Genomic DNA, 72,089 nt, shown 5'->3' with positions numbered 1-72,089 from the left:
TCCACATCCATGTTTTGTACTCAGAACAGTCTTGCGCGGTTGCACAGCTCGCAGGACAATTCTAGCGTCAGGCCGTGTCCGTCACGTGAAAAATTAAACACGGTGAATCCCGCCCGGCCCTTTGACGTTCCCCGTGCACGGCCCGGTCAAGTGGGGCCGCTACATTTGTTTTAATGGTGTATTTCCTTGCCCGGGTGACGGCAGATTTTCGGACGCGTCTCGGCACGGACGCGGTCCGGACATGTGTGTCCCGACCTTAACGAAGACATGGGTTGCAAGTGGGGATATCCATTAAGATAAGCGACTTTGGCAATGAGCAGGTTATTATTATGCAGAGCCTATGAACGAGTATTTCGAAAACGTTGAAGCTAGCCGAATGTTGAAGTGCTACTGTCGTGAACGGAAAGAGGAAGAAGGACAGTGAAACTACCACTAGGCGCTAAATGGTAGGACGTCCATAACTCTTTACAAGATCTGGGATTCAGAGACATATCTGTTCGGTAAAGTAGGATAGATGGTGATGTGTGGCATCTCTGCAGAAAGAGCACAATGCTGGTGCATGCCCAAGTGCTTCGGAGCACACCGTTCATCGTATATTGTTGAACATGGAACTCTGCAGCAGACCACACCAGGTATTCACATACTGACCCAATGACTTTGCCAGTTACGACTGCAGTGGGCACGGGACCAACAGGATTCGACCGTCGATCAATGCAAACGTGTCGGCTCTTCGGCTGAATCACATTTTTGCTACACTAGATCGCTGGTCGTCTCCACAAGTGCCGTCAACGAGGTGAATGGAGGCCCAAAACGGGCAGCGTGCCACGGACGTTGGCTGGTGTGAGCAGTATTATGTTATGAGAGGCATTCTCCTGTCCTTGCATGGGACATGTAATACTACTCGAAAACAAGCGGACAGCTACGAACTACCAGCATCCGTTCATGCTAGATGTTTTCCCCGACGGCGATGTCAGATTTCAGCAGCATAATTGTCCATGTCTCAGAGCCAGAAACGAGCTATAGTGTTTTGACAAACGTTATAGTGAACTCACGTTGATGTCTCTGCGACCAAATTCGCCTGATGCGAATCCTATGGAATAAATATTGGTCGCTATCAGATGCCATCACTCCGTACGCAAATCAGTGACCCGTTATTTAAGATAATTGTATGATATGTGCATAGACTTCTAATGCCACATATCTCAACAAATATATAAAAAAACGGTCAGAACCCTGATACGTCGAATCAGGATGCTCTTAAGCAGCTGGCTATAATATTCTGGCTCATTGGTGTACGTTTTGTTCAATTTATTGTCTTTTATACTTGTATGATTTCAAAATCTGTTTATTTTATTTTTTTAAATCACGTTCAGATATCAAGATGACGATTGTAACAGCCGCAACATTAGCTGCTGTGTCTTCTTAAATTTAAAGAGCCAGAAACTTAAGCAATTTTTGATGGGTTCCTTTGCTAAATCACTTCAGTAAAATTGATTTGCTCGAAGTTTTAGAGAGTGTTTTATCTTTATTCTAATGACTAGAACTAGCTTTAGCTGATTTTTTAAAAAGACATAAGGCAAAAATTCAATAAATGCCTTGTCTGTTTCTAGGCTGAATGAATAGATTTAACTTTCAAACTCCGTTCCTTCAAGACTGTATACAGCCAGCGGTAACATTAATCTTCGGGAGGAACTTCTCAACATGAGTTTAGCCATAGTTCATGTTCCTGTGGTGGACGCAGTCACTGTGTTTAGTGGAAAACAGAAATCAAGGTGAGCAGGTAGCAGTAGTTCACCTGCTAAAAAATTCAGAAGACGTTCAAAAATGGTTCAAATGGCTCTGAGCACTATGGTACTTAACATCGATGGTCATCAGTCCCCTAGAACTTAGAACTACTTAAACCTAACTAACCTAAGGACATCACACAACACCCAGCCATCATGAGGCAGAGAAAATCCCTGACCCCGCCGGGAATCGAACCCGGGAACCCGGGCGTGGGAAGCGAGAACGCTACCGCACGACCACGAGATACGGGCAGAAGACGTTCGACATTCAAATTAAATACCAGTGGTCAAAATTGGTCAAAGAGTGAATTATCATGTAAGATCGTGTTCAAAGTGCAAATATTGCTGTGTGGATTCGCGGGTACGATTTAAACGCTACGGAAGACAAAGTCATACCAGCCTCATGCTGCTTCAAGGACGCGACCACACTCTCCAAAAAACTAACAAAAAAGAAAACACTATATTTGAGTGTAAGAAACGGGGCGATAGGGTCGTCATAGTTGGAACGTTGTTCCCCTGAAATTACAAAAAATGGTTATATCAATATGCTACATTGTATCAAGGAGTTTCGATGCGTGTTGCTGAGGGATTTCAGTGTATACCATGTGGTATCGTGTAGAGATCGCAGCGCCATACGTAAGTTGGCAATGCGAACCCATATCACAGTCGTTAGTGAGATCCCTTTGCAATCCGCAACAACCAAAGCGAGACACTCCACGAGACCACACCTGCCTCTCACCATACAGTGCCCTCCAACTGAGGTCAGTATAGTGTCGAACATACGAGAGCTCACACTCAGTCCCAGTTCGACTCTTCAGCTACAGCAGAGCACATCATCGTGCAGGACAGTGACCTGCAACGTTTCTGATGAAATGTTGTTTCGTAAATGTTACGTTTCACGCATCAAGACAACAGTTTGCTAATTTGTGCATCAACTGATACTTTCATAATTAATGATAGGTGTAACTTATTAAGTAATTCTACGGTAACGATGTCTGTCAAAGTTAAGTAAATATTTCATTTATTGGCTCTGAGCAATATGGGACTTAACATCTGTGGTCATCAGTCCCCTAGAACTTAGAACTACTTAAAGATAACTAACCTAAGGACATCACACACATCCATGCCCAAGGCAGGATTCGAACCCGCGACCGTAGCGGTCACGCGGTTCCAGACTGACGCGCCTAGAACCGCACGGCCACACCGGCCGGCATTTCATTTATTAATATAATAAAGAGGACTAACGTTTCAAGAATTCTACTCTGATGAGCTTTCTTCCAGAGCAAACAAAGAACCAACAGCTATGGACGGACGGCAGAAGTCTCGTCTGGTCACAACATACTAAGAGTACAGAAACGTAACAGCAAACAAACAGATGAATTACGCAACTATATTTTGTCAAAATGATAGTTAAATCATCGTGATCACTCCACGTAGGAATGAAGGACGATACACAATGCAAGCTGGGTTCGAGTGGCTGTACGGTCTAGAATTTGGCTTTTATGGAATGGTCGAGTACAGTGCTGGAAGTTCTTGAACGATTAACACGTCATATCTGACAAAGCCAGTCCAGACGCTACTAGATATGGCGTATTAATTATCTAAAACTTTTAGCATTGCACTCGATAATAGCATAAAAACGGAAATGTATATGGTACAGAAGATAAGTACTATAATATATAGTCAAAGCTAGGTTTATTCTTTCAAAAACAGGAAAATCTAATTAGGAACATCCAGACCGTTATTTGAATCCCATTTCTCTCGGAAATAAATTCAGTGCCTACAACACTGCATTGAATAGGGAACTAATAACTTTGGGTGTTATAGGCCAAATACGTTCTTTTTTTCAAAATAAAAAAGAATTCTGACTGGTGTGAAGCAATCCACTGTGACATCCTTCCTGAGTCATCCTCCTTATCTCAGAGCAGTACTTTCATCCGACGTCCACAATTATTTGTTCGATGTAGTTCCTACATTTTTTACCTTACATGATCAATTACCCTACCCCTTTTTCTAGTCGGTTTCCTCCATATGATGTATTCCTCGCCGATTATGAAGAGAACCATCTCATTCCCTACCTCCACATCCACCATATTTTTGGACATGTTTCTGCTGCATCTCAGACACGCGTAGTTTCTCTTTATTTCCGTTTTGCCAGAGTCAAATGGTTCAAATGGCTCCGAGCACTATGGCACTTAACATCTGAGGTCATCAGTCCCCTAGAACTTAGAACTACTTAAACCTAACTAACCTAAGGACATCACACACATCCATGCCCGAGGCAGGATTCGAACCTGCGACTGTAGCGATCGCGCGGCTCCAGACTGTAGCGCCCAGAACCGGTCGGCCACTTCGGCCGGCATACAACAGCTCCTGCAATCTTCCCTCATATTCGCTGAGCATAGCAATGAGCAGCCAATTTTGTTACTGATGTTCTTTCACCTTTAATTTAATCCCACTTTTATAATTATCTTTTATTTTTTAATTGTCTTTTCGATGTACAGATTGAACTGTTGGTGCGAAAGAGCGTAAAACTTTCTCACATTCTTTTTAATCTGAGCACTTCGTTATTTCTCTACCACTCTTATTATTCCCTCTCGCTTTTTACGTACAATATATTACCCTTTCCTGGCAGATTAAAACTGTGTGCCGGAGCGCGACTTGAACTCGGGACCTTTGCGGGCAAGTGCTCTACCATCTGAGCTACGCAAGCACGACTCACGCCCCGTCCTGACAGCTTTACTTCCGCCAGTAACTCGTCTCATACTTTCCAAACTTCACAGAAGCTCTCCTGCGAACCTAGCAGAACTAGCACTGCTGGAAGAAAGGATATTGCGGAGACATGGCTTAGCCACAGCCTGGGGGATGTTTCGAGAATGAGATTTTCACTCTGCAGCGGACTGTGCGCCGTTATGAGACTTTCCTGGCAGATTAAAACTGTTTGCCGGACCTAGACTCGAAAGGTAAAGGAAAAGGTATGGAGTTCGAGTCTCGGTCCGGCACACAGTTTTAAACTGCTAGGAAAGATTCGTAACAGCGCACACTCCGCTGCAGAGTGAAAATCTCATTCTGAATATATTACCCGTCTTTCCCTGTGGACTACACTTATTTTTCTGAGAATTTCTAACATTTTGAACCACTTCACTCTGTCCAACGCTTTTTAGGGATTGAAAAAGCCTACGCACGTCTCTTGAAGTTTGTTCTGTACAATTCTCATAAGAAGTGGAGAAATTTTGTGTAGGTGATAAAACTATGTGATTGCTCCCGGCGTCGGTACGATCAGCGGTAATTACGACGACACGCCATTCTGAAAGTTTGTCGGTATGTTGTCTGCTGGCAGCAACATTCTCCTGCATAAGAGGCACGGCAAGACCTGGAGAGCCGCAAAGACTGACGCCTCCAGGTCGAACACTGGTAGCAGAGGCAGCGGCAGCGTCAGTTTACGGGCGCCGTAACCGCAGAGCGGCGCTGGCGTAACGGCAACGGAATGCCCTGGGGCGGACCAGCCGATACAGTAAATCCCACCTGCTCTCCTGCAGGCTGGCCCGCCGTGAAGGCTCGTCAAACTGCGTACCCCACGTCCCGGCGACGAGACGTAACGCGGGGACCGTCAGCAGGACGTGCGTCTCGTCATCTGCCGGCGCAAGTATCGACGTATTTACAACACGGCCAGTTAGCACTAGTGCCCAACATACCGCGCGTCTAGGCCATTTGTGTTTATTATTCAGGGCAGTTGTAATTTAACTTTCGCTGCTTTACCGTAATCTTACACTGAGGTGACAAATGTCGTGTGATAGCTACGTGCACGTGTACAGATGGCATTAGCGTCACGTACACAAGGTATAAAAGGGCACTGCATTGGCGGAGCCGTGACTCATATGAAAAGGCGTCCTTCGTGATTATGGCCGCACGACGGGAATTAACAGACTGTGAACGCGGAATGCTAATTGGACCTAGACGCTAGGGAAATTTCATTTCGGAAATCGTTGGGGAAATCAATACTCCGAGATCCACAGTGTCAAAAGTGTGCTAATAATACAAATTTTCAGGCAGTACCTCTCACCACGGAGAACGCAGTGGTCGACAGCCTTCCGTTAACGATCCAGAGCGGCGGTGTTTGCATATAGTTGTCACTGCTAACAGACAAGCAACACTGCGCGATCTAACAGCGGAAATCAATGTGGGACCTACGACGGACGTATCCGGTAGGCGACTGATGCGAGTGCCTTTGCTAATAACATGACATCACCTGCAGTGCCTCTCCTAGGCTCGTGACCATATCGATTGGACCCTAGGCTACTGTAGAACTGTGGCCTGATCAGATGAGACCCGATTTGAGAAGGTAGAGTTCGAGTGTGTTGTAGACCCATGAAGCCATGGATCCAGGTGGTCAAACACGCTCTGCGCTAGCTTGTGGTGGCTGTGTTTACATGGATTGGACTGGGTCGTTTGGCCCAGCTGAAACTATGTGTTATTAGAAATGGTTATGTCCGGCTACTTAGAGATCATCTGCAGCCATTCATGGACTTCACGTCGCCAAACAACAATGGAATTTTTGTGGATGATAATGCCCCATGTCACCGGACCGCAATTGTTATGTCCGGTTACTTAGAGACCATATCCAGTCATTCGTGGACTTTACGTTACCGAAAGGCATGTGACTTTTTGTGGATGATAATGCCGCATGTCACCGGGCCACAATGGTTTTTAATTGGTGTTGAAGATCATTCTGGGCAATTCGAGCGAATGATTTCGCCACCAATCGAACATTTGTGGGGCATAATTTGAAAGTCAACTCACGCAAAAAACCCTGCACCACCAACACTTTCGCAATTATGGATGGCTGTAGAGCCAGCATGGCTCAATATTTCTGCAGGGGAGGTCTAACGATTTGTGGAGTCCACGCCACGTCGAGTAGCTGCACTTCGATGGGAAAAATGAGTTCCTACATATTCCTAACATCCCATGGCTTTTGTCACCTCAATGTATTTACCATGTGGGTGCCCAACTTTACAGGAATTATGTTCAGACGCTACGCTGTAGGATTCGCGTTGTTAGTAACGTTAGAGGCATTACTTGGAGCTAGGCACCGGCACTGGTACGGTTGAATCACCTGTGCGTTACAGTTTCTGGCAGTCAGCATGTGTCTGAACAAGGCGGGGGGTGGTGGTTAGTGTTTAACGTCCCGTCGACAACGAGGTCATTAGAGACGGAGCGCAAGCTCGGGTTAGGGAAGGATTGGGAAGGAAATCGGCCGTGCCCTTTCAGAGGAACCATCCCGGCATTTGCCTGAAACGATTTAGGGAAATCACGGAAAACCTAAATCAGGATGGCCGGAGACGGGATTGAACCGTCGTCCTCCCGAATGCGAGTCCAGTGTGCTAACCACTGCGCCACCTCGCTCGGTACGGAACAAGGCGAAGAGAGTTTTGCTTGCAAGACGACAGAAATAGTTTTACTGCTCTTCGCGAGTAGAGACATATTAAAAGAATATGGAGAGGTCCTTTTTGCATACAAGGGTTCAACACCATGCTTCCAAAGTTCGAATTAACTGGCCATTTGGGAATAGCACCTGGGAGAGACCGACAGCCAGTAGCGTCACAGATTCTTGAAAACGTTACTGCTACCATGTCTGAGAATGCGCCACAGATTGACAAAGACGTAAAAGTTGTAAAGTAATAGCTGTTCACTGACAAAGTTTTGAAATAAAATCTGACTGTTTTTGCTGGGTGCGAGAGCGTAGTAACAGCAATGTTGCTAAATAATTATTTTAGAGGTAACTGTGCCTGCTTGTTATTACCATTTAACAGGCAAATGAGTGGTTCAGCTGGGTTCAAAATGTGGCTTTTTTCATAGTCATTTGTGTTTATTTCTGGCTTTCTCTATCTTGACAATAGAAAATGCGTGTTGAGTAAAGGAAAGTTATTTGCACTGAACTACGATTTCCAAACGCGTTTTAATATGCACGAAAATTTATCATTAAATTGAGTTAAAAAGCATAACAAACCAAACTACAGTTGTGTTAGTGGGCGCTCTGCGTTAGGCAGAATATATATATATATATATATATATATATATATATATATATATATATATATATATATATATATATATATATATATACAAGAACAAAAAAAGTAAGTAAGTGGAAGCAATTTTGTTACTGGAAACAATGTTGCAGCATAGCTGGCACCAGAAAGGTATCACAGTTTCACAATAGTGAAAGAAAGTGTTCTAGACAAAGCAGACTTTGATATATACAGGATGAACCAAAAGACTTGCACGTCAAAGTTGCAACGAAAAATGTACCAGAGACTGAATCGAGTAGAGGAATAGCGAATTTCCGTCCTGTGCAATAGTTTGCTAAGACAATGCACAGATAGTCTGGTTGAAACATTATTAAATATGGGTTTCTTACATATAAATTAATGTCTAAAATTATCATGTATGGTGATGCATATCATCCGTTCTGAACTTTTAAAAGTGCAGGTCTGTGGTTTCCCTGTCATCAAGGATATGTTATTCAAATAATGTCATACGTTCACAGTAATTGTTTGCATTACTGTAATGTCCAGCAGATTCCAAATGAAGAAAATAATTACATATTCTTGCTTGTGTGTTACATAGCATAGAATAACTACTGCAAAAATAAAACTGCGCATAATACACCTGAGTGCCTGAGTGCCAGTTGACACACCTGACAGACTGAAATCTGGAGACAGAACTGTGTCGCATGAGCCGACTGTTTGGCATATGATTATTCGCGCTGCGTTAATTCATTTGAGAGTTTCGGTGTAAAGGTCGATGTTGCATAGTGGCACGCGGAAACTGAATGAAGTGTGCATATTTGAATGTGTTTTCCCTGAATCGTACTCTCGACAATAAACAGTACTGTTTGTGTTCCCCTAACAATAATTGTTCTTCATAGCACCCGAATTACCCGCTTCCTCAATTATCAACCACTGGATTATAGCTGTCTGTTAATTAAAGGATTTGAGAGAGGCGGCAATATCGTCGTAATATAGTAAGCATACGAAGATCGTGTTATGGTCTACCTGTAACGTAAACATGGTACGCAATTAACAGATGTTATCCTCTCATTTGGAAATTAAAATGTGTTTCTTTGAGTGGTTTATTCGGTATTTCTCTTCCGCAATTCGTCACAAAATGTTTCCACCTAGTTTAAATATCCTACGACCACTCGTTTTTCATGGGGGCCTCTTTTAAGTTGCGAAAGTATAATTTTAGCCACCCTGTAGTTTCCAACCCCAATACGTTTGTTACTGAAGTATGCTCACGGGGCAAAATATTTAGTACCATGAAGAGGCATCTCTCTAATACCGTGTACAGTGTACATTGTAACAGTAATCAGACTTGATAATGTCCGCAGTTCGGTGAGAAAGAGAATCCACAAGTTCCTTCATGTATGCCCTATCCAGCTGAAGACAATCATTGACGGGTAGATCCAGAGGAGCTAAGGCTTATTTCGGGGGACTTAACATGTCAGTCCAGTTGTAGCAAAACGCCTGAATGTTTGCCAAAACAGAAACATATGTGTGAATCCCTGTGAATTCGGCCGTTTTTCTTCTTGGAAAACGACATCGATGATAGTGTAATGATCTTGAAGATGTTGACAGTAAATCGATATATCTTGAAATAAACATACTCATTGAAGTTCAAAGTAACTTCAGTGAATTGACCCAAGCCATGGTACGAGAAATGACCTCAGACACCACAGAATCATCTCTGGACTGAATTACACGTCCCACAAATTATTGGTTAAACGCCTTATAGGGTCCCCAGTGCACTTGACGCCATGTATTTGAAAAAGAGGCAAAATCGCGATTCGTCGGATCACACGACACGCCTTCAATGTGTTGCTGTGCAATTTATGTGATTTTTTGTCTTTTCCACGAGTGATGCTTCTTGTGCTGCCGTGAGTGATTACGTTTTGTGAAGTACCTGTCTGCTCATGCTTATTGGACGCAATTCCCTTCGCAATGTTCACTTGGCTACTAGTTTAGATGGATATGTAGTCATTGGCAGCAGCCGTTCCTGTTATATTTTAGCCCAGTTGTCATTGAGAAAGCTTTACTCTCCCGTGCAGTCCCTGTCGATTTGGATTTTTTACGATCACTGTTATTACACTGTACTGGTTGCGACTGGTATACCATTCCTTGTGCGCACGTCCATTGACCCGTCCTCCAAGTTAAGTCAACAAGGCAGTCAAACACATTCACTTTGCAGTCGTGGACACAGCCAAATATTCAAATTATTTTCCAATTACAGCTATGACCAACTTAATTAAAGACACTTGCTGCGTTAGTACAAACGCTACGTCGAACACTACTGGAATGAAACGTCGCAATAGGGTGTTCTGGGCATCAGTGTCTCAGCCTATCGCAGTCTGGGCAAGCTGCAAAATATCATTACTATGGTGGTGTTTATGTTATGCGTCTCCTACACCGTGCGCACACTGGGCTCCTAACGCAGCACGGTGGGAAGGGCGTGCAGGGAGATCTTTGATTATGAGGAAGTCACCGGCGTCAGAGTCGAACGCTGTGCCTAACAACGTATTAACTACGGAGGCCGACGCAGAAAATTCTCTGTTACTGGTTCTAACAACAGACGGCCGGGTCAGCGCTGGATGACGACGGCCAATCAATGTGCTAAACCGACATGTCAAACCTATGCAACCCTACATTTATCATTATAGTTCACCAAACTTTCAATGTGTTTGGTTTCCAAGTTGCTTACTATAAATATGAGGTGTCCTATAACTTTAAATTGCCCTCCTATGGAGGTAACCCTTTTAGTGGACAGTATGAGGACATTCAAGTACTTACATACTACGTGAAATGTATTCGCAGTTCCGAATACGAACAACCATCAGCCATATAAGGGAATGACGTCTTTGAAAATCTGTTTCGGGCCGGGTCTCGAATATGGATTTCCCACTTGAAGCGAGAGGTCGCGGTCGCATTAACACCTTTAGCTATCCATGCACAGACCCAGACTTCCATATGTCGTCGTTCCTGCGTCACAACCTGTACTCGTGCAAACGTTGTGTAATTCCCGTATCGGGAAAGATATTTTAATTGAGAGTGCCGTCTGGTATCGACGGGTAAATACGATACTGCAGTGCCTGTGTTGTTAAGGAGAATGATGCATTCCATAATCGTATTTACATACTAGCTACGTTTCATTATCCAGTATTGCAGGACAGGACGAGTAAACAAATAGCCAAAATCGCGAGTTGTGCCCCGGCTTCTGGACCTTGGGCTAATACTGCATCTGTCAGCTGCTGTAAGAAATGCAGTACTAACTGCACGCTCTGAACCTATTCTTCTGGGCTTACCAGATACCGCAGCCATTCTACAACTTCTGTGTGAACATTTCCAACGTTGGATGTTCTCTTTCCCCCTGTATGCTTTGTCCCGAGCGCCTGGACATTGTTCTCTGTGGTCTATGTCGATGGCTGCCCTTCCCTATCAGCATCGCCCACGTCTGCGGGCCCTTTGTCTACTTGTTGGCACCATATCGTTAAGGCTGGACTCGTCGTTGCATTTGGTCCATATCCTGCGGGAATTTCACAGTGAATCGGTAGGCCAGTTAGATGTTTTGCCGACGATAATCGTACTGTCGCTCGCTTCTCAGTGTTTGGTACCTTTCCAGTTGCCGCGCCATTTCACTCCCACAATGTGATGCGGCTGTCACCGGTACCGTAGTAGAATTGTTTGCTGGAGATCAGAAACATGTACTCTCTTGACACTGTGCCACTATTCTTGTGCAGAGGCCTTAGCGTGGTATGACATGTGCAACTTACTTTCTGAATCCACGCATTTATTCAAATGTCTAACAAGGGTAAAGTTACAGACACGGGGAGCCCAAGGAAAGTACCCAAAGTGGAGTCCTTCCTCCTGTAAGGGTTCAGTTGCATCCTACTGCTTATTACCCCTCATATAAATGAAAGATTAGAATAATGTAATTGAAATATTCGCTGGTGGAAGGGTGGCAGTTGGAAGTAAATTATTTTTACTATCATTTTGTGAAAATCTGTTTCATATCGTTGTCAAAAACTTTTTGAGACGCGTCGCATCTCGAGCACCTGGGAAAGAAGTACCTAGATTACGAGTGCGAGGCTACACATTATCGTCTCAATAATGCTACTGGATTAGCGATTTCCTGTTAAAAAGGTCACAACTCGTAGTAACGGACGGAAAGCCATCCAGTAAAACAGATGCGTTACGTTGTGTTGCCCAAGAAAGTGTTTCAGGACCTCTGCTGTTTCTCAATTGACGCTAAATAATGAAAAGTATGAGATCATTCATATGAGTACTAAAAGAAAAGTTTAGTTAAACGATAAATCACATAAATCCGCAGGCTGTCAAATCAGATAATATTTAGTAATTACGATTACGAACAGTTTAAGTTGGAGCGAACACGTAGCTAAATTAGTTGGGAGGGAAAAAGCCTGAGACTGAGTGTGGTTGGCAGAACACTTCTAGCACGCAGGTGGCCTTCTAAAGAGACTGCTTAAACAATGCTTGTCCGTTTTGAGCTAGATTATTCCTGTGCCGTATGGGATCCTTATCGAATAGGATTGACGGAGGACACTGAAAAAGTATAATGTTATTGACATCCAGCTTCGTAGGAAGAATTGATCATTGTAATAGAATAAGAAAAATCAGAGCTCGCATGGGAAGATGTAAGTGTTCGTCTGTCCCATTCGCTGCTCGAGAGTGGAGCGGTAGAGAAACAGAGTGAAAGTGGTTCCATGAACCCTCTCCCAGGCACCTAAGTGTGAACTGAAAGAGGACCCATGTAGATGTAGAGACTGAGACGCAGAAAAATCACCTAACAGCTCGGAGTCCACAAGTCGCCGTTGCCGCTCCCGAACACAAGAATGATATAAAATGTACTAATCAGTCCTTGTTCTGAATCCAGTTTGGACTGACGTCTTGTTGATCGTGTCATGCTGTGGGTACTGGTAACATTATTTACACTGATTTCAAACAGTTTGAGAATTAATAGTTCAGCAATCGACATTTATTTTACCGGGAAAGTGTGTTACATTGCGATAACTTAATTTCAATTAATTGGAGAATGTGCAGTTTCTTTTTATCAGCAGAGGCTTCGTGAAGCTGCGGCTAATGCTCACTCTTAATTTTAGCAGTTATTAGTCTCTGTAAGTGTCACGTCTGGAGCGGTGAAACTTGATTATTCACACAGAAATGGAAATGAGTGTACGCCATTGTGGGTCGGGAGTCCCCCATTCGGGGACGTTCGGCCGCCGAGGGCAAGTGCTTATTGCATTCGACGCCACATTGGGTGAACTGAGCGTCGGAGGTGGGGATGAAATGATGACGAGGACAAGACAACACCCAGTCTCCCCGGGCCCCTTGGCGTGGCATTCCGCCACGCTGACCACTCAGCTAACGGGGGCGGACTATTCACACAGAAATATTCGTATTGTAAGGCGCCAGTCGTGATTTTTGCGATGCAGTATTAACACTTTTATTTTAGGTCCCTAATATTGCTGGTTCACCCACATTAAACTTTTAATTTGTAGCATACGCTCAAGAGCAAAATGGTGACATGCTTTCTGATAAATCAACCTGTCACATAATAAAGTTAGCGCCACACCACTGCTCTTGCAACACGATTGCCTCCCCTCATTCGCAACTCACAAACCGTTGCTCTCACATCGTATGTTAGCACTTTAATTTGCTAAGACAAAAAAAAAAAAGAAAGAGAAACATTTGACGTTCTTGCTTCCAAATAATGGCGTGCTGTTTGATTAGCCTCTTAGTCTCTACAGCGCCTTTAACATCTGCACGCAAACTATGACTTGATTTTTTTGGTACACAATTGTATGCGCTGTCCCTTTCGTGTTATATGTATATTCATTTTTACAATATTTAAGGAATATTCCGGAGGGACATGACATATTAAGAACTTGAATACACAGTATTAATATTCCACAATAACATTTATTTACTTATAATAACATGAATCGGCTTTCGGCTTCTTGAGTCATGGCCAGATAACTTAATACTAAACAGATAGTCGACATAACATATTTATACGGCTATGAATTATCGCTGAAGTTGGGTGGACTAACAGTTTAGTATCAGGTTATCTGAGGATGACCTAAGCAGCCAAAATCCGTTTCATAACGAACTGTTAAATATTATTATGGAACATTAATACTGTGTCTTCAAGTTATTAATAAATTCAATTCACTAATGCTCGAGTTTGATTTTAATGTAGATAAAGGAGGTAAATGATTCCCATAACTTGATCACAGACTGATTTCTAAAATAATCTTTGACAGATCTGCTCTTTTCCCTACTTATTTAATTTTTCCTTACTTCTTTCCTTTCTTCATGTGTGTGCGTCTGAGGCACCTTATCTGCAGGGGTGTTACGCCCTGATATTATCGTTGAACAGTTGCAGACAACATATCGCGACGTGCCGCACTTCCCAACACTACAGGAGTCTCTCAGAGGCCAAGGCCGTTGCTCAGCAGCAGTTCGAGACGAGTCGAATGACGAGCCAGGCACGGATGTTTCCCTTCTCATTCACCAAAATCACGAGCAAGCCGTGATACGCTGAGAAACCTCTGAGCAACGACAGCAGTGGAAAGCTAAGTGTCGTCAATCATCGTCTGATTTCTGCAGTGTTTCGCACCGAAAAAAGGCGTCAAATTTATTGCATCTTTCTGCGCGTGCATAGTATAAATACTTTTAGGCACGTATATTTAATGAATATGGATGTCTTGTTCAGAGTAACGTGATTTTGAAAACCAGTCATTTGGCTGATGTATCACTGTTTATCTGCCGAGGCTATTGCATTTTTGTATTTCATTGAACATTGATGCTACTAGAAGTTCAGAGCAGAAATATCACTTGCTTAAAGCAGACGATTCAGCTGTTGAAAACGTCTCTAGAAAATATACTGTGTAGTTTTCCGAGCTCTTTCAATACCGTAAAGCTAGGTCGTATTTTCGGCGAATTGCATTGCTCCGAGATAGGTTCGATTTCTAGTCGTGATTATTTTTAAACAAAGGTGCGTGTTCCACGAGCATTTCCATGAGGCGCAAAATACAGACAGTTGATACACAGTTAATACGTAACATTTTTTATTAATTTAAAAATCTCTATTAATAATCTCTTATAAAAGATCGGTAATAGTAATTTATACTTCCAGTGAAAACTGAGTTTTTATTTGCGATATGTAAATAAATAAGAACATGCACATTTATCATAAAAATGGAAATTAAGTATGTGTTAATTAGCGCATATTCCCTTAATTTTATATTTAAACGACGTAAGTATTCGAATTCATCCGAAGTAAACGAACACAGTCCCAGATCTCTCACCCTTCCTCTGTCCTAACAACCCCAACGAGCAGGCGAGCATTCTGCGATATATCCACACTGCCTGTCGAAAAATGTATGAGTTCGTGCTGAAAAGCAATTCCTCCGAATTTTATGCGTGACAGCTTTTTGAATAAAATAATCGTTTTTAATATTCTATATCGTTACTCCTCATGTATACATAGTTGTAGCTTTCTGCAGCTAGAGCGCGCCGAATTGTTGCGTCTAAGACGGCGGTGCATTACGGAACTATGTTGGTACGTGAGGAACAAAAATGGCTCTGAGCACTATGGGACTCAACTGCTGTGGTCATAAGTCCCCTCGAACTTAGAACTACTTAAACCTAACTACCCGAAGGACAGCACACAACACCCAGCCATCACTCGTGAGGAACAGCTTGCTGTAATAAAGTTTAGAGGAGATCGTCCACGCGCAGACCATTCTCTCCTTCAGCATGACAACGCCAGATCGTACACGAGCAACAAACCCATGCTTTCAGTTCACTGTCATCGACCATCCTCGAGGCAGTCGAGGCATGGTCCCATCCGAAGAATCATCTCTCTCCAAAACTTAAAGAAACATTCGACGGCCTTTATAGTGATGATATGGTGGAAGCAGAGATAAGGCTGTGGCTCCGTCAACAACATCAAACACGCTGCAGTGACAGTATCAACAAACTAGTCTCCCAGAGGAGGAGGGGAAGATTATTGTTTAACGCCCCGTCGACAATGACGTCATTAGAGACAGAGCGCAAGCTCGGAGTAGGGAAGAAAGAGAGAAGGAAATCGCCAGTGCTCTTTTGACGAAAACATTCTGGCATTCGCCTTAACTGGTTTAGGGGAATGACGGAAAGTCTAATCAGAATGGCCGGACGGGGTTTGAAACGCAGTCCTCCCGAATGGGAGTCCAGTGTGCTATCCACTACGCTACCCCACCTGGTAAACTAGACGCTTATTGGGAGAAATGTGTTCATCGCCAGGATGACTATGTTGGGAAATAAATATTTAGACATCAAGAATTAAAATATGTAATGTTACTACCGTTCGTTTTATTTAAAAAGTTTCTAGAGTTTCCATCTTAAAAAATCGGAAGAAATAGTTTTCAGCGCTACATCGCATCTTACATTAGGTTATTAAAGTCACTTCAAAGATTTGCATAGAGCTGCTTTGGTTGATTGATATTTGAGTTCTGCATTTCCTTTACGATAAATATAAAAAGATACAAAAATCTGAATGCTGCATGGTCTCCTTGTGCGATAGCTTCTGATGAATAAATATGATTTTTTTCTGAATCGTGTAATTACAAGAAAATCGGAATATTACAAACTATACATTGCCTTACGAACGTAACACATGAAGACTCACTGTATTCGCTCGACTAGATAATCTTCGACGGGTATAGTATATCTCCGTGGTGTCCTGAGTTAACGTTTCCCAACCAAATACAGTAAGAAAAAACATATGTTGACAGACTTTCCAATACATTATAGACAGATCTGGGGCATTAAGCTTTATTTTTGTCAAAAAAACTAATTTGCCTTTTAAATACCAGACCCCTTTTTAATGAAGTACAAACGCGATTTAAAATTATTTCTCTATGCAAATGAGCTTGGTCTGTTTCCGTCTTCGTGCTATAGCAGTCCGTATCCTCAACAGCAGTGCAGTTGTCGTGTCTCTGGTACTGAGTCGGAGGAGAGCACTGAAACTGGATCAGCTACTATATTCATTCCTATCGCCGCCAAATTTGACGATCAAGTGCGCAATATGCCTGGCTGGATAATCGCTCTTGCTTAATGCTGTGTTTCATTTCGGTGATGAATGGCTTACAGCAGTGAGTGTCTCTTGTATATGACATTCTACGCCATTGAGTAACACCCCCTTCTCCCTGATTCGACCTACCATGTATTTCCATCGATGAGGAGCTCATTAAAAGCCCCACATACGAGAGATGTACCTCTGGCAGTCTCGGAGCAATTATCTCCTTAAATCAGTCAAATCCTAGCGATTTAGCAAGCTATTTCAGCCAATGTTTCGAATGGCGTTATGTGGGAAAGTTCTGTTTTCCTACATTTTGAATTATGTACAGGAATGCATGTTTGACCATCAGCTGGTTTTTATTTTAATATCGACCGGTTTGAGTCACAGACGATCTTCACGGATTAGGGATAAAACAGTTTAGACCACAACATCACATCTGTCATAACTTAAATAATGGCTTCGTGTCATATGTAGAGCATGCCATGAATTCCGGTGTAACATACAGTACTACTTAGCACCTATAAATCTTCTCCTCTGTTCAGTACTGTTCTCTTTATGCATGTTATTAGTGTGTTTACATTTAAAAGTCATGTATGTTATACTGGAGTTCACGGAATGCTCCACGTACGAGACGTGGCTGTTATTTAAGTAATGACAGATGTGATGTGGCCTAAACTGTTTTAACCCTGATACGTGAAGATGGTCCGTGACTGAAACCGGTCGATTTTTGTTTTACATAAAAAAGCAGCTGATGATCAGACACGTATCTTATACTTTACTTGACGGCTGCTTGTAGTCTCCTTCCAAAAATGTTCGTTTTGAATTATGTTTGACAAAAAAAGTATGTCGACTAAAACTCATGAAAACAGGAGTTTAAATGTATTTAACTTGTTTTTAAATGATTTTCTTGGGAACTGTAATGTGTTCAGTAAGAAGATGTTCTGATTTAAACTATTTGCTACTTTTTTTTTTTTTTTTTTTGCCCGCATCTCGTGGTCGTGCGGTAGCGTTCTCGCTTCCCGCGCCCGGGTTCCCGGGTTCGATTCCCTGGGTGTTGTATGCTGTCCTTAGGTTAGTTAGGTTTAAGTAGTTCTAAGTTCTAGGGTACTGATGACCATAGATGTTAAGTCCCATAGTGCTCAGAGCCATTTGAACCATTTTTTTTTTTAATATTACAGGCGTCCACAAGTTGGGGCCTCTCTTTGATTATTTCATACTTACCCTCAAAAATTTTTCTCATTTTCCTGAGTGCATTTCCCTGCTGCACTATTCACTGTGTTCCGAATTGTTCTTTTATTGTTTCTGAAATAATTTATTTTTTCTTGGAAGCAAATGTGCTGGTAAAACACTGTATTGCTTTCCGTAAAAGCAGCGGATCAAATTCCCATCCGACCATCCAGTTTCAGGTTTCCTATTATTTCTCTAAATTACACAAGGCAAACGCCGGGAAGATTCCTTTTGAATGGCGCAGTCAATTGTCTTTCCCATCCTTTTCCAAACTGAGCTTATATGCAAGAAGTTACGTTATGGGCCAGATCTTATTGTATGTTGAAAATTTTTTGTATGCAGAAGTAGTTGGAGTGAAATGTCAAGAGGCACCATGAGGCTTGTAATAGAAGAAACGGTACTGCATGCAGCGAGCGAGAGAATAGGAAAATCTTGCATGTGGTATTTGAAGGCATTGTGGGCTGCATAAAACGCAGCAGTAGGGACCGCTCAATCAGCCCATATATATGTTGATAACAGAGACACCTGTTATTACGTTTACTAACATTAGCAGGTCTCTAGTAAATTACGTGGTTCTAATTTCATTTCTTACGGTAATCTCTTTTCACCTATACTGGATAATAGGGGCTACAAAACGAGTGCTTTTCATCCGTTAAGGTCATCTGTTTCCACTTCCCGTGGGTAATAGTGACGTCTGCTCTGCTAGCAAAGTTCACACACTTTCCAATTCGTCAATAACAGTATTTACTCTGGAATGTCAAATATGTATGCAATTGTAAGATGTGCAAATCACCTTGTTGTCATGCAGTTCGCTATTGTGTTCGGGTGAGTAGTGACTTATCCAACCGGTAAATGTCGTAGGTTGTGGAGACCGCACTTTCATTTTGCCCTTCAGTAATGAAATGTCATCCTGGGACACCGATATTTAAACGACTCTCACACAGTACTGCGGTGGCTCTTCCCTTCTCAGTCTCAAGAAACAAAGTTGAAAAGGGGAAGATTCGGTGTTTTTGTAGGAAATGCAGTATCATTGTAAGTCTGGCACGAGGTACGAACAGGGCACTGTACTTTAAAAATATGCGCAGAAAAAAGTTTATGATATTGTGACATAAAAATAGTTTTATTAATGCAAGGGTAGCAGTGCTTTGGTGTCAGTGTGTTCATTGAGGTTACAGTTTTGTGTGAGAGACGTTCATTGATATCGTAAGAGACGGATGTAAGTAGTTATCAACAACAATTTTGTGCGTTGAGAATTTTTATCTGCAGAGAGGAACACAGTACTTACAGAGGCTCTTTAGAACCAAGCTATGTGAATCACACCACATTTTTTAAGACCGGACTCCAGCACTTTCCACAGAATGCGGGACGGGTTGAAATTTATTTATCATGCAGTTTAATGAAGATTATCTGCATATTTAGATCAGTTATCTTTCTCATTTTAGCCGCATACAGCACTTTCTACAGACTGCGGGACGGGTTAAAATTTATTTATCGTGCAGTTTAATGAAGATTATCTGCATATGTAGATCAGTTATCTAGTCTCATTTTAGGCGCATACTGTGTTTATTTTTCTATAGTGTTATGTATGATTTTGGCAGCTGGCACCTTTAAATGAAGAACTCCTAGGTGTAAAGAAACTTTCAGAATAGCGTTCCGTCATTAACAAGGTCATTACATACCGAGTGACTGCTCAGACGGATGTGGTTCAGTAAGAAAATCTGCTTTGGCCGTCTACAAGTAAAGGCATCTCATCTGTTTTAATCAACTTGCTGAAGCCATGGAAATCGTTCCCTGTATTTTATCAAAGGTGCTATCTCTCTGCGTGCATTGTTTAGGAACTACCACTTACGGCGATTGTTGTTGGAGGCACAGACACTGTTCTTTAAAGAAATATCTGTACTCTCATGATGTGTACCATTGGCACCTCAGAACAATTGAGTGGCTGAATATGCGTTGCTGTTACTAAAGACAATACATACATCAGTCGTTCGAAGTAGTCGTACAATCAGTTGTGCAACAGCGCAGTGAATCTAATCTACTGAATGTAGACACTTTAAATATCTTTTGCAGAAAATTATATTAATCCTTTTAAGAACGCACACGTAACTCAGTGCTATTCGTTTCACTGGATTACCTACAATCCAAGAAGGATGAAGATTAGGGTTTTCCGTCGCGTGACGAAAAATGTATTCAATGAGAAGTTTCGTTTCATTGACTTTCTCACAGCTTTCCTAATACACATTTCATTGGTGCAAAGCAGAAAAAAATTTACTGATCCAAACATAAATGAGACTTTTTATAATAACTTCACATTTTATAGGCGTCTAACACGCTTGTTATAGCTTTTTAGTACCCTCTCTACCTTTCGCGCAACAATTGTCCGATTTTATATATCAGGCTGTTCCTACCAACAAGTATTCAAACACTGTTATAACAAAATTCAAAGAGCGCAGCTTATTAACGTCGACGCGAGAGGAATATCCAACATAACGTGATAGATTGTAAGGGAATCATGTAAATTTGAGAATGTGTCACCATATGATTATACCAAATGACGAAGTGTGACAGTCTCTGAGACACTGAATTCGTTTCATGTACCACTTTCATCTTCACAGATATTCCTCAAGCAAACATACTGTGCATGTTGGAGAGAGCCACGTACCAATACTTCTTATTCCCTTTCCCGTTACGCTCAAAATGCAGGGAACGAAAAACAATTGACAATACAACGTTAGATGAACCCTAATTTCCTTGATATTGACTTCGCGGCCCTCACATGAAATTGGTGTTAGCGGCAGTAGAATAGTTCTGCAGTCAGCGGCAAATGCCAATTCTCCAAATTTCCCCGACGTTGTTTTATTAAAATAAAATCTTATTCCTTTTAAAGCTTCCCATTTGGATTCACGAACTATCTCTGCAATACTCGCGTGTTGATCGAACCGACCGGTAACAAAACTTTCATCACGGGTCTGAATTGCATCGATGTTTTCCGTTAATCCGATCTAATGGTGATTCCAACCACTCGAGCTGTACTCAAGAATGCGTAGCGCTAGTGGTCTATACTTGGTCTCCTTTACGGATGACTTACCCATTGTTAGTATTCTCCCAATAAGCCGAAGGTGACCATTCGCTTCGCTACCTTACAACTACAAATTTATCGACGTGACTGTCAAGCAGAACGACAACAATACTGTATTCGAAATTACAGGATTGATTTTCTTGCCCATCTGCATTAAATTAGACTTTTATACAATTAAACCAAGCTCATTCATCACACCAAATACAAATTCTGCTTCATGCTGCATCCTCATAGCGCCACGCACCGACGCTTCTTTACAGTATACCATAGCTTCACTGGAAAATATTCGCAGGTTGCTGCTCACGCTGTCAGAATATTTATCTATATAGGATATTCAAGGAGAAATGGTCAGCAATCAGTTATAAGACAGGAACGATAATTCTAAGCGAGAAGCTCTAGTAAAAATGGGCCCTAAAATGCGTACGTTAAGAGCTATGAAAACTTCATCTTCGATACTCTGAAAACAATCAGTTCTACTGCAAACTCTTTGCCTTCCATATTTTGAGAAGTGGTAGTATGGACAAGGTAGTAGTGATGAAGAGTAGGCTGAAGCTTGAGAGGTTAGTCAGGAAGAACCAATACGCAAAAAAGTGAGATACTTAAGTACACTTGAAGTTCTCTAAGACTATAGACCGATGACCTCTCTGTCTGGTCTCCTTCCCCAAACAACCCAACAGCAACCCATCTAAGGCTATAGATACAGCATTAAGGAATAGTTCAGTAGGCAGTACAGTTGATGAGGAATGGACATCTCTAAAAAGGGCAATCACAGAAGCCGGAAAGGAAAACGTAGATAAAAAAAAGGTAATTGCGAAGAAACCGTGGGTAACAGAAGACATATTTCAGTTGATTGTTGAAAGAAGAAATTACAAAAATGTTAACGGTAATTCGGAAATGCTGATATACAAGTCGCTGAGGAGCGAAATAAATAGGAAGTGAATGGAAGCTAAGACGAAATGGATGCATGAAAAATTTGAGTAAATCGAAAAAAAATGATTGTTGGAAGGACTGACTCAGCATACAGGAAAGTCAAATCAATCTTTGGTAAAATTGAAAGCAACGGTGGTAACATTAAGAATGAAACGAGAATTTCACTATTAAATGCAGAGCAAAGAGAGGATAGGTGAAAAGAGTACAATGAAGGCCTCTATTATGGCGAAGAATGTGTGATAGAAGAAGATTGTCTGAGTGGAAGAAGAACCAGAAGTAGGGGTTCCAGTAGTAGGGGTTCCAGTATTAGAATTAGAATTTAGGAGAGCTTTGGTGGTCTTACGTTCAAATAAGGCAGCAGGAATAGATAACACTCCATCAGTATTTCTAAAATCATTGGGGGAAGTGGCTACAAACCGCCTATTTACGTTTGTGTGTAGAATTGTATTAGTCTGGCGACATACCATCTGCCTTTCAGAAAAACATGAACCACATATTTCCGAAGATTGAAACAGCAGAAAAGTGCGAAAACTATTGCACAATCAGTTTAAAATAACATGCATCCAAGTTGCTGACAAGAATAATATACAGGAGAATGGAAAAGAAAACGGAACGTGTTAGATGACAATCAGTTTGACTTTAGGGAGACAAGTTTGACTTTCCGGTTGATAATGGAAGCGAGACTAAAGAAAATTCAAGACACGTTCATAGGATTTGTCAAGATGGAAAAAGCGTTCCACAATGTAAAATGGTGTAAGATGTTCGAAATCATGAGAAAAGCAGGGGTAAACTGTAGGAGACACGCGTAATACGCAAGATGTAGAAGAGCCAAGAGGGAATAAAAAGAGTGGACGACCAAAAACAAAGTGCTCGGATTAAGAAGGGTGTAAGACAGGAATGTAGTCTCTCGCCCGACTGTTCAATCTGTACATCGAAGTAGCAATGATGGAAGTAAAAGAAAGATTCAAGAGCGGAATTAAAACTCAAGATGAAATGATGTCAATGGCACGATTCGCTGATGACACCGCTTTTGTGACTGAAAATGAAGAAGAATCACATGATCTTCAGGATGGAATGAGCGGTCTAATAAGTGTAGAATATGGATTGATATTAAATCTGAGAAAGACGAAAATAATGAGAAATTTCTGAATGGGTGGGCTCCTTATAGTTCCCAATGAGAAATATCAGAAACGAAAACCAGCCAGAAACCAATCATCAGGACTGATGATCACGAAGTAGATTAAGTTAAGGAATTCTGCTGCCTAGGCTGCAAAATAACTAATGATGCACGGAGCAAGAAGGACATCAAAAGTAGATTAGAACCGGCGAAAAAGGTATTCCTGCCCAAGAGATGTCTACTAGTATCAAACATCGGCTTGAGGAAGAAATTTTTGAGAATGTAAGTAAGGAGCACAGGAAACACGGACTGTGGCTAAACCGGGACAGTAAAGAATGGAAGCATTTGAGATGTGGTGCTAAGGACGAATGTCGAAAATTAGGTGGACTCAAAAGGCAAGAAATGAGGAGGTTCTGCGCAGAGTCGGAGAGGAAAGCAACATGTGGAAAACAATGACAAGAAGAAGGTTCAAATGGTTCAAATGGCTCTGAGCACTATGCGACTTAACTTCTGAGGCCATCAGTCGCCTAGAACTTAGAACTAATGAAACCTAACTAACCTAAGGACATCACACACATCCATGTCCGAGGCAGGATTCGAACCTGCGACCAAGAAGAAGGGACAGGATGATAGGTCATTTGTTAAAACATCTGGTAAAGACTTCCATGGTACTAGAGGGAACTGTAGAGGGCAAAAACTGTAAAGGAGGACAGAGATTGGAATATAACAAGAAAATAATTGAGGATGTAGGTTGCAGGTGCAAGGTAGCCACAGGAAAGGAATTCGTGGTGGGCCGCATCAGACTATTGAGAAGACTCTTAAATGTAAACCTTAAGAGCTATGGACACTTCTTCATCTTCGTTACGGCGAAAGACTCCTCTTTTATTGAACAGCCGCTCATAGCTCTTAAGGTATGCATTTCAGAGATCATTTTTACTAAAAACTATTTGCTTCGAATGATCATTTCTGTCATATCCTTAAAGGAAGACAATTTCTCCTGGGACATTCCGCATAGTGATCTAGATCGAACCGATCACTCTTTTCCACTGCACTTCTGACAGTACCTTAGTCTCTTTTGAACACTTCCTTCCAGGACAACGTACTAGGTTCCATTACTTAAGCAATTTTAGCGTCTCTTATGTATCTGGGAACTTATTCCGTATGTGCTAGGACCTTCTTTAACAGATTGAAGTTTGGCACTGTGTCAAACGCTTTCCAGATATCTATGAATAGGAAATTTACCTGTTGCCCTTTCATCCATGATTGGGCGGGATATCATGTGAGAAGGAAGTATGGCATCCGCATGAGCGATGCATTGTAAATATATTCTACTCTGTGGACTGAAGTTTTCTGTCTCCAGGAATTTTAGCATATTAGCACTTAGAAAATGCCCAAGGATTCTGCAGCAAACAGACGTTAAGGATATTTGTTTCTAATTTTGCGAGTACCGTATTTTACACTTATTATATACAAGAGTCAACTGTACTTCTATCTAGTCGTCGAGTGAGAGATTCTCGATAGACGTAAGCAGGTAAGAGCCTCTCCGTAATAACTAACTGGGATTCCATCCGCATCCTTTCACAGTTTCTGAACGATGGGGATGCCATTTCTATGCTCTCACCGGAATCCGTCGACGATCAGACGATGGTATGTCCGTACGATCCTCCTGCGCGAAACATTTTATAAACGTGAGATTTGAAACTTCAAATTTCCCTTTCCTGTCTTCTGTTGCCACTTCAGAATAGTCGACGAGTGGCTGTATAGAAACCCTCGACCGCCTTAGTGATTTTAGTAAGACTAGAATTTCGTCGAGTTTTCGACAGGAGCTTTTGCCAAAATACGATGCGGAAATGGTTGTGCGCTTCACGAATCGATCTTCTTTGCCCAAATTTCTCCTAACTTTTACCTGTCGCTATTTCCGCGGTTTTTTTCGTATCTTAATTTTCTCTTGACTTCGCTAAATGGCTGAAGATGAATGACGAAATTGGGCTTTAAGAAAGTTAAACCGGTAGTCTCCCCGGTATCCTGGTGCATCTCTGATTACATCGATCTCAATGGGATGTCAGATCCAGTTAGAATTTCATTACTCTAACACATAAATCTGTGCGTACTATACACTGAAATCTCCCGCAGAGTTTTTCTGTCTCTATGTAAAACGAATATTAAGAACTACTGCAGCGACTTCGGAACGCATTTACTAATAGACAGAGTGGTTCACTAGGAATGTTTCCGTGTATCACTACATATTATCAAGAAGTCTTCCGGCTGTGGATACCTATAGTTACCTGTGCGAAGCCGGGGCAGGTAGCTTGTATTACACACCGAAGTGACAAAAGTCATGGGGTAGCAATATCCATATATACAGATGGCGGTCGTATCGCATACACAAGGTATAAGAGGGCAGTGCATTCCCAGAACTATTTGTCCTCAGGTGATCCATTTGAAAAGGTTTCCGACATGAATTTGGCCGCGGGTCGAGAATTAACACATTTCGAAAGTTGAAGGGTAGTTGGACCTAGACATACGGGACATTCCATTTTGGAAATAGTTAGGGATTTAAATATTCTGAGGTCCACAGTGTCAAGTTTGTGCCGAGAGTACAAAATTACAGGCACCACCTGTCACCGCGGACAACGCAGCGGCCTACACCCTTCAATTAACGACCGGCAGCAGCGGTGTTTGCTTAGAGTTGTCAGTGCTAACAGACGAGCAACAATGCGTGAAATAATATCAGCAATCCATGTGGGAAGTACGACGAACGTATCCGTTAGAACACCGTGGCGAAATATGACATTAACGGGCTGTGGGTGCAGACGACAGACGTGAGTGCCTTTTCTAGCAGCATGACGTTGCCGGCAGAGCCTCTCCTGGGCTCGTAATCACATCGGCTGGATCCTAGACGACTGGAAAACCGTGGCCTGCTCGGATCACTCCAGATTTCAGTTGGTAAGAGCTGACGGTAGGATTCGAGCGTGGCGCAGTCCTCACGAAGACATGGACGCAAGTTGTCAACAAGGCACTGTTCAAGCTGGTGGTAGCTCCATAATGGTGTTGGCTGTGTTTGCATGGGATGGATTGGGTCCTCTGATCCAACTGAACCGATCATTGACTGGAAATGGTTATGTCTGGCTACTTCGAAACAATTTTCAGCCATTCATAGACTTCACGTTGCCAAACAACGATGGAATTTTTGTGGGTCATAATGCGCTATCGCAGAGAGTCACAATTGTTAGCGGTTGGTTTGAAAAAATAAACATTCTGGACAATTAGAGCGAATTATTTGCCCACCCATCGTATATTTATGAGATACAATCGAGAGGTCAGTTCGTGAACAAAATTCTGCAATGGCTGCACTTTCAATGTTATGGCCTGCTATAGGTTCTGGACTGTGTGGCTGGTCCCGGCGGAGGTTCGAGTCCTCTCTCGGGAATGGGTTTGTGTGTTTGTCTTTAGGATAATTTAGGTTAATTTGTGTGTAAGCTTAGGGATTGATGACCTTAGCAGTTAAGTCCCATAAGATTCCACACTCATTTCAACATTTTTGAGCCCATGCCACGTCGAGTTGCTGCATTACGACAGGCAATAGGAGGTCCGACACGATATTAGGGGGTATCGCATGACTTCTCTTACCTCATTTTAATATTAATATATGTATTTCTTGCATTATTTATTAGTTTAATAAGCCCAATACTAATCTAATGTTAAGGGATGCGAAAAGCACAGAGCGGTTTCTGACAATGGGGTGCGGCATTACCCTCCTGGAAATGGAAAAAAGAACACATTGACACCGATGTGTCAGACCCACCATACTTGCTCCGGACACTGCGAGAGGGCTGTACAAGCAATGATCACACGCACGGCACAGCGGACACACCAGGAACCGCGGTGTTGGCCGTCGAATGGGGCTAGCTGCGCAGCATTTGTGCACCGCCGCCGTCAGTGTCAGTCAGTTTGCCGTGGCATACGGAGCTCCATCGCAGTCTTTAACGCTGGTAGCATGCCGCGACAGCGTGGACGTGAACCGTATGTGCAGTTGACGGACTTTGAGCGAGGGCGTATAGTGGGCATGCGGGAGGCCGGGTGGACGTACCGCCGAATTGCTCAACACGTGGGGCGTGAGGTCTCCACAGTACATCGATGTTGTCGCCAGTGGTCGGCAGAAGGTGCACGTGCCCGTCGACCTGGGACCGGACCGCAGCGACGCACGGATGCACGCCAAGACCGTAGGATCCTACGCAGTGCCGTAGGGGACCGCACCGCCACTTCCCAGCAAATTAGGGACACTGTTGCTCCTGGGGTATCGGCGAGGACCATTCGCAACCGTCTCAATGAAGCTGGGCTACGGTCCCGCACACCGTTAGGCCGTCTTCCGCTCACGCCCCAACATCGTGCAGCCCGCCTCCAGTGGTGTCGCGACAGGCGTGAATGGAGGGACGAATGGAGACGTGTCGTCTTCAGCGATGAGAGTCGCTTCTGCCTTGGTGCCAATGATGGTCGTATGAGTGTTTGGCGCCGTGCAGGTGAGCGCCACTACCAGGACTGCATACGACCGAGGCACACAGGGCCAACACCCGGTATCATGGTGTGGGGAGCGATCTCCTACACTGGCCGTACACCACTGGTGATCGTCGAGGGGACACTGAATAGTGCACGGTACATCCAAACCGTCATCGAACCCATCGTTCTACCATTCCTAGACCGGCAAGGGAACTTGCTGTTCCAACAGGACAATGCACGTCCGCATGTATCCCGTGCCACCCAACGTGCTCTAGAAGGTGTAAGTCAACTACCCTGGCCAGCAAGATCTCCGGATCTGTCCCCCATTGAGCATGTTTGGGACTGGATGAAGCGTCGTCTCACGCTGTCTGCACGTCCAGCACGAACGCTGGTCCAACTGAGGCGCCAGGTGGAAATGGCATGGCAAGCCGTTCCACAGGACTACATCCAGCATCTCTACGATCGTCTCCATGGGAGAATAGCAGCCTGCATTGCTGCGAAAGGTGGATATACACTGTACTAGTGCCGACATTGTGCATGCTCTGTTGCCTGTGTCTATGTGCCTGTGGTTCTGTCAGTGTGATCATGTGATGTATCTGACCCCAGGAATGTGTCAATAAAGTTTCCCCTTCCTGGAACAATGAATTCACGGTGTTCTTATGTCAATTTCCAGGAGTGTAGATCAAAGCATCAATGTTTGTTTACAACAGTGTATGATTATGGGCACAAACGATTTCCGTCTGTTTGTTTCAGATAAAAATGAGTGGATATCTTGCAACGCGTTTTATACTTTTATACTGACTTCATGTACTTGATGAAATGCGAAACATAATGACACGCTAAGGCTCTTTGCGAGTCCTGCAGTATTTCTGCAGAATGCAAAAAAAGTAAGGGAAAGTGTTGTACTTACGGGATAGTGTACCTAGGCACACATGATGCTTGGGATCGGTATAACAGCCTACTGACTGATTTTAGAATCACATGAAGCGGTGCGTACTAGAGATGGCCGTTAGCACTTCCCGACATTTTCTACAGTATTATTGTTGTTGCACGTGAGGTTGTCTTTTGCACAGCATCTATATTTCGCGTTCAAGATATTGAAGTGTTGTGTAATACATTAAAGCTGTTTGAAATACATTGTTAATTCTTCAGGTACAGAATTTTATCGTGAAGGAAAGGGTACACATTTTTCAAACGAGTGACATAACATGTGAACAGTGAAGCTACGCTTCATCAGCCGTGAACTCTCATGTTCCCTTAAATGGGACATCTGATACTTGTAAATGAATAGAATTTTCTTATTGTCTTAACAATTTTACCTGTACTGAAAATGAAAATTTGTATTTGTTTTCAATAGCTTTTGTCTCAAAATGAGTTGAACTTGTAACTGGTTTGAATCTTACATTTGCTTCATTTGATTTTAGTTACTGTTTATTCACATGTAGTAGAGTAATAATGTAACGTGTAGACGACTAATTTCAGTACTGACAAGATTTTCCCCAATGCAATAGCTACAACTAGTGACCGAACACTAATAGTGCTCCACAGCAGTTGGCGCAAAGAACATGAAAACTGTGCGGAAAAGAAGTTGGTAACATGAAAATGTGCTTAGGTATCTTAAATGAAATTACAGTACACCCTGAAGCGTGTGACAAGATGAGACGAAACACGGATACTAGCCAAAATTCCAATAACGGCAAGTAATCACCCATGTACGTTAAAAACGAGGCGTGGACTGTTTTAAAATCCACAAATATCGCATATCAAAACAAAATCGTATCGTTCTAGATTCCACTGAAGATGCCTTAAAGTGAGAGGCGAAACGCATCTGGAACTAATAAAATACTTTGCAGCAAAGAAACGCAATTTTTATTTACAAAACGACTGTTCTCAAAAAGAATATGTACCACATTCAAGCCCATTTATTAATGTTTATTTTAATCGGAAACCTTTTTCATACTAGTCTTTAACTACTCGAAAATGTTACTTAACTGTGTGAAGTAAGTAGTACACAAAAATTTTCAGCGTAGTTAATTAGAGCATGCTGTGTACACCATTCATGAACGGGACAATGCGGCCTGTGTACACTATTCAGTCTGTAAACAAATCGTAGAAGGTCATTCCTGGATTAGACTGCGTATGCGTTGATTACGTCAATATGTGTTTATACGCGTTAATTATGGCAAGAACGGAGGGTTGTCTGCACAGAAAGTTGCCAGAGAATGACGCTCACCACACCGACATCGTTTTAGTATTCAGCCGTTATTGTTCAACAAAGAACATTGCCTCGTATGGTCATTTCCAGTCAACAACGTCAGCTTATGAGTGCATCCTACAGACAACGGCTCGTAGTTCCCGCGAAGAGAACTTCTAGCTCCTTCATTGCAGGCATAAAGCAGGGATGTGTCAACCCAGACAGTAAGCAACCTTGTTTACACGATCACTTTACCCTCTAGGCATTCGTTATGAAAAAAAATATCTATCCAGCTCCGTTATGTGGAAGAGAGGAGTGGAAGGAAGGTTTGAAATGTAACCTCGATCAGTGGCCTTGTGTTCTGTTCACCAACGACTGCAGGATCTGTCGAGTACCTGGTAGGTGGTACCTGATAACCGTTATACAATAGTGGCATTAAAGGCTCCCGTACACGATCAAACAATTTGTCAACCTTTGCTACGTTTGCCAAATATTTGGCCATGTTACATATTGTGTCCCGTGCTTGTCAAACATAGAGCGTGTTCGACGTGTTTGCCAGGAAGTATGACAGACAGAAAACTTGAAAAGCTCGCGGACGTTGTTTCTATCGATGTTTCGTGGCATATGTTTAGTGAAAAATATATTTACTACAATTTATCTCATTGTATTGTGAGTTTTCACAACTATGAAACTACAATGAAGGACAGTAACAAAACAGCACTGGCAATTACCAAAACTTTAGCGGTGTCGCTTCTTTCCCAGCCATATATTATGCAGGTATTCTACTCATAACAAGCGGGAAGTTCTCCGGTTCTTCCACGGATGATGTGAACTATAAGTTCCCACACTGTGATATTTTAACGAATTGACATTGGAGGTCCAAGTAGAAGAGAATAAATCTTCGCATAGTTGTCTCCCTTTTCATTGTGAGGGGGAAGATATCTAACAAGCTATTGGAACTTTCACTCACCGCCTGCAGAAAGTTGATGTAATCATCTGGTTCTTAACGTAACATTCTCTTTAACAGGTTTTTGTATGTACATTTCTCTCTCATTTTGAACTATTCCCAGGACCAGTATTTTGTTTACTCCTTCTTCTTTACACACAGTCTCAGAGTCAGTATTAAAAATTCTCTACCTTCATATGTAGCCATTCCCTCTAGAGACAAAATACAGCATACACGAAAATCTCTTGCTTAAAAAGGAGGATAAAATTGACAAGCTGTGTTTGACAAATCTGCAGCTAGGTAACGGGGAATTTGGCAAACTATTTCGCTCCTGTACGGGGGTATTAACTCTGCTTACTTTGTTGAAATGTTCATTAATTTTTGGTTGGTTGGTTGGTTGGTTTGGGGAAGGAGACCAGACAGCGTGGTCATTGGTCTCATCGGATTAGGGAAGGATGGGGAAGGAAGTCGGCCGTGCCCTTTCAGAGGAACCATCCCGGCATTTGCCTGGAGTGATTTAGGGAAATCACGGAAAACCTAAATCAGGATGGCCGGACGCGGGATTGAACCGTCGTCCTTCCGAATGCGAGTCCAGTGTCTAACCACTGCGCCACCTCGCTCGGTCCATTAATTTTTGTCTCACAAGATGTACCTAAGCTGTGGCGTACTAGGTGAGTGAATTATGCTTCTATTTTCTGTACACGATATATATACTAAACATCTGTAATTTTTATAAAATTGAATGCTATTTTTTTATTGAAAATAAATAACTATGTTTAATTAACAATGAATTAAAAACTTGCTTATGTACCTCAGAACAAGTTTATCACTTGTTCTGTTCCCATAAATCAAAAAACGAGTGCATATTATTATAGTTTCATCCAGTGAGAAAAAAACGATCGGGTCATTCTTGTAACTGTAGTAGACAGCAATACATTTTGTTGTTGAAGTGTTACATATTCTTAAAGCGAGCTGAGCTAAACGAATGACAGTACTATAAACAACATCACTTTTATCGAAAAGTGCTGAATGGTCACCAACTTATAGTACGGCAATAACACTCCACGAAAGAGGTTATACTTAAGCACCAAGAGCAAAAAGCGCTACTACGTCTGCTGTGAGAAAAGGCTGCAAGCAGTACGAAAAACCTCAGTCAACGAAAACTGCTTCAGCAACTGGCAGCAAACGTGTACTGACTTATCAAGACTATCGTATAACCCACAGTCTTGCTCTGAAAGATCGTCGGCATACTGCAAAAGATGTAAATACCACTTTAAAATGTTATGGAACTTAAGTTCTTGTTCTAACGATCAGATAAATATTCTGATAGCGGTTCACGAGCGCTTAAGAGCATCTTTCAGCAAGACAGTGGACCATGTCGTAACGTTGGAATTACCGAGAAATGGTTTGCTGCCATCGCATTAGTTTGCTGAACTGTCCAGACAATCGTGAGGACCTCAACACAACCGAGAACCTATGATCAAGCCTGAAAATTATCGCTTCACGACGGAATCCCAGACAAGAGGGAGCAGCTATGGGTCATCATCAGTTCGTGGTTCAGAGTAATGAAAACAGAAGATTTTCGACATGTGGTAGACCCTATACCGAACGGGATCGAGACAGTGATGTAATCAAAAGGGTATGCTACGAAATACTGAGAAACATTGCAATAACTTTTGCATCAAAAAATACACTCCTGGAAATTGAAATAAGAACACCGTGAATTCATTGTCCCAGGAAGGGGAAACTTTATCGACACATTCCTGGGGTCAGATACATCACATGATCACACTGACAGAACCACAGGCACATAGACACAAGCAACAGAGCATGCACAATGTCGGCACTAGTACAGTGTATATCCACCTTTCGCAGCAATGCAGGCTGCTATTCTCCCATGGAGACGATCGTAGAGATGCTGGATGTAGTCCTGTGGAACGGCTTGCCATGCCATTTCCACCTGGCGCCTCAGTTGGACCAGCGTTCGTGCTGGACGTGCAGAACGCGTGAGACGACTCTTCATCCAGTCCCAAACATGCTCAATGGGGGACAGATCCGGAGATCTTGCTGGCCAGGGTAGTTGACTTACACCTTCTAGAGCACGTTGGGTGGCACGGGATACATGCGGACGTGCATTGTCCTGTTGGAACAGCAAGTTCCCTTGCCGGTTTAGGAATGGTAGAACGATGGGTTCGATGACGGTTTGGATGTACCGTGCACTATTCAGTGTCCCCTCGACGATCACCAGTGGTGTACGGCCAGTGTAGGAGATCGCTCCCCACACCATGATGCCGGGTGTTGGCCCTGTGTGCCTCGGTCGTATGCAGTCCTGATTGTGGCGCTCACCTGCACGGCGCCAAACACGCATACGACCATCATTGGCACCAAGGCAGAAGCGACTCTCATCGCTGAAGACGACACGTCTCCATTCGTCCCTCCATTCACGCCTGTCGCGACACCACTGGAGGCGGGCTGCACGATGTTGGGGCGTGAGCGGAAGACGGCCTAACGGTGTGCGGGACCGTAGCCCAGCTTCATGGAGACGGTTGCGAATGGTCCTCGCCGATACCCCAGGAGAAACAGTGTCGCTAATTTGCTGGGAAGTGGCGGTGCGGTCCCCTACGGCACTGCGTAGGATCCTACGGTCTTGGCGTGCATCCGTGCGTCGCTGCGGTCCGGTCCCAGGTCGACGGGCACGTGCACCTTCCGCCGACCACTGGCGACAACATCGATGTACTGTGGAGACCTCACGCCCCACGTGTTGAGCAATTCGGCGGTACGTCCACCCGGCCTCCCGCATGCCCACTATACGCCCTCGCTCAAAGTCCGTCAACTGCACATACGGTTCACGTCCACGCTGTCGCGGCATGCTACCAGTGTTAAAGACTGCGATGGAGCTCCGTATGCCACGGCAAACTGGCTGACACTGACGGCGGCGGTGCACAAATGCTGCGCAGCTAGCTCCATTCGACGTCCAACACCGCGGTTCCTGGTGTGTCCGCTGTGCCGTGCGTGTGATCATTGCTTGTACAGCCCTCTCGCAGTGTCCGGAGCAAGTATGGTGGGTCTGACACACCGGTGTCAATGTGTTCTTTTTCCATTTCCAGGAGTGTACATAACTTCTGTAATTTCTGGGTTGTGAGTCTTTTGTCTGAGTTTTAATTGGATTTTTATAGAGGCTGTATCAAAAAGAATTCGATTTTGGAATATCATAATTATTGTGTTATTTGAGATGTGTGTGCGACTACGTAGTGTTGGAAAGAGTAAACTCTCGAGTTTTGCATGATTACCGCTAGGTATCAGCAATATGCGCCCACTTCAGTTATAGTAAAAATTGTCTCGGGGCAACAGAAAGCGTTTTGTGTTCTACGTTTTGTGCAGTGTGGATCACTAATAACTATTCAGCGTGGCTTTCGTACTAGGTATAGTGTGGATTCTCCTATAGTACAGCCGATGGCATGAACAATTAGGAGAAACAGGTTGTTTGTGTAAAGGCAAATCGCCGGGCCGACCTCAAGTATGTGACACAGGCGTCGAATGCATCCGGCATAGGTTCACAATGTGTCCGCAGAAATCCATTCGCCGTGCAGGTCGACGGCTCATCATGACCCCGAAATCGTCTGAATTGTGTTACGTCGATGTTTACACATGGCCGGCTGCTGTGGCCCAGACGTTCTAGGCGCTTCAATCCGGAACCGCGCTGCTGCTACGGTCACAGGTTCGAATCATGCCTCGGGCGTGGATGTGTGTGATGTCCTTAGGTAAGTTAGGTTTAAGTAGTTCTAAATCTAGGGGACTGATGACCTCAGTTGTTAAGTCCCGTAGTGCTTATAGCCATTTGAACCATTTTTGCTTACTCATGAAACCATACAAAATTCATCTACTGCAAGCTCTTCGTGAAGGTGACAAACAACAACGTGTGGAATCCTGTAATGTCGTTCTTGGCAAGATGGAGGATGACAGATTTCTTCCACGCTTAGTGTTTACTGGCGAGGAAACATTTCGTTTAAATGGAAGGATGAACCGTCATAATGTGAGAATATGGGGTACGGAACAACTACATGGAGTTATACAACATGAAAGGGACTCACCAAAATTCATTGTGTTTTGTAGAGTTTCACGGGAAAAGGTGTATGGTCCATTTTTCTTTGCCGAGAACACTGTTACTGGAAGCACATGTATCGATAAGCTTGAGAACTTTATTTCCCCACAGTTGGAGACTGATTCGAACGACTTCATTTACCAACAGGATGGAACAACGCCACACTGGCATCTGGAAGTGCGGAATTTTTAAATCAGAAGATTGCTGAACGATGTATCGGTCGCACTGAACCAAATGATTCACCCTTATATCACTGGACTCCGATGTTACCGTACCTGACTGTATGTGATTATTTCCTGTGGAGGTTTATAAAAGGCTCTGTTTACGTGCTTCCGTTACGAACAACAATGAATGAACTGAGACATGGCATAATAGCAGCTGCGGAAACTGTAACTCAAGATATGCTCGCTGCAGGTTGGGAGCAATTTGAATACCGCATTGACATGAGCCGTGCATCTCAAGGAGGTATGAAAAAGGTATGAATAAAACTTTTTGAGTTTCCCATTCATCAAAAAAAAATTCATTATATATGTTTTTGGGCGGAATCATGTGCAAAAAAGGACGCCTCTCACAGTTACAGAAGACAATTTGAGGGTTCTGCAGCTTCGTAATAGAAACCACCAACCTACTGTCCATCTCTACAATCAATCTTTCAGCGATCGTCCTTTAAGTCGATTGTTCACGACCACTCTGCGAGCGCCTTATCAAAACTGACTTCCAGCCGGCAATAATGGACAGAACTGAATGGCCTGCGGTACCTGTTGACAAGAAATCCGATAGAGCACGCTTGAGAGAGAAATTCAGACTTGCAGCACGTCGTCGCAAGTATCCTCTTTGGATACTGGATGACCCCAGGAGGACCTCGGTTGAAGAGCCTGACAGGCTTCACCAGCAGTATGTGAACAACCATGGAGCCAGCGAGACAAGCACGATTTCAGCAGGTTACTATGCACTGGGTCGAGCGACACTGTGCTGAAAGACACCCAGCAGTAGATTCTGGTTTTGCAAAAGTGAAAGGACGTATAATTTCGAACAGGCAGCCTCATTTCTGGATACTGTTTTATAATTATTTCACAGAGGAGTTATTTGCGTAGTTACTTCAGGTTCATTTATTTTCAATGTTACGGTGTTATCTGAAAAATCAAGCAGCCAATAGAGAAACACTAAGAAAGTCTGCAGACAAAATTAAATTTGTCACTAACATAAAATCGTTAGATGCACTACAGTTAATTCGTGGAACAGAAAAGGTCAGAAAGTTCATGTGCCTAGGAGACAACTGAAGGAAACAAAATTGAATGATCGTATGGCATTGCCGACCGGAAGGCCACGCCCGGAGAAGTTCGGCTGCCGAGGGCTAGCATTATTACAGTCAGCGGCACATTGGGAGACTCGCGTGCCGGTGATGAGGATGAACTGATGAGGACAACACAACTCCCAGTCCACGAGCAGAGAAAATTTCTAATCCGGCCGGGACTCGAACCCGAACACGCTGCATGGAAGGCTTGCACGTAACCACTTTTTTTGGCATTCTATTCGTTGTTGTTCGTTGTATTTGGTCGTAGCGGACGCCACATGACATCCGTTGAAGTTCGTTGTTGGTCACTCAGCTGTTTTACTACCGAGACCAGCCAACTTACTGACCGAACACGCTGAGCCACCGTGGTGCCGTCAGCTAAGCAGGCGGACATAACTGAAGAAAATATGGTTAGAAAGATCTTTCACAAAAGAAAGGATTAATGAAACGGAAAGGACGTAATGAATGGCAAAAAATATTTAGGCGGTAAAAGTACACATCACGATAATGAAGTCAGAATTGCTCTATGCAGCTGAATGCCTATCATTGAGATATAAAATAGAAAAATTGAAAACAGTGGAAAGAAGAATCAGGAGGATTTATTTTTAGTTTAAGTAAGAAGCGCAGAAGCCACAAAACTGCGTCAAAATTAAAAGGAAACGTAATCAATAAGGAAAAGGATTAACATTTCTGGAGATTTATGCAGTATGAATAAACAAGACACCGAAGAAACAAATCTTCACCTACCTCTGGGAAAAGAAAGTAGCTGCAAGATAGATTGCAGAGTGAAAAAATATCTAGAAAATCTCATCAGCAGCAGAAAAAGTAGCAAAAAGAAATATTTTCGTAGGTAAAGGTTTAAATAAAATTGTAAAGCAGACATGGAACTAGTGTGAAGTGATCTGAAGAAAAAATAATAGACATGGTGGAAAGATGAAAGAATTTTGGAGGAAAACAAAAGAGCAAATGAGAATAAATTGAAATTATAACGAGGTCCATATCTGGCGTAAATGAGAGGGAAAAATTAAAAAAGTAAGGAAATAAAATAAAATAAAAAATCGATACACAACTATTCTGTACTACTTTATCAGTAGAGGTCCTTGAAGACCTATAGCTCCGATGATCAAAAATTCAGGTGAAGCAGTCCTCAACCGGCAGGCTGGTTCTGACATGGCAGACAGCCCTTCCAACTACTAATATCGCGACCTACGGGTAACAACAGAATCAAACCAGTTGTGCAACAATATTTACTATCATATGTAGAGTAATGTTAATGTCTCAGGATGTACTATTTTCCTTGTGACGAATCAAATCCGAGATCTTCGGAATTGCGTTCTCATGTATTCCGCACAATTATCTCTTTGGCAATACCAATAAGCAAATTCAATAAGATGCCATCTACCTCGTGTTCGCTATCTTCAGTTGCAAGCTGCATATATAATGACCTCAAGGGCCAACAAACATTTCATTTTCTGTATTTCATGTAATTACTCACTGAATTTAAAAAGGCAAAATGCTGTTGTAATCTACTGACTAAGACGTGTAATCTGTCGATAAAGGTTAAACACAATAAGGAAGTATTAAAGTTAGAAACTGTGTATATGGCTTGAGGTGACGTAATTCATGACGCGAAAATAACCCACGGTATATTCGTCCACTATTTGAGAACGAGACCACTTAATAACTTCCAACAAACATTACAAATATGTTAGAACCCTTCGAAACTTTTCCTCGCTCACACCCCCACAAAATGATGAAAGGAAAATACTTTATCACTTACAATTTCGCTGTTTCTGCAGAGCAACTACAGCATCAGGGATGACGTTTCAAATTATAATTTCTTTACTACTAACTATATTCGCAATACATTTTGCAGACATTATCCTCACAGACCACTGCATGTACCTGAAGAATTATGCTAGTCTACGTGAACAGATCACGAGATAAGACGTTATACTCACTTCGTCACGTCAAACGTATGTTTTGTTCATTGGAGTTCGATTCGGTAAGAATGTGTGGCGGGGACGGGGGAGGGATTACTCGTGCACTTCCTCAAGACAGGGAGGTGAGAGAACGGCGTGTAAGCTTTGACCTCGTACACCAGCGTAAAGTGCCACGTAATTGTTCACCCTCATGAAGGCGGATGCCACAAGTCTTGACCACTTCGACCCAGGAACGCAAAACATCTAATTTTTAAAAAGGATAGCATCCAGAACAATAGTCAGAAGATTCACAACCAGATAGCGCCTACGACCTAGTAACTTTCTTAGAGTTACTGATATTCCGAGCGATATGAAGGATAAATGTGGCATAATTAAATGTAAACGCCGGAGTAAAGACGGAAATTGTTTGGAATAGGGACAAGCGAGAGAAGATTGTGAAACATTTTCTTAAGATTTAGGACATAGAAGAACTAAACACCATCAAAGCAATTGCTTACAATAATAGTTACAATCCAAAATTAATAGATGAACTAATCTCTAAGATAAATCCCCACATAACCAAACACAATAACAAAACAGCATTAAAGAATACCACAACAAAGCCAAAAGAAAAATATGTAAGCTTGCCATTTGTAGCAAAACTGTCATATAAAATAGGAACAGATATCAGAATCAGCTACTGTACCAATAACAAAACAAAGGACAAAGCTATCCATAACATATAAAATAATACCAAACCGTACAATCAATCAGGAATATACAAACTTAACTGCAACTCATGTCCAAAAACATACATAGGCCAAACAGGGAGAAACTTCAACATACGTTTTCGAGAACACATGGATGCTCTTCATTTAAAAAACTTAAATAAATCCACATTTGCCCAACATGTAGCAGAAAGAGAACATCAAGTAACAGACATATCCCATAACCTACAAGTTCTCCACCTAGCCAACAAAGGAAAAAGAATGAACCTCCTAGAAGAAATCGAAATTTATTCACATAAACATGCATCCCTTTCTGACATACTTAACGACCAAACAGAGTTACCATACAGAATATTTCTGAAAAACTTTCTCACTCAACTTATCAAACCACTTACTAAGCACAATCAAGAAATAACATAATCTAATATAAACCCAACAAAATCTTAATTCTATTTTTGTTATATTGTAAATATATGAATTATTGCTTTGTATAAATTATTATTATTATTTTCGATTATTCCCATTTAAGAGTGCGTTTGAACCTGAATTCCTTTATGATGATTGTTTATGTTTTTTCTGAGCCCAAATTTTCTTTATGTGTTCACTGTGTTGTTTCTTTCGCTCCGCTGTCCATTTACATCCTGGTCTCTTCTGTGTTGTGGTGTCAAATTTATGTTTTTTGACGATGTTCCTGAATTCAGTTCTGTTTTCTGCATCGTTTACTGTTATGTGTGCTTGTCTGAGGTCCTCTTCAACTTCTTTTATCCATTTTGTTTTTCCCCTGCCTGAGTTGATGACTTTAAGAATTCGCTTTGAAATTCTGTTTTCATTCATCCTGTGGATATGTCCGTAGAACTGCATTCTTCTTTTCGTTATTGTATCCGTAATCTTGTCTGTGTATTTATATAATTCTGATGTTGGTCTCTTCTTCCAGATTCCTTGCTCTTGTATTGGGCCAAAAATTTTCCTGAGAATTTTCCTTTCTTGTTTCTCTATTTCTTTGATTTTAGTTTGCCCACCTATTTGTGTTGTTTCAGACGCATACAGTGCCTCCGGAAGTACGACAGTGTTGTAGGGCCTCAATTTTGCGATAATGGATATGGACTTTTTGTTATAATAGTTCCACGTGAGTTTATATGCTTCCTGTAGTTTTTTTTATTCTTTCCTCATTGGCCTTTAGGTTGATCCCTGATGGCTGGATGATTTCTCCCAGGTACTTAAAATGTGGTACTTGTACGATTTTCCCAAGGGTTGTCACAATAGGCAATTTGTCTTGTGGCACTCTTTCTATGTACTGGGTTTTCTCATATGAGATTTGCAGGCCAGTTCTTTGTGCAATTTCGTGTAACTTCTCTATGGCGTTAGTGGCTTCTTTTCTATTATTTGTGAGAATTGCAAGGTCATCCGCAAAAGCTAAACACTTCACATTGAATCTATTATCTTTTCTAATGCCAATTTGGATTCCTTTGACTTCTTTTTCCAATGTCCTGATATATAAATATGTATTTGTATAAATATGTTATGTTAGTATATTATCTTCAATACTGCCTAAGTAACCAAAATAAAACTTAGTATACATCGTACTTAGAATACTTCTATCACCCAAGTCAATGTTTAGTAAACAGTAGCTTAGCTAGAACCTCAAAACTTTCGTAAAATATAACTCTGTCCATAGATAAACTGCTTGTATGTAAACATAACTGTCAGTCGACAACATGGCGTATGACGCAGTGCGCCTGTGTAAAATATGTGACAAACAGTGTTTGTGCTGTTACAAAAAAGAAGAATAGCCAATAAAAAACAAGGAGAGGAGAATGTAAGTAAAATAAACAACTGATAGCTCGTAACTTTAAACTCGCGAAATTGAAGTAAATGATTGGAATCGTTGCTTTAGCACAGGCCAGCTGCAGCATCCAAACTGCTGTTGATATCGTACCACTGTAGAAACTGAAGATACATGTAATTTGCCAGCTGAAGATGGGTGCAAAGCCGAAATGCATATTGGCATAAATAAAACGCATTAAAAAAAGTGGCTTGTCGCTGTATTTTTATAGTAAAATATCAAAATTATAGAAATTAGCACACGCTAAGTGAAGCGAAGAACTGCATAATGCATGAAAGACATCCTTTACCCACAAATATCCATTTTGCGAAGCCAATAGAATTTTAACTCTAGAAATATCAAGTCATTTTCCGTAACGTGCATAACTCAGGGTGTGGGGGTACTTTATTTTAAAACATTCGTTAGTTGTTGTCGAATAATATTAACACCATATTTCTTAAAGAGGTGCTGATTTGTAAGTAGGATTCAGAAGTTGAAAATATCTCTTATCTCACCCTTAACAATAACAAAGCACTTCCAGTAACGTGAAGTACTGACTTTATGAGCGCCAAAAATAATTTTTAAAAAATGGCAATTTCGTTCATTGTCATTGACTATTAGTCTATATGCTTTTAAGAGTGATGTTTATGAGTATTTAAGGCGCTGAACCTGGAAATACTAAACAACTTTAATAGGGGGAGGAGACATTTACTACTAACACTAAAGTTTTTGGGTTAAGTTTAATTGAAAAATATAAAAAATTACCGGATTCCGTTAGACTAATTCATTAAAAACAATAAATTTTTTTTTCAGAATTTTAAAATGTAAAGTAGCTAACTAGATTATATTACTTTCAAAAGGTGGGCATAAAGTACTTCCCTCCCTCTACGCCCCTTCCTTGGTATTGCGAGAATTAATAGAAACCTGGTAGTTCATCGACTGAGTATTCGTACGGGAGAGGAAGAGATTACGGTACATTTTGTTGGAGTTTGCTTGACTATATGCAAGGACACTTCATTAGACGGGAAGAACGTACTAAACTTCACACTTAGCACACTTTCTCCCACAGGCAGTCTCGCGGGATCGCCAAGTTTACTCGTTGTTGAAATTTTCTTGCCTTTCCAACGTTTAGGAGTGGATTATACGAGGCTGTGTTTTATGTAGACTTATAACAAGTCCTTGCAGATACGACTTCTGAAATAGAGGCAATAACGTAAATCCTTTTAAGATTCTGTATTAAATATGCTCTTTACGATGCTATAAGAGACTAAGAGACCATCTGCATGGCACTTGAAATGCCCGTCTGGTATGAAACTGCTTGAGAATTTCATGCTCTTCCTACATCATAAAAGAGTTTCGTGTCTCCCACAACGCTTACAGACTAAAGATAACAATAAACTTTTTGTTTTTCTGTGATAGAGAATCAAAGTGTTCCGAACATATACTTCTCCGCAATCGATGATATTATGATGAATATAAAAAACACAAATACGCATGAAGAGCAGGTGACGTTCTGTGTTAAAGAGTCTGCAGTATTGAAAGCTACAATGAAATAAAGGTTTGTATTGTCACTCCTATAAGAAAATACTCACAGGGCTTCGATCCATGCACTACCTTTTCCCGGTGCGAATGCTATTAATAAAATTCCCTACACAGTGGGTGTTATCAGAAACAGAGAAATGAGGAAACGGCAGTTCCTATCAAAAGTACACGTTGATTCATCGCGCAAAACTGGTAAGTAAATAAATAACGAATATCAGAGAGACTGACAGAATCAGATGATTTTTTTATATTGAACTTTAGAAGTCTTTTTTATCCGAATTTCCATAGTGAAGATACAAGATCTGTGAATTAAAAGTTATTATCTTGATGGAATGGAAGAAAACGTATGTTTTTCCTAAATATCAGTCACATTGTTGCAGCTGATCCAGTGGGAAGCCTCAAATTTTAGGTACTGGTCAATTCATTGGATGACCCATTTGATACGTAACACGCACAGCGGCGCACATGTTTTTCCCCACAACTATCTGTATACGCAGTACTGTGATAAACAGTACAAAGGAATCCGTACCGGTTTTAGGATGTGTACTACTTCAGTACATACGTAACGTATACAATACAAAATTTTTATACGAATTACTCATTTATATTTACCCAGAGTGGTGTACCAATTCACGGGACTAACCCGAAAAAAAAAATCAAAATGATATAAAAAAATTTACCTTCGAATTATTTTGCAGCATATATTCCTCCCAATCCACACACCCGCAGCGCTGATCATAGAGACTATGGAACACACTGCCAATAACTCAGTTGAATGTGGTACAGAATCGCCGTCACATGCACTTCTAGCGACTGAACGTCCCGAAAGTAAATCTTCCTGGCAGGTTAAAAATGTGTGCCAAACCGACTTGCAAAATGTCCTACGTTCGAGTCCTTGTCCGGCACACATTTTTAAACAGCCAGGAAGTCTCGAATAAGCATACACACGGCTGCAGAGTAAGAACTGATTCTGGCATCACCAAAATGTTCCACATCCAGGGCAGAAATGAATTTATGGAAGAGTATGAAACTATACGGCGTTAAGATCAGATATGAATCTAGAAGGTATTAGGACTAGCAGACAGTAAAATATAATCACGTGTATTTCATACAGGTTCTGCTAACAGCTTAAAAATAATATATATCCTTATATACAATTGTTATGGTATCGTTATGTTTCCTCTCTAGGAAAATTGTGCATTCCCTTGATTGATGCTATAGTGGAAACATTCGAAACATAGAAAATCAGAACACCACGAGCATCGCACGAAGGCATATTTGCCAAACCGACATTTTTTTTATGTGAATCTCTCTAGGGATAGAAACGTCGTTAACACTGCAAAGGGTTACACGTGTTGGCAGTAATTTCGCGGCAAATCACACATAACGGATCATTTTACCAAAATTGGCGTTTGAAGTTGATTACGAATCAACTAACAACACAGGAATTTCATCGAAAGCAATTTCAAACACTTTCCTCTTTGATATACTGTTCCTGATTTTTCATTTCTTTCACCCGATATACTGTTACTAGAAGAAAAAAAGACATGGTCGTTTGAACATAAATTCGAAAACTTTCGTGTAGCAGTCTTCTACGGACATGAATAGATAAATGAAAAACGAAAATACTAACACCCGGGTCTCGAACACAGGGCGCAAAACTGAGGAGCCGCATCGCTAGCTACTGTGCCACCGTTTCATTTGGAAGAGTTACTCTCTAAAAACCACATAAAATACCTCGATAACTTTGACCGTCTTTTCTCAGAAACGATCGAGTACCTACGGATAAGCCGAGACACATGTTCGCATATTGTGGCTCCTCATCCCCTGAAAGAATTTAATGGGATGTCGGGTTATTTCACTTGCCATGATCTCCTCACGAGTTAAAGAAGTGAGTCAGCAAGTATCTCGCGCAGCATGTATTGGGTAGCAACACGAACCGGTATGGCGTTACACTGTAAACTAAAACAGTAGAGCGGACCTCAACCGGAAGTTTGGTTCTACCACTGCAGTGATAAACTACGCGTGATCCTATTGAAGGTGATATGTCTCTAACTTCCCCCGACATTCGAACTGAATTTCCCACGGGTTATAGAGTTGTGTATCGTTCGTCGTGCATTCCGAACAAAATTGGGGCTTGCCATTTTTCACATTGTCTAAACATTGACAGAAACAGTAAGAGACTGAAATATTGCTACGATCGACTGCGATAAAATTCAGGACCTTGTGCTAAACACTCTGACACTTAGCGACCAAGGCACACCTTGTAGGCTGTCAGGACCTGAATGCTGCCACTATGCACTTTATCATAAAGTTAATGCGTCTCATGACCAATACGGGGTGTTCAAACAGTCTCTCCGCAGTGCCGTAGGATTGTTACCCGCGCGTGACGCATGATTGTGGGTCCCATATTTTTCAACGAAACAATAAACGCACAAAGATACAGCAGTGATATTCTGTACCCATCCATAGGAGAACATGTGTTAAGTGAAATAATGAATGGTTGTTTTCAACGCGATGGTGCAACCGCGCATGCAGCACGCGTTTCAGTGTCACTGCTTGCTGATGTTTCTGGTGATCACATAGTTTCACAGGGACTTTGGCCTCCGCGATCGCCTGACCAAACACCACCTGACTTTTTCTTCAGGGTTGCAGCGAAAGCAAGTGTCTATAAAAACCGTCCAAAATCCATCGATGAATTGGAAACTGCAATATCCATTTTCACTGCTTCTGGTACAGAATAAATGTTACAGCTGGTGTTTGGAAACATTATTAGAGGAATTGAATTGTGTATTCAACAACAGGGTGGACATTTTCAACATTTAATGGGAAAATTTCTAAGTAGAAATCAATATTCAATGATTTAAAAACTTGTACTTCACTGAATTTCATTTCGGTAAATTCACTGCCGCATACGACACGCGCCTAACAATCATACGGCACTGCTGAGAGACTTTTTGAAGACCTCACACAATAATAGGCAGAAAATATTATGTTTATTAACAACATAAAACCCATGCGTCTGTTGCCGTTGTTTCGGCGTTATAAGACATTTTGTTGCCTAATGGAATTTTACCAAGTCGACCTCATTATTGATACTAAGAAAGTTCAATAACCGGAGTAGGACGTCCAGTGTTTGGTTTAATCATTGATCTCAGTAACATGTACAACACTTGCGCCCTTACTCCAAATACTGGCTGTTCCAAAATCACTGCGAGGCCGTTCAAATTATGCTCTTAGTTACTGATGCTCTCGAAACTGTTGTAATGCCAAATGGATGTCAGTAGTCTGTTTTCCTACACGCTACCTCACGATGCAATGAGTAATGCAAGGTATTAAATTTTACACTAGATATGGCAAATTACGGTGGGCACTGAAGCTGAAGATGTGTCAGTTAAAACAAATTCTGCGTCTTATTTTGCTAAGAAAACTACCTCCATTAACACCGTTTAGCTTTTAAGCTCTCCGTGTTCTTTCGGCGTTGACTGAAACGCCTATATTGTTCTGACGCTAAAATGACATTTCCTTCTAACCTCTGGAGAACAGACCGTGATAGTACTACTTGTAGATTACAGTATTTAACAATAACCAATCAAATGCATCTATTGCTTTTCCGCTGTGCTACGAGGTTCTGATTTGGTCTTTTAATAAGATAACGCTATCTACATTTACTGTTCAGTCATGTCAAAGTACGGAAGATACAAGAGCGAATACAAAATGAATACTGGGACAGCAAACATTGGTTGACTAAGCGAAAGCGAAAACTAAAACACAACCACATCTATAAACGGTTTTGCATCATTTTCTTCCTTAAATTAGAAGTTACATACTACATTCAAAGGGACAAAATATGCTAGTTAATAATACTGGTTTCACAAAAATATGTACCATCATTTCGACTGACCCGAAGATACACCATTTTCAAAACATTAATTAAATATTGTAAATCATCACCACTTCATGTGAAAGAAACTTTGTCATTATTTTTGTGTCGGTTACAGTCTCGAAATTTGAAACATAGCCTGCTAAACAAATGAATCTTCAACTTCTCTAATAGTTATTACGTACATCTGTACGAACAGGAAATCACAGCGCGTAATTCTAAAGTTGTATCAAGAAGTTCCCTTGTAAATATCGACGGAAATGTCTGGACTCTATTAAAAGTGCACAACTAATGAACGCTGATTTTACGGAATTTTGCGCAGTAGCTAGTGATGTCTTTTTAGCAACCAGCATAAAGTAACTGAAAAAGGTTAGGCAGAGCCTCGAAGGCAATATCGTTAGCGTCTGGAAGGCAAAGCTGTATCTGATTTTAAAATACCCATTGCACGCGACGTAAAAGATAGCAATCAGATTTGCTTAAACTCGTCAAGCGTGCGTTTTGTTCATCTTTGCAATACGCGAATTGAAACTGTATCATGCTGTAATAAACGTGTTGTATTATCTACGCTACACACTGAACGGAGACTAATTCCAAAAGCGAAATCGTATGAAGTCAATCTAGTTGTTTTTCCACATGCGTTGCAGTGACGAATTTCAATTTGTCTAACGATTGAACTCGTACAAGACCGCACATTTTTATTTTGAGAAGAGGATCCTGAACTTCCTGTTACCACTTAATGCTGTTAATAATTTAGCGTAATGTCTGAGTGTTCTAATAATAAAGTAATATATTACGATCTAGTTTGAAAATCTCGTATTAATTTGGGAAAAAGTGCCCTAGGCATTTCAGTATTGCCGTTTCTCTATGTACTTCATTTAGTGATAAAAATATATTCAGTGGTGATCAAATTCATACTTCTATCGCATTGTTACGTATTCATTTGCTCAAAATTACATTTCTTTTAGAACTTTCCTTAAATTCTATAGAAATCACGTCTCTTCCCCGAAATACCATCAACCTCTTGAAGGTTCGTGGTGTTCACGATGTCATTACTTCATTGAATTTGTGCATGGTACGTAAGCATCAGTTCTGTATATGAAAGTGAAACATTGCCAAATTTTATTGAATGAGAATGTGAAATGTTGTTTGTGATCATTCTAGGACTACTATATTGGTAGATCATTGAAGACTACGTCAGTTTCGCAAACTTTGAGGAGCGAACTGACATCGTGACAAACAATTTGTGGGATTAACAGATTTTACTGGAGGCAGGATATTGTGGTTTTTAATAAATAAATAAATCTCAATGTTATAAATATAGTGATAATACAGGGAACCCATTTTAGGCCTGATAAAAATATTGCAATCTTGGGTGCATATTAGTTAGGCCGAATGCATGAATCACCTGTATACTATATTTTTAACAGGTGATGTGTTTTCGGTGCGCCTGGTTCCACGTAATTTGTTCCTGACTTTCTATTAAATTCATTGCCAGTAACTATTCCATGTTTACCAAATGTAGCTCGCTAGCCTCCGAAACGAACATATACGTTCTTTAGATCTTCAACTCCTTTAAAGGCTAGAGTCAGACTAAATATTACTACACGGTGTGTAACAGTATCACACCTATTACAAGAGTACCAAAGTGCGTCCACGTGTTTTAAATCCACCCATTTAGTAAGACTAATTACTAAATACGCGATTTAAAAAATTAGAGCATAAAAATAATATTTTTTGCGTCTTAACGTTGCTTCTCCTGTTTTTGAACGAGAAATGTAATTTTTCTGTGGCATAACCATATAAGCAATAGCTTATCTAACCAGTACCAAAAAAGGAGAAATGAACCACACAAAATATTTCTTTACATTCAGGAAAACAATAAAAGATCAGGAAATACAAGAATACAAATTCTGTTACAATTTTGTTTGCTTCGTTCTGGCCTGTTACCTTTCCTCAGTGGCTGTTTGGTTGAGGTGTCTGATTTTTAAAGGTGCAGACCAATAACACTCAATTCATACGGGATCGCAAAAAATCCCCTGCAATAGTCTTTATCGTCTATTGCAGAATGACTTTCTAGCGGAGCTAAATTCTTGAGAGCAAACAAGCAATAAAATTTGGATAATGTCACCACTGTCAACAGAAATGATTGATTTTAGGTATGAACAAAGCTACTGGGTTTATCGGAAAGTTTATCGGAAAGTTTCTCTGGTGCATGGAATCGGCCTTCATCGTAGGTAGCCAGAGACGAATTTGAACCCAGAGGAGACAGAAATTACGCGAACGTCATCACAAAATATAGCTTACTTTAGTTTTTGTTTAAATGTACCAAGAGCGTGGTTCTTTGAAGAAAACTAGCAAGTTTTGATACAGTCACACCAAAAATATACGGTGATCCAGGAAAGACATTTTTGCGTTTATTTCAGTTACGGAGAATAATGTTTTATACTAGGTAATTACTTTCGTTCTATGAAACCATCGTCACTCCTACAAAATCAAAAGCAAAAATAAAGAAAATTATATTTTCTCGTTAGGTGCCTCCAACTAAGTTTCAAGTGTTTTCATAGAGTGTTTGGTGATATGCGAAGGACGCTAAGGCCTCTGTAAAAGTCGATGCTGGAGGACCATGGGTAGCTGGTGACAGAAGACTGGAACCAACCATCCCACAAGGAAAGTGGGAAGAAACCAGCCAACAAAATTTTATAACCTTCCCTCTAGAACTATGGTCGGCTGATTTTCCACGGAAAACACGTACACAAACATATGCTAATAGTCTAAATGAGTTGTTTGTCTAATAATATTGTTAGACAGCTAAAACAGTCTTTATGTCCAGTTGCAGGATTCCAGAAGCAACACAAAAACGATTTTTAGTATTTCATATAATTACTGGTGAAATTTAAAAATGCGGGATGAATTACAAACTCCGTATTAAGAGATACGCTCTTATGTTAAATGTCTTGCGGCTTCTCAAGTCGCGGCGTGGTACGTACCCAGATTACATTCATCCAGTGTTTGAGAATGAGAGCATCGCTTCTTATGTATTATACCTTCTGCATCAGGCATGATGTTTAAATGTATTACTTCTTTACCACTAACTCTGTTCGGAGAAACGAGGATGTAAACGTTCTCATTCACGCAGTACTGACAAGAGCATCCAGCTAAAAGCGAGAGAGCGTGCATTTTCTATCTATCTTTCTGGAACAAGAAACATTACGATTCAGTGAAATTATTCCAGACTTTTTTAATGATATTTGTAATCAATTTTTACATACACCATATCGGCTACCAGGTTTTTAGCTGCGAACGCCGATCAAAGCAGCACTTACGAGAAGATGCAGTCCTTTCCATTATACGTACTAATTCGAATTATATCGTTATAGTAGTTCACACTAATGCTATCCAAACATTGATAGGTAACATTACAGCACAGTAATTTATGATCAACTGTAGTTTCAGATATTTCGCCATGTAGTTATATAACCGAAATAATGGAAAAAAACCTTTAAATATGTGTTAATCTACTAATTCTCAATCGCAGTGGTAAAGCGCGTAGTCCATCAAACACTATTATTCTAAGAAGACCTAGATTTGATTCTCGATCGCTGCTGATCTCCAAAATATGGAAAGCGCTCTTACTGATACCAGAAAGTAACGGGAAAGTAGGTCCAGGCTAGCGATAGTGTATACATCTATGCGCCATTGAAGCTGAAAAGTTAGCGCCCTGTATCAGAAAAAACACATGAATTATTCAGGTAATGGTGGAAGAGAAGGAAAAATGGATACAAATCACGACAGCGTTGCGCAGGCTGTCATAAATTATGTAGAGCTCTATTATGGAAAACGTTAAAGCCAGTGGAGCCAGAACTGAACGCACTGACTCTGGTGAAGCAATTCATCTTCAAACGATGAGAATAGAAAATATAGTAATAAGTTTTCCGAACCAAGGCTACAAATTCCGAGGCACTATGTACGTTTATGAGCGCATTAAAAACGTTCGACATTCGTGAACAGAAATACGAACAAAAATGTTAAGAAATGGAAACTGTTGCTTTCATGTTACACGTTTTGTTAGTATAGCCACCGTATTTAGTTCTTTAAACCACGATATGATACTGAGAGAAACAGCATAATCAAAGTGACGAAAAATTTAATTATAGTACACGAAGAAATGTAGAATAAACCTCTCATATTTTTTTCATCGTACAACCATTTTTGGAGACGTCTAAATGAATGCAGCATCGTAAAATGTGCTTTGTGTGGAAAATGTGATTACAAAGAGGCTATGGGACTTTAGATCGAAAATTTAAAGTAAATAATGAAAAATAAGTACGGAAGAGGAGAAAAGTTAAACAATAAATTAGTTTAAAATTGGAAATCAGATTATAATGAAATTCCACATATCCACCTCTTCCGTGATGTTGATGTAGCAAGCTATTTTTTGAACTTCACAGGCACAGGACGTTCGCTTTCTATAAAAGGAGGAATTTATTTCTAACTATATTTCATGAATAAATTATCACTGAGGTTGAAACGGGAAATATAAATCATAAGACAGTTTGAGGCTTTTAAAACTTTTATAATGATAAATCTGATTGGCACGCCACGACATTTATGTAACTTTTATGATTTTAGTCTCAGTATAGGTAAGGCCCTGAGAATAAAGAATGTATGACTGCGAAAAGTGCGAGATACACTCGTGTTACTTATTGGAACACTATCATATTATTCCTGCAAATTAATCTGAGACCAACTTTGCTTAGGAATCACGCCATTGCGAGATGTCTTAGTGTTACATTCATTAAAATTAAAGAAAGAAGTAAGTAAACGTGAATTTTGATGTTGAGCTTGTTTATGGGCTTTTCTTAAAATTTTCTAACACAAGTTAAAGTACATAAGTTTTTTCTTCTGTATTGCACAAATAATCTCTTAGAACCTGCTGTGAAATGGTCTTTTAGAAATATTTTTCGCTTTTATGTAAGTGTTTATTAATAAATTCGTTCTCTCTTACACCATTAAATTTTGTTTATGTCAAATGCTTCTGTTTTTTCCCTTTATCAATACAAATGTTAAAAAATGGTGCAAAATAAGTTACCATGTGTTTCATAAATTCATCACGTTACACGCAACAGCAGTTCGTAGTTTGATATACAAAGCAAACGACAGTTATATCCATAGCGAGAAGAACTGGCAAACACTTATATTTGTGTTGTAGTGTATATTCTAATGCAAATGAAAATGTCTCATTACTTTCGTTTATTTATAAATATATCCAAGAAATTCTGATGTTGTTTCACATTCCTTATTCCATTCCTTATTCTACGAGTCGTATCTGCCAATATTTCAACAAATGAAAAACTAGCTTTAAGTCGTCATAAGTTCCAGTGAAAATTAGTTCAAATAAGAGAAAAAGTACGCACTATTAATGTTCTTGTCGGCCGACATACGCTCTTCAATTTTTGTACATACATTATTTACAGTAGGAAATCCGGTAGAACAGTTGACGTGCCACGTACCGTTAACACTAACACGACGTTTTTGGAACTGATACTCTGGAATATTGGGAGGCAGAGTTCGTAGGCGAATCAACCGAACACCAGTGCCGTCTCTGCAGACATACGATAGACTCTAACCTAAATTCTTCAATTATTTACGAGAACGTCCGTGGTGCTGTCGTGGTTTTCAAACACCAGGGATCCATGAGGACTGTTGCTTCGATGCTTTAAAACTCTCAGAAATAATAACAAATCATAGAATAAGATTCTGTTGGTAGACTGATTGGCTAGAGGTTTGAACGTACACTCAGAAACATCTTTGTGACAGTTCCTGTAAAGTGGAAGTATTAACAATGCTGAAGGAATTTATTTGAGCTTTGAGCTTCTAAAGATTTAAATCTTGTATCAATAGTGGTACACACGCGCTTCATCAAAGGGACTTACATCGTACTGTGGGCTTCCATATGTCGAGTTGTGATAGACGGACGGACGGCATTAAAGTAATTAAAATTTAATAGCAGCATCATGGGGTCACCAAAAGTTGTAATAAATATTTATTCACAGACAAAACCTCAATCAGTCCACTTTATCAAGTCACGGATGATCATTGTATCAAGTTTTAGGAAGGTTCCTTGGCGTCAAATACATAGCTGTCTTTATTTGCAGCATCTGTTACATAGAGCTGCATCTATTATAATACGCATTTCTTTTTAGTTTATGGTGCGAATTTAGCAAGACAGTATGTTTAACACTGTAATGGACTGTCGGATTTTGGTTATTTGTGACTGACAAAAATTGTAGAACGTAAGGGAACCACGTGTATGTGACTGATGTTGAAACTATAAACAGTTATTTATTTCATGGAATCTTTCTTTAGTTTGATGTAGCATTATTCCCTAGTATACGATGATCGTTGGAACAAAACTAATTGTCTGTGAATAAATATACATTACACCAACGTTTTGTGCATCCATGATGGCATTCATTAAATTACACTGAAGGTGTGAATCACTGTTTTCAGAAAAAGTAGATGTGCAATAATTCTTCCTCAGCTGCTTGACTGTTGAATCGTTTGCCGTACCTTATTTCGAGACCATCTCTGTCATTCTCATACTCAGCGCTGACCATTCCATAACGGAATAGGTGCAACATATGCAAACACCATGATTGTTTAATGTCACAAAGGAACAATAAGCAAATCTTGTAAGCTTTATAAATATACCTTAAAAAGTGAACATTTTAATCTACCGGATTCAGTTTTAGCGGCTTGTCGTACAGTGACGATAATTTGGGAATTTGTGACATAATAAGGAAACAGCAGCCGAACAGGTGGAGAGGAATTATTTGTATCTATCTGCATCATATACCGGCACGAAAATCTCAAGTAAAACGGACGAAATCAGACAGTGACGTTGTGAAATGTGTGGTGCTGGACTAGATACGGACGGAGTGGGCATATACAGTGGATAGGTGAAGAAGTCATTCCGGAATTTTTAGCCAAGTGAATTGAGGAACACGGGTGTAAAGCGCATCGCGATGGAAAGACACAAATTTTGAACTACCGTTCTCCTACGCATGAGATCAGCGGACAGAATAGTGCATATCCCACCTCAGTCACATCCCGCGCTTGTGAAAGTTACATGTACGGTTCTTGTCGACCATAAAGTGAACCAAGAGCACAGATCAGCTTTTGTTTACATCTGGACCCATATTATTGTCATCCACGATATGGCCATCTTATGGGGCGCACATGAGGGTCTCTTAAATAATCAGACAGAACACCTGCATATAAGTAACGCAAGTTTATCCTGTAGTCAGTTCATGTGCAAGTTGAAATAACTGTTTCTATCTATGGACAGTCAAGTACGTTTGTATCTATGTCTAATATTTAGACACTTCTGTTTTTACATTTTGATGTTTTCATCAATACAGACTTTAATGGTGACAAAAATATATTTAAATGCGGATACATTTTAACAGAAAAATACTACGAAGGACCAACCTACCACTTTGACGTATTAGGATAACATATTTTCCTGTTATGTCAGCGTAGTTTCTTGCGGATAAGGAGGTCACTCTTTGAGAATAACTGTCTAAAGTTTTTGAAGTTTTGGACAGGGACCGATTTGTTAATGTAAACCGCTTTAAATGAATACGGTGTTATAGCTTCAGTTCGAGGTTACCAGTGTCTTGTCATTGAGTTGTGTGATCTTCTTACACTAATCTGTAGGTTGTTAGACGACAGACGTCCTAGGTGGCGTGACATTTAGCTTAACTGTATAAGTCAGCGGAACTTACAGCCCAGTTGCAGCTGTCGACTTATCGCCGGAATATTCATCGTTTACAAAAGCGTATAACACCGTCTTTGTTGACCTGATCGTAAAACCCTTATTTTCCCTCTCTGCTACTGAGTATGCTTTGGACAAACGGATAAAGTTAATTTTGTTTAAGATCTTGTATTTCAATGTAACTTGGGAGGATCTGCGCTAGTCACTTGAGATAAATCGCAGGTGATAGCTGGTAACACAACAAATCTAAGTAGAATTGATATATGCTTATTATCAGAGTCAAAACGAAGAGTAGTTGTTTTAAGGTCGCGCTATACCGGTAGACACTATGATCAGAAGAGAGAAAAGAATTTTTTCAGGCAAAATAAAGCAAATGCGTGTCTCTAGGAAACGTCGCTGCTAATATTACCAACAAATTTAGATATACCTTTCGTTTCCTTCTGCAGTCTGCCTATTCATCGATGACCAGGCGAATGATATCAGGCGTTTTATGCTATCTGTAATGGCACACTGCAATACGTAAACCCGGTTACGCTTGTCATTTTTAGAAACCTACGGAAGACGGCAATTGTTGTAATTTTCTGAAATGAAAGGTGTTTGTATTTGCGTAACTTCACCGCAGCAAAACGCCAGAGTCTACTTCTTTGTATAAAATTTTCATATCAGTACTAAAACAGTGAGATGAAATAAATGATGGATTTAGGAAGTTAGTGATGCATTTGTTTTAGGAGGGTACGTCTCTCCTGAAAACCCAGAAAATGCATTACCATCGATCCACACATTCCTCAGCTTGCGCAATGCATTCAGCCCTTCCCCCGTTGTTAACAGAGAGCGGTCACGCAGTTCTTTGGCAGTGCGTCCATATTCCCGCCTGGTCATTTCGATTTGGACCGTTCACGTTTTTGTAAATCACTGCAGACGAAGGGTAGAATGCTTCCGTAAACCAACCCAGTCCCTTTACTTTCACATCCCTTTCCAGTCTCGTAGCGGTGCCATCTCTGACAACAATAGTATTAAAGAAGACACCTAGTCTAAATTTCCTTCTTTATTGCATGTTTAAATGAGTGGCTGTGACATCATGGGCAATGGATTATGTACAATGGCATTTGATTTAAGTCTTTCAATGGCTGACAACAAGGAAGAAAAATGCGAGAGAGGTCAAACGGACTATTCTTTCCAAGTGTAACACTTTGTTAAGATCATCGTGTCACATAGAAGAAAAGCATGTTATATCTGGAAAGTGATCCCTAGTATGCAGAAAGAATCGCTGGGTCTCCGCGTACGTAAAACTGAATAATTGAAGAAAATAATTTCGACTGAACTTTGTGTAACATACTCTAGCTGTAATTTGATAGTCACGAAAATATTCCGTGCACAAATTAAGAATGTTATATTTTAATTTTCCTACATCACTTAGCGCATTGACTTCGTACCTGTGAAAATGAAATATTCATGGTTGTCAAGGAAATATCCTGTCAGGCATATGTGCTTGAATTTTACGGAGGTACGTGAATATGATTAACGCCACCCTTATTCTGCTTCCGATGACGTTGCTAAATTGAAACTATCAGAGCGTGTCGGCTTATACTCTCCCTTTTCAAAACTGGTAGTATCAACTGGATAACGGAATGACGACAATGAAATATATTCAGGATCGGGACTCGAAACTGGATTTCTCCCTTATTGCGAGCGGTAGCTTACCATTAGGCTAGCCGAGCGAACTTCATGGCCAACAAAAACTTCTATATTTCGTCAACAATGTGTCTACAACCTGCACTCGTAAATCCATTATGTATATTCCTGTACGGTTGAGACGTTTTAATTGAAGGTCGCTTGCCCAATGTTGGTGGATAAATATGATATTTCTGTATCCGTATTGTTCAGAGGTCTGAGAAACACAGGCACAGCAATATCGTATCGAATGGTACATTCTCCGCTTGGAGTGACCGTGTTTTCATTTAACAAGTGTTCGATATGTCACTGAACTGAAGGAGTACCCTGAAGTCAGATGTCATACGTACGTCAATTTTTTTTATTATCCTGTTCTATACACACATTTTTCAGCAGCACATTTCTCTTCGTACGAAGACACCCTTAAGAATGTAACTAATTTCTTTTTGCAGTGGATATTCAGCCAAGTGATATAAAGTGCGCCTTCACTGCACACTTCCTCATTTCAGAATTTTTTGAGTCGGAGAACTAATGTTGCTTATTACCTACTCATTAACCATCCATATCGATGTTTCGGTGATAAACTGCCATGGTCAGGTATTCTACGTATTTACAAAATTTGTAACGACTGCTCCTTCGCAAAAATTTATGTTATAGCATTACCCAAGCTGAAGATAACTAACACAGGTTTTTAACCATCTAGGTCGCATAGTTGTAATGTATTGCAACAGATTTCAGTAATTTACAGATGTTTTTAACTGAAATCAGTTATAATACATTGTAGCGTAGCTATATAGACAGTTAATAAACCCGTAGAGAAAGTCTGCTAGTCATCACAAATGCGTCACTAAACACAATGAGCAATAGATTTTTCGGTGGTTCGTTTTCAAGTCTGACGATGACTTATCGATTCTATTCCAACGCCTGTTTCGACGTCTCGCCTGACGCTCCTCATAAGGTGCAGCGAACAGCGGTCATACGTGTGTTCGCTGTTTTTTCTCGAGTCACTACGGCATCGGTGCTGGCAGTGAGCGTGTCTAGAACCATGGCTTACAATACCTGATGAGAACGACGGAGTGGGACGCCGAAACGCACTGCGCTAACGTCAAACTGGACTGAAATCACGTTACACACTGTATATAAGGACCGGCGCTAAAATACCATAAAGCATAAAATGTTTTATATTTTAGGCAGTTATTACGGATGCAACACAGTATAGTTTGCTATCGCTCCATAGCTCTAAGTTCTGCTCTTTATCGCCATACCGTGACTCGAGTGAATTTTTCTTCATCGGCGAAAATCGTTGAGAATGTAACATTTATTACTGACATAGTCAGTATTAATTACAGAATTGAAATCTCTTGCGGAGGCATACTATCGCTTGGTATACGTTGCTCCCTCGTAGGATTAATGTCCTGCACTGGATATGATGAGCCACATCGTATCTCGAACCTCTGCAAAGAGGACGAATCGAATTTAGCTGACAGTATAATGGATTAATAACTGTAATCTCGCTAAGGAAAAAATTAATTAGTTTAATAAATGTCTTTTCTTCTGGATATTTTCTATAGTTGTGTACTGCCAGTCAACTGAAACTGTCTTCAGTCGTAGATTTTATAATATTGTTATCGAGTTCCATCTATACACAGTCTTAAGTCAGGTTAACTCAATTGTATTTGGCTGCACGGTAGTACAACCTTGATTTTTCTTTGATCGTAGGATTAATGCAACGCTGGACGTAATCAGATAGAGAGATCAGATTGTAGACTACTGTTAGGGATGATGAATGCCTATTACATAACAATAAGTAAGTGTACTCTTAGTTGTTTTATTAACACACTATAACTGTACATTTCTCTCTTCATAGCGTTATTGGCTATCCAGTGCCTTATCAGGCACTCGACAAAATTCTGTATCTATACATAAAGCCGCTGTAGACTAGATGAATGAAGTTAAATATTACCAATACTATAAATTTTCTTTCTTTTCGAACCATGTACTGGACGAGACAAACCAAGTGTCTACATGCCTTTGTCTGTTCCCCAATGTCTCCTGCATTATTCTAATGATCTCTAAACGAGGTATACTTTGCTATCAACTTAACGGTCGAACAAGCTTTTCGGAAAAGAAGGTCTCAAAATTTTTCAGACACGATTTTGGGGGAATTACTTCCTTGCTCTTCCAAGGATTCCTGTTTGAGTTCCCTCGTCAGTTCTGTTATACTTTCATGTGGGCTATACTGAGCTGTTACGAACCTAAAAGCACGTCTATGATATTTGTTCGATTACTGTCATCATGTCATATTCATAAGTGTTCTAAACACTGCAACAATAGAATTGGTTGCACTAATGCTTTAAATGTGATTACAGATGAACAAAAAATTTCCAGAACCTTTGCAACTCATGTATTAGCCTTCCCTAATGCTGATTTTACATAATCGTCCTAATTCACATAGGTTCTCAGAATTGCCTATAAACTCTTGTATGACACGACATTCTCGAGAAGATCAAAATTTATCGCGTAATCAGTTACATTGCACTCATTGTGTTTGTTGCAGGCGTTACCTTACATTTGCAAGTATTTAAAGAGATTTGCCATTCAATGCACCGAGTGGAATTGTTAAAATCATCACCTAATTTCAGCCATAGTCTTGAATAATTTGCATCAATTGGAACGCGTTTTGGCTGTATACTCTTCCCATTTTATGTCTTTCTCCCAGAATTAATAATGTTAGTATGAGTGTGGGGATATAACACCTGAACAGGCTATAGGAACTATAGGTATAAATATTTCTTGAGTTATATTGGAGCAAATAAGCCCTCGGTCACAAATATTAAGTCAAAATTGACCTGGTTTTGACGCGACTATAATTCTGACACGGTCACTGAACCTTAGCAGCTATGATCAAAGTTTTATATTTCTTGAGTGACTAATGACGAAACACCGATTGTGGGAAGGGCACACATCGACATCCTGTTACATTTTCTCTTTGGATGGAAGGGGCCCTAATGACACTGCGATGGATATGAGGACATCACACCCGGACGTCCTACTGCAGTTTTGTATATTTTATATGCTATTTCTTTTATTCGTGGGATTATAGGGCTGGGTGTGAGGTGACAACATTTGGGGGCTCAACGATAGCTCTCAGATGACACTCCGGCGGGTGTTATGATCGCTGTCGTCAACGACACGACGGCGACACGACGGCGACCTCGAAGGCCACTCACCGGGCTTAGGAGAGGCGGCGCCGCCCGTGGCGACGAAGCCGGCGCAATGCGCGGCGACCAGCAGCCGCAGCAGCAGCGGCAGCATCTGCGAGCGCTGGGTTCTGCGGCGAGACAGCGGCGGCAGCGGCGGCGGCGACATCGCTGCTCATCCCGCCATGGCTCACGTGAGCGCGCCGGCAGAACAACGCGGGTCGCACAGCTGGGGGAGCAACACTCTCCGAGCGGGAGGACACGTCGCCGAGACACGGAGGGCGGTTACAGGGGGGACAGGCAGAACACTGGACGATCGGCGGCCGGCGCGGCGCGGCTGACGCGGCGACACCGGACCGGAGGCTGAGGCGCGAGGAGGAGGCGGCGGTGGCGGCGGCGGCGGCGGCACGGGCGCTGGGCGGAGCAGACGCGCACGCCGCGGAGGCCAGGGCACGACTGGCGGCGCGCCCGCCACCAGCTTCCCTCCGCGGCCGCCAGGGGCGCGCGTGGCGCAGCGCCGCCGCCACCCTGCGTCGCGGCGCCGAGCCGCGGCCAGCGCCGGGGTGGACGGGACGCTCGACTCAGCCGCGCCCCAATTACCGACGCTCCACGCCTTGGCGCGCCCTCCACAGCTGGCCCGCGCAGCGCGGGACAAGTGCCCTCTGATATCCTCGCCGGAGTCAGGTCTGCTCGACGAGGCAGCGAAACTTCCCAATAATAGCGATGATCCGATCTGTGTTCAGATCCCACACGACCTCATCACTATATCTAAAGTATCTGGACACCTAGCTGAAAATGCTTACAAGTTTGTGGTGCCCTCCATCGGTAATTCTGGAATTCAGTACACTGTGGCCCACCGTTATCTTTGATGACGGCTTCCACTCCCGCAGGTATACTTTCAATCAGATGCTGGAAGGTTTCTTGGGCAATGGCTGCCCATTCTTCACGGAGTGCTGCATTGAAGAGAGGTATCCCTATCGGTCAGTGAGGCATGGCACCATTAGTTGTAAGAGAAAGCAGTAAAATATCTCTTATGATGCAAGACACACTACCATGTTCATACACTATGTGATCTAAAGTATCTGGACACCTGGCTGAAAATACTTGCAAGTTCGTGGTGCCCTCCATCGGTAATGCTGGAATTCAGTATGTTGTTGGCCCACCCTTAGCTTTGATGACAGCTTCCACTCTCGCAGGTATACTTTCAATCAGATGCTGGAAGGCTTCTTGGGCAATGGCTGCCCATTCTTCACGGAGTGCTGCACTGAAGAGATGTATCGCTATCAGTCGGTGCGGCATGGCACCATTAGTTGTAAGAGAAAGCAGTAAAATATCTCTATGATGCAAGACACACTACCATGTTCATACAATATGTGATCTAAAGTATCTGGACACCTGGCTGAAAATTCTTGCAAGTTCGTGGTGCCCTCCATCGGTAATGCTGGAATTCAGTATGCTGTTGGCCCACCAATAGCTTTGATGACAGCTTCCACTCTCGCAGGTATACTTTCAATCAGATGCTGGAAGGTTTCTTGGGCAATGGCTGCCCATTCTCCACGGAGTGCTGCACTGAAGAGAGGTATCGCTATCAGTCGGCGAGGCATGACATCATTAGCTGTAAGAGAAACCAGTAAAATATCTCTATGATGCAAGACAAACTACCATGTCCATACAGTATTTGATCAAAAGCATCTGGATACCTGGGTGATAATACTTACAAGTTCGTGGTGCCCTCCATCGGTACTGCTGGAATTAAGTATCATTTTGGCCCAACCTTAGCTGTGATGACAGCTTCCACTCTCGCACACATACTTTCAGTCAAATGCTGGAAGGTTTCTTGGGGAATGGATGCCCATTCTTCACGGAGTGCTGCACTGAAGAGAGGTATCGCTATCAGTAGGTGAGGCACGGCACGAAGTCGGCGTTACAAAACATCCCAAAGGTGTTCTGTAGGATTCAGGACAGGACTCTGTGCAGGCTAATCCGTTGCAGGGATGTTATTGTCGTGTAACCATTCCACCACAGGTCGTGCATTATGAACAGGTGCTCAATTGTGTTGAAAGATGCATTCGCCATCCCCGAATTGCTCTTCAAAAATGCGACGCAAGAAGGTGCTTCAAACATCAGTGCAGGATTGTGCTGTTATAGTGCCACGCAAAACAACAAGGGGTGCAAGCCCCCGCCATGAAATACACGACCACACCATAACACCAACGCCTCCGAACTTTACTGTTGGCACTACACACGCTGGCAGATGACGTTCACTGGGGATTCCGAATTTTACTGTTGGCATTACACTCGCTGTCAGATTATGTTCACTGGGATTCGCCATACCCACACCTTGCCATCGGATCTCCACATTGTGTACCGTGATTCGTCACTCCACATGACGTTTTTCCACTGTTCAATCGTCCAATGTTTACGCTCCCTTCGCCAAGCGAGGCGTCGTTTTGCATTTACCAGTGTGATGTGTGGCTTATGAGCAGCTGCTCGACCATGAAATCCTAGTTTTCTCACCTCCCTGTGAGATGGTTTGGATAGATGTCTACCTATTACGCAGTACGACCTTCGTCAACAGCTGGCGGTCTCTGTCACTCAACAGACGAGGTCCGTCTGTATCCTTTTGTGCTGTACGTGTCCCTTCACATCTCTGTTTCCCTATCACATTTGAAATAGTGGTCCTATTTATGTTTAGGAGTGTGTGAATCTCGCGCACAGATGTACGACACAAGTGACACCCAATCATCTGACCACATTCTAAGTCCACTAATCTGCGAAGCGCCCCATTTTGCCCTCTGACGATGTCTAATGAATACTGATGTTGCTGATATGGAGTATCCGGCAGTAGGTAGCATGAATAATATTTGGTCTTGGGGGTGTCCGGATACTTTTGATCACGAAATGTATCTCATCTCGACTTGTCATTAGTCATATGGTACCATTTAACTACTGTTGCTGGGGAAGCGAACAGACGTTCTCGACGAATCTGGCAATCTGACCCAAAGTCGTATCCCAGTCTGACTTCACTTTGTGTAGCCCCGTCATTAGGTAGAAAGGACCTCAAGATCTCATTGACCAATCAGCGGCTTTGTCATCTGCTTACATCCAATTCTGCAATAGATGCAAAACTTCAACCAACTATAGAATCCTTTATATGGCTCTTGCTACAGTGTTGGCCTAGTTCCTATCAGATCTTCCAACTTAAGCACTCTAGGGATAGTTTGGCACTTGGGTGGGTGACCGCCTGGATCTGCTGAGTGCTGTTGGCAAGCTGGCTCCACTCGGTCCTTGTGAGGACAACTGAGGAGCTACGTCATTGACATGCGGTGTCTCTGGCCCCGAAAATTGTTAACAGACAGGAGAGCAGTGTGTTGGCCACATACCCATCCACTTCCACATCCCGTGATGACTATTGTCTGAGGATGATACAGCGTTAGGCCTTCCGAAGCCTGTTTGGACATTCCTATATGCGTACCATTCTAATCGATGAAATTCACTACTTGTTCTACATAAACAAAATATTATTCACATATTACACACATTACTAGCCACGAAATCAGTAGTAGCAAGAAGGATGGCAGTTACAAAAGTCTACTTTGCGTGTACAGTATAATGGACAAAATACATGACCAAATATTTATGTGAATTTGGGGGTTGCTTGTTCCGAAATTTATTATACAAAGAGCTGCCACCTCTAACAGCAGCAACGACACAACCCGGTTCGCCATCAAGTTGAAGAGCTACAACAATAGATACACATATGTCATTCCACAGTTTTTCATCTCAGAACCAAACAGTCGTAGTGGTTAGCGGTTGCTGGCTTGGGAACCTCTTGGTAAGCTGTGTCAAAGCTTTTTAAGTGCATGGAGGTTTTGTACGATTGCTGCCTGTGGTGTTCACTATTCAGTTGATGATGATAGCGTAGATGCTCCTAACTGGTATTTTCGTGTCTGAGGGGCGATTATGAAAGCCTGGAACTAATTAGAAAGACTCCAGTGGCTAACAACAGGTCATTCAGAACATTTATGCAGAAATAGTGTCGCCACACTACCCGGAATGAAACAGTGTCACCGTTACATGCGGAAATGCTACGGCACTCATTGTGATCCGACCACTAACTTGGTGGCATCTGGCAGACTGATACAGTAGACGTCAGTTGGTGTTGATTCGGCGGCAGCTGGCTGTTACACCACATGGTTCTAGATCACTAGGTATTCCATTCTGCTTTAGTAGCTCTGTGGCTGTTGTTCCACTGAACTCCAGAGCTCCATGGCACAAATGAATGAAAAAAAGCCTAGCGACTACTGTGTATACGAAACGTAGAATAGCATACGAGCAAAATTCGCGACCAATATTCTTAACATACGTGTGCTGCAGAGTTCTGACCATTTAAAATATATTAAATTTCCTTGAGAGAGAAAATCATCTGGCCCAAAGTCGTTCTTGTCAAACTCAGTTTGCGCTATACCCTGCGAACAATGTATGAAGATCTACAGGCAGATCCCAAATTTCTAGATTTTCGTGAAGTGTTTCACACAATGCCCCACCACCGACTGTTAATCAATGTTCGAGCATATGGAATAGGTCGCCAGATATGTCGCTGGTTCGAAGACTTATCAAGAAAAAGATCAAACTTCGATATCCTGGACCAGCGATTGTTCATCAGAAATAAGGATATTGTCAGGAGTGTCTCAGGTAATTGTGATAGGACCACTCTTGGTCTCTCTATATATAAATGATCTAACAGATAGAATGAGGAGCAACCTGCTACTGTTTGCTGATAACTGTACCTCTGAGTTACTTAATTTCTATTTGGTGTGATGTGTGGTAGCTTGCTCTAAATGTAGAAATATGTAAGTTAATGCAGTTCGGTAGGAAAAGCAATCCAGTAATGTTCGCACAAAATATTAATGGACTGTTGTCTGACAATAGACACATCGATTATATGTCCGGGCATAGCGCTACAAAGCGATATGAAATGGAATTAGCACTTTATGTCTGTAGCAGGGAAGGCGAATGATAGTTGTCGGTTTACTGGGAGAATTTTAGGAAATGGTAGCCAATGTATACTATGTGATAAAAAGTACCAGGACACCTGGCTGGAAATGACTTACAAGCTCGTGGCTCCCTCCATCGGTAATGTTGGAATTCATTATGATTTTGGCCCACCCTCAACCTTGATGATGGATTCCACTAACGCAGGCATACGTTCAGTCAGGTGCCAGGTTTGTTGGGGAATGGCAGTCCATTCTTCAGGGAGGGCTGCACTGAGGAGAGTTATCGATGTCGGTTGGTGAGGCCTGGCACGACGTCTGCCTTGAAAAACATCTCAAAGGTGGTCTATCGCATTCACGTCAGGACTCTGTGCTGGCCAGTCCCTTGCAGAAATGTTATTGTCGTGTAACACAGGCCATGCATTACGAACCGGTGCTCGATAGTGCTGAAAGATGAAATAGCCATCCCCGAATTGCTCTTCAACAGTGGAAAGCTAGAAGGTGCTTAAAACATCAACGTAGGCCTGTGTTGTAATAGAGCCAAGTAAAAAAAAATACTAGGCGTGCAAACCCCCTCTTTGAAAGCCTCGACACACCATAACACCACCGCCTTCGAATTTTACTGTTGACACTACTCACGTTGGCAATTACGTTCACCGGGCATTCGCCATACCCACACCGTGCCATCGGATAGCCACACTGTGTACCCGTGATTCGTCACACCACAGAACGTTTTCCCACTGTTCAATCGTCCAATGTTAACGCTCCTTACACCAAGCGAGGCGTCGTTTGGCATTTACAGACGCGATGTGTGGCCTATGAGCAGCCGGTCGGCCCTGAAATGCAAGTTTCCTCACCTCCCGCCTAACTGTCACAGCACTTTCAGTGGATCCTGATGCAGTTTGGAATTCCTGTGTGATGGTCTGTATAGATGTCTGCCTATTACACATTACGACCCTCTTCAGCTGTCGGCGGTCTCTGACTGTCAGCAGACGAGCTCAGCCTGTGCGCTTTCGTACTGTACGTGTCCCTTCACGTTTCCACTTCACTATCACGTCGGAAACAGTGAACCTAGGGATGTTTAGAAGTGTGGCACCCAATCTTCTGACCACGTTCGAAGTCGGTGACTTCTGCGGAGAGCTCCATTCTGCTCTCTCTCGCTGATGAGTGCCTGACAGTGGGTGGCAGCACAATGTAGCTAATATGAAGAACCTATGTCTTTGGGGGTGTCCGGGTACTTTCGATCACGTTCTGTATGAAGGAGAAATCGTGTTGAACATTAGTGTATGTCATTCTTAAGTACTACTCGAGGGCTGGGGATCACAACCATTCCTAATTTTGGGGCGTTGCACTAGATTTGTTACCGGTGGGTTCCATTAATAAGCGAGTAAAACCGAAATACTCCGTGAACTCAAACGAGTATGCCTAGAGAGAAGATCACGTCCTTTTGACGATACACTATTGAGAAAATTTAGACTACCGAAATTTGTGCCTGACTGAAGAATAGTTCTGCTACCGCCAGCGCACATCTCGCGTAAAGACATTAAAAGCAGAAGGCTTCAACCGTGAGTTCGTAGACCATTGTGTAGAGTTCGTGTCTTCCGATGATCCCAGTGAGTACACGCAGAACATCCAGCACTTAAGGAAGTTACTGGAATCTTCCAACAAAACAGGTGGGCATCCAGGAGAAAGAGACCAAGTCTACTTCTTTCAGTATTTGTAACTTCCAGAACTTGCGATTGCAAGGAAAAGTTGACGCCATGTTATACTCTACCCATATTTTTGTTTGAGATAGCCAGAGTCTATCCAGGTTATTGCATAAAGGCAATGCTTCTTGTAGCATACACATCAAATGGACTTTCTCATGACGACAACGTCGATGGCAAATGAGGGAAGTCATTTACACTGCAATTACAAGTATTTTAGTCAACGTTTATCTTTTGTCGTTGCTGTAGTAACCAGTGAACATACTGCTCGTAGCTCATGGCACAATAAGAACGTGATCGGTTTAGAATAGCACGTCCGATGTCTATCTTTTGGGACCCGTGGTTTCGATAGGCAAACGTTCTTGGAAATTACCAGACCTGGTTTTGCCTTGGTGCCTGTGATGACCGTGTGTTGGTAAGAGGGGGACCACTTGGAGGACGGCAACCAAACTGTTTTCGTGCCGGACATACCGGAACAGCACGTGGAGTTAGGATCTGGGATGCGATTCCAAGTGACAGCAGGAGAACTCACGCGGTTATCCTAGGAACCCTAACTACAAATTTTTACGCAAATCCGGCATGTCAACAGGGGAATGTTCTAGCTGGTGGAGGTCTGTACTTGTGTGGTTGGCGTCCAGTTGGAGTGATATGGGACCGCTGATACGTCTAGACAGGTGACAACGTACCTAAGTATCCTGTTTGATCACTTACATCCGCTCACTCCGATGTGCATTCCGAAGGACTTGGGCAATTCCAGCAGGACAATGCGACACCCCACACGTCCAGAATAGCTACAGAATGGTTCCGCGAACACTCTTCTGAGTTTAAACACTTCTGCTGGCCACTATATTACCCAAACATGAACGTTATTGAGCATATCTTGGATGTCTTCCAACGTGCTGTTCAGAAGAGATCTCTACCCCCTCATACTCTTACGGATTTAAGGTCAGCCTGCACCATTAATGGTGTCAGTTCCCTCCAGTACTATTTCAGACATTAGTGGAGTCCATGCCACGTTGTGTTGCGGCACTGCGTGCTCTCGGTGGGCCTACACGATATTAGGCATGTGTACCACTTTGTCTGGCTCTTCATTGAATTTGTAACAGAGAAGTCAAACACCAATTTTCACAGATTCAGCATTGAAAATACTTTATAGGGACTTGAATAATGACTGATTTTTCAAAAATTCTGTCACCTACTATTGTTCCCCTTAGTGGTTGAATTTCCAAAAATGCTGAAGCATATACGTTAATTTCTGACACAGAATTCAAATATCAATTTTTGTAGGTCTGGTTTCAAAATTGTCTTAATAGCGTCATATTTCCAAAAATACTTTTCATTCCCAACTTCACTTATATATAGAGTGGTCCATTGATAGCGACCGGGCCTAATATCTCACGAAATAAGCATCAAACGAAAAAACTACAAAGAACGAAACTCGTCTAGCTTGAAGGGGAAACCAGATGGCGCTGTGGTTGGCCCGCTAGATGGAACTGCCATAGGTCAAACGAATATCAACTGCGATTCTTAAATAGGAACACCCATTTTTTATTACATATTCGTGTAGTACATAAAGAAATATGAATGTTTTAGATGGACCACTTTTTCTTCTTTGTGACAGATAGCACTGTAATAGTCACAAATGTACGCTACTGGCCATTAAAATTGCTACAACGCGAATATGATGTGCTACAGACGCGAAATTTAACCAACAGGAATAAGGTGCTGTGATATGCAAATGATTAGCTTTTCAGAGCATTCACACAAGGTTGGCGCCAGTGGCGACACCTACAACCTGCTGATATGAGAAAAGTTCCCAACCGATTTCTCATACACAAACAGAAGTGTGCCGGCTTTTCCTGGTGAAACGTTGTTGTGATGCCTCGTGTAATGAGGAGAAATGCTTACCATCACGTTTCCGACTTTGATAAAGGTCGGATTGTAGCCTATCGCGATTGCGGTTTATCATATCGCGACATTGAAGCTCGCGTTGGTCGAGATCAAATGACTGTTAGCAGAATATGGAATCGGTGGGTTCAGGAGGGTAATACGGAACGCCGTGCAGGAATCCAACGTCCTTGTATCACTAGCAGTCGAGATGACAGGCATCTTATTCGCATGGCTGTACCGGATCGTGCAGCCACGTCTCGATCCCTGAGTTAACAGATGGGGACGTTTTCAAAACAACAAACTTCTGCACGAACAGTTCGACGACGTTGGCAGCAGCATGGACTATCAGCTCGGAGACCATGGCTGCGGCTACCCTTGACGCTGCATCACAGACAGTAGCGTTTGCCATAGTGTACTCAACGACGAACCTGGGTGCACGAATGGCAAAACGTCATTTTTTCGGATGAATCCACGTTCTGTTTACAGCATCATGATGGTCGCATCCGTGTTTGGCGACATCGTGGTTAACGCACATTGGAAGCGTGTATTCGTCATCGCCATACTGGCGTATCATCCGGCGTGATGGTATGGGGTGCCTTTGGTTACACGTCTTGGTCACCTCTTGTTCGGATTGGCGGCACATTGAACAGTGGACGTTAGATTTCAGATGTGTTACGACCCGTGGCTTTACCCTTGATTCGATCCCTGCGGAACCCTAGATTTTAGCACGATAATGCACGACCGTACGTTTCAAGTCCTGTACTGGCCTTTCTGGATACAGAAAATGTTCTATTGCTGCCCTGGCCTGCACATTGTCCAGATCTCTCACCAATTGAAAACGTCTGGTCAATGGTGGCCGAGCAACTGGCTCGTCACAATACGCCAGTCACTACTCTTGATGAACTGTGGCATCGTGTTGAAGCTGCATGGGCCATTCACGCTCTGTTTGACTTAATGCCCATGCGTTATTTCGGCCAGAGGTGGTTGTTCTGGGTACTGATTTCTCAGGATCTATGCACCAAAATTGCATGAAAATGTAATCACATGGCAGTTCTAGTATAATATATTTTTCCAATTAATACCCGTATATTATCCGCAGTTCTTCTTGGTATAGAATTGTAATGGCCAGTAGTGTATAAGTACGTGGTAACACGTAACATTCCGCCAGTGCAGACGGTATTTCCTTCGTGATACATTACCCGTGTTAAAATGGACCGTTTACCAATTGCGGGAAATGTGGATATCGTGTTGATGTACGGTTAATGCGATCAAAATGCCCAACGAGCGTGTGCTATGTATGCTGCTCGGTATCCTGAACATCATCCAAGTGTACGGACCGTTCGTGGGATAGTTAGGTTATTTAAGGAAACAGGAAGTGTTCAGCCACATGTGAAGCGTCAACCACGACCTGCAACAAACGATGATGCCCAAGTAGGTGTAAGAGCTGCTGTCGCGGCTAATCCGCACATCAACAGCAGACAAACTGCGTGAGAATCGGGAATTTCAAAAACGTTGGTGTTGAGAATGCTACGTCAACATCGATTGCACCCGTACCATATCTCTATGCACCAGGAATTGCACGGCTACGACTTTTAACGTCGTGTACAGTTCTGACACTTGGCACAAGAGAAATTACGGGACGATGACAGATATTTTTGCACGCGTTCTATTTAGCGACGAAGTGTCATTCATCAACGTAAACCGGCATAATATACACTACTCGGCAACGGAAACTGCACGATGGCTCCGACAAGTGGAACATCAGTGACCTTGGCAGGTTAATGTATGGTGCGCCATTATGGGAGGAAGGATAATTGGCCCCCATTTTATCGATGGCAATCTAAATGGAGCAATGTATGCTGATTTCCTACGTAATGTTCTTCCGATGTTACTACAAGATGTTTCACTGCATGACAGAATGGCGATGTACTTCCCACATGATGGATGTCCGGCACATAGCTCGCGTGCGGTGGACGCGGAATTGAATAGCATATTTCATGACAGGTGGATTGGTCATCGAAGCACCATACCATGGCCCGCACGTTCACCGGATCTGACGTCCCCGAATTTCTTTCTGTGGGGAGAGGAAAGTTGAAGGATATGTCTTATCGTGATCCACCGACAACGCCTGACAAAATGCGTCAGCGCATTGTCAATGCATGTGCGAACATTACGGAAGGCGAAATACTCGCTGCTGAGAGGAATGTCGTTACACTTGTTGCCAAATGCATTCCGATTGACGGACATCATTTTGAGCATTTATTGCATTAATCTTGTATTTAAAGGTAATCACGCTGTAACAGCATGCGTTCTCAGAAATTATAAATTAACAAAGATACATGTATCACATTGGAACAACCGAAATAAAATGTTCAAACGTACCTACGTTTTGTATTTTAATTTAGAAAACCTACCTGTTACCAACTGTTGGTCTAAAATTGTGAGCCATATGTCTGTGACTATTACAGCGCCATGTATTACAAAGCGAAAAAAGTGGTCCAACTAAAACATTCATATTTCATTACGTACTACACGAATATGTAATAAAAATGGGGGTTCCTATTTAAAAAATCGCAGTTGATAACCGTTTGATCTATGGCAGCGCCATCTAGTGGGCCAACCATAGCACCATCTGGTTTCCCCCTTCAAGCTAGACACGTTTCTTTCTTTGTAGTTTTTTCGTTTGACGCTTATTTCGTGAGACATTTAGCCAGGCCACGATCAAATGACCACTATTTTTATCAGAGTATATATATTAGTAAATCCTAAAATTAACTGGTGAAACCAAAGATTTACCATCGCTGTGTGGGAAAAGTCCGAAATTTCTTATTATATGCATAGATTTCGAACGTTCACCAAGAGACATTGGTAAATCTTAGGATTTACCAATGCAGACTGGTAGAAGCTTGTTCGAAGACTCCCGCCAATTTTGTGTTCAGATAAGTTTCTCTGTTGGCAATTATGAGTCCTCAGTCCGCTCACCGCTGCGTAGTTTCAGTCAGTGTCGAGCATCGTGCGTTGGGTCATCTTCGCAACTCGTTTTAGTGGTGTTTATTCTGCAGCTTTGAATCAGAATGAATGATGTTATGCGCAACAGATTTTATGAATTTTTAATTGAATCTGCGTATAAGAAGAAGGACAACAATTTTTATGTGAGTGCTGAGCAATATAATACTCTGTTAAGTGAAGTGAAAAATGCAGAAATCGTTTCCAATAAAAATCTATTCACTTCCGATTTTCGAAGCGATACGATGTTCTCAACATCGGAGGTAATGACAAACTGATAGCAACGGTGTCTGCTGGAAAAGATGAATTTAGTTATTACGTTCGTTTGATGAACTGTTTAACGTACTACATGAGACCCACATTGCTATAGGCCATGGTGGCAGAACACGGATGACTGTGGAATTGAATCGTAAGTACAAGAATGTGATTGTTGTATCAATCATTACTTATGTTAGATTATGTAGACCATGTCATAAAAAGCAAAAGAATTTAGGAAGGTTGTTGTAATAAACTCTGTCGCACTCAATGAAATGAATTCACGACAGTTCATTTCATTGTGTGTGGTAGGTTTTACTACAATTGCCTTGCCAAATTGACTTAGTCTACATGCAGGAATACTCAGACAATAAGTGGAAGTTCATGCTTGTGTACCAATATCATCTGACAAAATTTGTTACCCTCGCGCATTGACTTCGAAAAGGGCTGATGAAGTAGCATGTCATTTTTGGACATTTTACCACCTTTGGTGTCACAAGTATCGTTCATTCTGATAATTCTGATAAGGTCATTTAAAGTTTTTGTGGGTTGTGGAGTGATATAAAGATAGTCCAGTGATTTTGTACTAGAATCTCATTTACTAATTTAATGTTTTTTCTCAGAAATAAAAGTGACTGTGTAACAACACTAACGTTATCCTACTGTATATGTAATAAATTTTTGTCTTCTGAATTTCGATAAATTAGTACAATCGATATTCTGGTTTCATTTCTTTTTTGTTTCATGACATTATGTTGAAAAAGCTATAAACAATTTTCGATGTAAATTTTAATATTTATGTCAAATTTCAAGTAATGTTGTAATCAAAGGGAAGTGGAACTAATGTTGGAAATATTGTAAGATGTGAAAGATGTAATTGTATGCCTGGTCCATACGTAGGTAATGTATTAGAATATGTGGAATGTAAAACCTTTGGTGAATACCCTGTCTGTAGGGGAGCAGGAAAAAGTGGAGGTAGGCGAGCGCGGGAAAATTCACACGGGCGCGTTACGGCATAACGGGCTCAGCAGTAGTAGTCGGAGTTGGGCATCGATCTGAGAAACACGTGCTGGATCGAGGAGACTCTCCTGGAAAAAGTGGTTTCGTTGAGCCTCGGATGCGCTGTTTCCGACGTCTATACAGCATGACAATATTCCATAGGCACTAAATGGAAAAGCATTGCGACGCCATGAAGAAGTAAAGTGCCGATATTTCATGAGCCATTGCTGTAATGGCACGTGTGCTTTGTGTCTCGCCATCTCGCCGCCTGTCGACCGCCTCATCGATACGAACAGGTTGAAACTTTCAGTACTGTATTCGTGTGGACCAGTGTCACTTTTGCTATATACTGTTCAATAATAACTTAAATTTTACCAGAACTGTCC

Source organism: Schistocerca cancellata, chromosome 8 (genome assembly GCF_023864275.1).
Source record: "Schistocerca cancellata isolate TAMUIC-IGC-003103 chromosome 8, iqSchCanc2.1, whole genome shotgun sequence".
In the NCBI taxonomy this organism is placed as follows: Eukaryota; Metazoa; Arthropoda; class Insecta; order Orthoptera; family Acrididae; genus Schistocerca; species Schistocerca cancellata.
Note: the sequence above shows the minus strand (reverse complement) of the source record.